Source organism: Medicago sativa, chromosome 6, assembly GCF_051527215.1.
Source record: "Medicago sativa cultivar Bolivia chromosome 6, Bolivia_mono, whole genome shotgun sequence".
In the NCBI taxonomy this organism is placed as follows: Eukaryota; Viridiplantae; Streptophyta; class Magnoliopsida; order Fabales; family Fabaceae; genus Medicago; species Medicago sativa.
The window spans coordinates 12,419,077-12,483,368 of record NC_140754.1 but is presented as its reverse complement, the minus strand read 5'-3'; the positions used below and the strand labels follow the sequence as shown (position 1 = coordinate 12,483,368).

Sequence of the window (64,292 nt, the reverse complement as noted above, 5' to 3'; positions counted from 1 at the left end):
AAGGTGTCTCTAGAGCAATTTTCTAGAATAAAAATACTATTTAATCTGTCATAAAAATTATTGTAACCCAATTCAGTCTTCACAGAGGTAATAACTAAATTGGTCTTTGACATCAATTTGATGGCAGCGTGTATTAGTGACTGATTTCTACAAGGTGATGAATTGTTTTAGAATAATAACATTAATTTTTTTAACAAAAATGATGAGCTATTAATTTAATCCCTCAAGTCATTGATACATAGATATATTTATTGAATATGACTTGCTCTATAATAATTTTAAAACTTTCAGAAAAAATGTTTAAACGAACCCTAATCCAACTCCAATCAGGCATTCAAACCTTGAATCGCTGCCTATATGATTCAAAGTCTAATCCGATTTTGATTCATTCAGTTTAGAACATTCATCCATTGAGATTGAATAGATATTCTTTTAAGATAAATATTGTATTTTTGATTTTTTCTTCTCTCTAAAACTATTCAACCCCACTAGTGTTTTTAGAGGAACCCCACTCACTAGTGTCTTCATCAAGTTGTGGTGACAGTATTTAAAAATTAGCAAAATATTTTTTTAGTTTAAATTTGAAATGTTGGTATTAATTTGGTGTTGTATTTAGATGTTTTCAAATTAGTTAGATAGTTCTTAAAATGTACTGGATTTGGTATATATCAATTTCCAGCATGATGAACCCAAATCCAGCTCTATATAATTGATGGGGGACCTAATGCATGTTTTCATTTTTATTTCATTAACATACAATCTTTTCCCGAATCAGCTTATGAAAATGCAATCTATCATTTTCAAATTCATAATCAACCCACATCCTTACGTAGACCGTTTTTTTTCCTATCTTATGAGTTTCTCGCGCGCCATATATAGTTTGGATTATAGAATTCGAATGGCATAAATATCTCATAAAAATCTTCAAAAACACGTTGAAATATTTCGGCATTTAAAATTCAAATAGGACGCCCGATAAACTCATAGCATGGAAAAAGTAATGACCCTTGTGTATTAGATACGAGTGGAGCTTAGGCCATATAGATCTTTTTGGTTGTTTTTCTTTATAATGGTTAGACAATTATAATTAGGTAGGTCGTGAATGTATATGAGAAAGAGAAAGTAAGGGTGTCAAAAAAACTATCGTGCAAAACCAAACATGGGTTTCATTTCCTCCTATCTTTTCCAAGCACCTATATTGAGAGACAATTTGTTCTTTACATAAATTTAGAAACATGTAATTGGTTGGAGAAGGTGAGAGCTAATTTGTTAGATTGTCTCCATAGCTAGAGCTAGCTATTATGGATGTTGTATGTAGCCAACTAATGCTTATGCATTATGCATGTGATTGTTATGGAAATTAGATAGGGGCACTGGGCCATCAATTATTTATGATTTGGACCCATATGTAGCTTTATTTATTTGTTTATTTTTTATTTATTTGTTTATTTTTTATAAAGGAGTCATTGCATTCACTAGAAGAAAAACTTCGTGGAAGAATCCCCACCATCATACAACAAAAAAAAATTTAAGAGAGCAGCAACATGCTCAACAATAGAAATAAAAAGAAAGAGTAGAAAATGCAAGAATGAGCACAATCAATATTCACTTTAAATTCACCAACTACATGCTTTGTTTAGACAATAACAATGTTCGAGTTTTGATTCAAATTACATTGAACTAAAGAATTATGAACCTATTCAACTTGATTAATAAACTTGTGATAAAGGTTATGTTCAACTTGATTAATCCCGAATGACATGCATGAGAGCTTGTAGGGCAAAGGTTGCAGCGAGGGCAAATATTATTAGTAAACATACTTCGGTGACAACACTCTATGTTAGTGAGTAATTTCTGACGAGCAATCCTTAAAAGAGCAAAACATATTGTAATTGGACATTTCAAATTACAAAATTCCTCAAAGAGTGGGATTTGAATTTGATTATGATGGTCACCCAATTGTACATCATAAGCTGAAGGCCAAGGGGACAATGGTAATCTAAAATTCGGTCAAGAGGGAAGTAAATTCTGACAAAAAATTATTCAATTAGTAATCAAATTCAAATCTCTTTTTGATCATATGTATGATCTTGACAAAAAGTTAGCACATGGTTAAGTGAGGGACAAAAATTTATAATTTGATCCCGTCTCTTGCTATCTCTTTTGTCCAATCCCATAGTTAGTTTCTAAATCAAACAAGGTACCAAAAAAAAAAAATTATTCTGTCTAATCCTTTATTTTTTTTAGCAAATCAAACGCACTCATATCATGTATACAAACCAAAAATGCATAATTAGACATAATTCATAATAATTTTATATTTAATTATTAATATATGATTACAATTCAAGAGTTTCTTTTAAATAATTACTGAGATTATGCTTATAAACATTGTATTTCTAATTTTATTTTGTTAACATATTATCAAACGTTATATTGGTTTGTCTTCTATGGATTTCATTTAATATAGGTAATTGTATTCAAGATTATGTGTGATGGTAAATGTGAATGTCTCTTTTAAATAAAATTCAAACTTTAATTCGTTGTGAAAGACTAATTTGTTCCTCTTGATTAACCTCGTTGGTTCTCTATTTATATTCTATTTTATATTTTTACTTTCATAGTTTTATCGAATGAATGTAATCCTATTTACAAATTTGTTGTGTTGTCACATTTGGGCCCTTCCACTAGACTCAGCTCAATTGATCTTTAATTTTGTATTTTATTTGGTAGATAGACGAGATAACAACTAATCGTTAAACTTACGTACACAAGTGGAATGATCGGGGATCGAATCCTGATCATGACGTCCGGACTAACAATTTTGGTATTTTTATCCGTTGAACTATGATTTGTAGGCTAATTTTATATTCTACTATCTAGTTAGGTGGAAATGTCATGACGTCTGATATGTGACCTAAACAATGATCATTATCAGTTTTCTCTTTTTGGTTGTTTTCATTTATAATGGTTAAACAATTATAGTTAGGTAGGTCTTGAATGTATATGAGAAAGAGAAAGTAAGGGTGCCAGAAAACTATCGTGCAAAACCAAACATATAGTAAGTTTCATTTCCTTCCATCTTTTCCAAGCACCATTGAGAGACAATTTGTTCTTTACATAAATTTAGAGATATGTAATTGGTTGGAGAAGGTGAGAGCTAATTTGTTAGATTGTCTCCATATCTAGAGCTAGTTATTATGGATGTTATATGTAGCCAACTAATGCTTATGCATCATGCATGTGATTGTTATGGAAATTAGATAGGGGCATAGAGCCACCCATTATTTATCGTTTGGACCCATATGTAGCTTCTTTTTTTTTTTTTTTTAAATGAAGCATTGCATTTGCTATAAAGAAAACTTCGAGGTAGAATCCCCACCATCATACAACAAAAAAGAATTTAAGAGATGATCAACGTGCTCAACAATAGGAAAAAAAATATGCTAATGAGTTTGGTTAAAATATTAAAAGCAAAAATGGTGTTATTATTGTATTGACAAAAGTAACAATTTGTATTTTAAGACAAATTATTTTAATGGATTCCTTAATCAATGCATATGCATGTTAATGAGTTCCATATCGGTTGAGAGATGGCCACACAATATGTTTGTAAGTGGAGGTAATCATCACCTCACAAATCGGTTTTGTGGGATCATGCTAGGTTCAACTACAATTTTTAAGATGATATCAGAGTCGCTCCAAGATTCGTTGGGTCACTGCTATCAGCTTTTCGTTATCGTGTCACCCACCATTTATATCCACGCACTAAACTCAACAGTGTTTGGTGTGAGAGGGTGTGTGTTAAAAAATGTGTTTATGAGTAGAGGCAATCCTCACCTCACAAACCAGTTTTGTGAAGTCCTATTAGACCCAACCACGATTTCTAAGAAACACTCGTTAGGAAGACCCATAAAAAACGAGAAGAGCCACATCGAACAACATAGTGAAGAATAGAAAGTGAGCCAATTTCAAAAACAATGTTTTGAATTCCAAGATCCCGTGCCAAAATGATTCCACTGTACAACACCCACTTTTTTTTTGCAAAGTGAGAATTGCTAGAACTGACTTTGTTGAAGAACGTCTTTCATGAAGCAGCCATGGTGGCCACAGATGAAGCCACCACAAACTGAAGCCCCGAAAATGCAAGAATGAGCACAATCAATATTCAAGTTTTAACTAAAATTTAAGAATGGCCTAAAGAATTATGAACCTATTTCACATTATAAGTTGATTTAAGAGTAAACTAGGCGCGAGTGGCTGGAACCCAATAGAGGGAATCATTGTTACCATGGGCATGAGGATGGTTTGGTGGGAAGCTGTAACTATTCAATGAGTTTTTCTGTGTTAACTTATTAGTACTTAGAGGAAGGGAGCCCTGGTAGTATGAAAGCGTTACCTGAATGAGATAAAAAAAAACATGATTATAAACATGATTCATAATTAGACGTTTTAGCACAAGGAATGCCAGAAACGCCAATACAATATCAAGGTTCAAACAAACACGGTACAACACCAACAAGGCGACAAAACAAGAAGAAAAAAGGAACAAGCTAGAAAACTGAAGTTAAGCAAGCTAAAGGACTCTGCTGCCAAAATTGGTAGTCGAAATCAAACGAAGCGTATTTCGACTTCAACAACCAAAATGATTGAAGCTTTACCCTTTCGCCTAGCGCTAGCAAATTCTCCTCTTTCCTTTGGAAAATTCTATTATTCCGTTCTTTCCAAATTGTCCAAACAATCGATAGCCAAATAATATTCATGGATTCAGTTGATTTTTTCGAAAAACCCCACAGACCGCAGAACTGATGCAAGTGATCAAAAAAATTACAATGCAAAACTGTTGAGAAACCAAGCCATCCAGCAATGAGCTGCCACAAACCTCCGAAAAAACCGCAAGGTAGGAATAAATGATCTCTGTCCTCATTTGAACCACAATTTGAAACACAACTCTGTTCAGAAATTAGAAGAACACACCTTTGAAAAAGCTTGTCTCGAGTAGGAATCTGATTGAGAAACAGACGCCACGCAAAAATCAACACTTTGAGAGGCACCGCTTTTAACCACCGAAAATTGTAGTTATTATGATGTTGCTGCCTTCAATATCTAAATCTGTTAAATAATAATAAGCAGAACTAACAGTGTAACAGTTAGAAGCATGTAATGTCCAAATCCATTTATCGACACGATCAACCTATAAAAAAAACGAAGTTAGCTGAACAACACACTCCCCCAACAACTCCTCCTCCCAGGAAAATAACCTATGACGCCACTTCCACGTCACACCATTCACACCCCAACCTCTCAGAAACATATAAGCGGCTGTCATTAGTTTATTCTCCGCCAACTCATGTAGTCTCGCAAAAGTCTGACACAACGGTTTCCCCTCAAGTCAAGGGTCAACCTAAAACAAAGTAGATACCTCATCCCCCACCTGACGAGATATATTGTCTAGAATCTACCATGTATCAACCTGACCCACACCATCTCTAACATTCAAAATTGTCTGCCACCACACCGAAACACCAACCCCCCACCACACACACACACACCCCCACACACCCACACACCCACCTGAGCAACACAGCTGCCCCCTCCTCCCCATACCGAGCACATAAAACCCTATACCAAAGAATCCCCCGCTCCTAAAGGATCCTCCACCACCACTTACCCAAAAGAGCAAGATTAAACTCCTTCAACCTCCTAACACCCAAACCTCCCTCTCCTTTCTTAAACAGACAGTTTCCCATTTAGATAATTATAGTCGAGAATGACTCGAGATTCTGTGAGATAGTAAATAAGAATGTCTTTCAATATTACGAGAGACTAATCCGTTCCTCTAGATTAACCACATTATCTCTCTATTTTATATTCTTTTTTATACTTTTTGATTTTCATAGTTTCATCGAAGATATTCCAATTTGAAGGAGTGTATACCACTTCCTAAACTCTAATATTAATTTGTCATGTTGTCAAGTTCTAACTCATTCCACCAAACTCAACTAAATTGATTTATAATTTTTTTTTGTTGTTAAGTAGGTTAGTGTGGCTAGAATCCACCTACCATGGTGAATTAAGTAGGGTGTTCGAGTTCGAACCTCGACCCTACATATAACAATGCATTATCAATAACTGAGGTATGTTCATGGATTGATCTCTAATTTTATATTCTTCTATCTAACGAACAAAATATTTGTGGATATTTTTGTTTTTTTATCAAGAATATATGTGTGTATTTTAAAATAGAATCTTAGAATTGATTCAAACAAACCCGATTAAACCGCAATATAATGAGTAGATAAAATGGTTTAATTTTAGAATAGGAATCTCCTGGATTCATGGCGGTTATAGCTGATAAAATATGAACATATTAAAAGCGTAGATTTGACAAAATCAATTTGATGATGATGGACACAACTCAGCAATATCATCTTGAAATTAATACCTTGATACACGCATACTCTAATTTAAGGATCCACATCATATCTACGTGTATTTGGAAAACATCATGTTACCTTTTATAACTCATGTCCATACTCTTCCCTACAATTTAGCACACCTACTACTACCTGTCTTACTCATCTTCCTTTACCTACGCTTTCTCTTTTTCACTCCATTTAACTAACTTTTTTCTTGCCATAGTTTATCCATTGCTACCATGTCACAACTAATTCCATCCAAATAGCGATATTGTATTTTACATTTTTTTGCATTTTTATACGGGTTTGAAGTTTTCCCCTAAAAAAAAAAAACGGGTTTAAGGGTCTATCTAGTAAGACATTAATTTAAGTTTATAATATATAGTTTACAAGTATCTATGATTAAAAAAGTTCCGTTTAATCAATGCCATTCTATGTAACTTTATAGATGCGACTGTAAGGAATCATCTCAAAATTCGATTTCTAGGTCGAGATTTCCGTTGTTTTTTTTTTGTTGATTTTTTTGCGCTTTAAAAATTCATAATTAATTTGATCACTGTTGGAAAATTCTAATTTTATGTGAAAAGACATATTTGAACATTCTAAACAATCATGCAAAAAATCATGAAAAAATATAGGAGGGAAAAAATATGAAGAATCTCAATTCATAAGGGTGCAATATGTGTTTTTTTGTTGATAAAGTCTTTTTCAGGCTTCGCGTATAGTTTCTTATGAAACCACACCTTTATATTATAACTAACGCAAAGATGGACAGTCATGTGTCTCTCTTTCCGCTCTTTTTATTGCAGTAATCCTTAAAAATGATCAATTGTATTTTTTTATGAAATTTATATTTTGATCAAAAGTATAGGTTTAGATGTTTGTGACTTTTGTATTATAACAAATCTAACAACTCGCGTTTATCTTTTTTCAATGACACCAATGTAATGTAGTAAATATAATACAATTTTTTATTTTAAAAAAAAATCTTTTTTTAATGACACAACAATATAACATTATTATTGAAATTTTTTAAAAGTATAATTGAAATAGTAAAAATATCAGTCCAAAATCCCTTATTTTCTTTTTTTTTGAAGGAAAAAAAATGAAATAATGGATTTTGGACTGATATTTTTATTTCCTTTATACATAGTATTGATAAATATTATGATTATTTTTTTCTAAAATATGAAACTAGCTATGCCACTTCAAAAGAAAAAATAATTAAATTTTATGTTTTTTAAGGGAAAATAAATAATTATTTACACCTCTATGCATAGTAATTAAATTGTTTCTTTAAATAGAAATGAAACCGTTAAACTATCATAATTACTTTTTTTAATAGTTACGTGATTAAAAATAATCATAATTATCTCATTAAAGTTGGAAGTTAATTACTCCCTCTATTCCTTTTTAAGTGTTTTTTTAGGGTGAAATTTTTGTTTCTATTTAACTGTCTTTTTAGTATTTTAAGGGTACGATTTGTCAATTATACCCTTTGTCAATTATTCTTATTTTTTTCAATAAAACTTATTAATGTTATCTATTTGGAAAACTAAAGTATGTTTTTTTTAAACAAAGTTTCTTTTATTTTTTTTAAACAAAGTTTGTTTCTTGTTATCTTCAAATTTAAACAAAATTTTGTTGCAGACAATGGTTCCATGAATAGTTAAAATTCTATAAATAAGATGAGTAATAATCGTAAAAAATTTCAAATGCAAAGTAAAATAACAGATTTGAGAGAAGAAAAATAAAAGACTTCATGAATGTGCAAATGGAGGAAAATTGACAATTGTTTGTTATGAAAGAGAGAGCGCGCAAAAAAAATAAAAATTTGTTGGTGAAAAAGATAATAAGGGTATAATAACTGACAATTGTTTGTTATGAGAGAAAGATAACATATTAAATTTATTGGAAAGATAAAGTGTGTGCATAAAAATAAAAATTTATTGGTGGATTAAAATAAGGGTATAATAGAAAGAAAATGTGCAAAAATACAAAACGCTATTTTTGTGTTAATTTTCTGAAAAGACACTTAAAAAAGAACGGAGGGAGTACCTCATCAAAGTTGAAAGTTAATCAGGTTAATTTACAATCAGTTATAAACGGAAAGAAATTACAAATATAAAACACCGACTAAACCAAAAAACTATATTAAAAAGGGAAATCAAATTTAAAGTTAAAAATAAAATGTTGTTAAGGATAAAATTAAAAAGTTGTTAAGGATAAAAGATTAAGACACGTTATTAGAGAGTTTAATCTTATCTCACACAACATCATGCAGTGTTGTACTTTTCAATGCTTAACCAAACCCTATTAACTTTTCATGCCTATAAAAACATCCACACCCTTCAACTTTGTTACATAGAACAACAACACCAAAATCACGTGTAAAAAAACCTAAAGTGTTGTCGAGAGTTTCATCACAAAAAAAAGAAGCAAAACAACGTCAAAGAAATCGAAAACATCATCAAAGAATCTCAAATCTCAAATTTTCTTGTTTTTGAATGGCAACTCGTGTGGTCCCACAAAAGATCATCAAGAATCTCCGTTTCAAAACCACCACAAAGCCATTAAACTCCTCCCATCCTTCAGCCACCGCTGCCGTCGCCTCCCTTCTCGAAAGAGAACAACCTTCTCCACCACCACCACCACAACCGTCACACCAACAACCGTCTTATCTCGACCTAAACGACGCTGAGAGACTATTCTCAGCCGTTCCAACGTCCACGCTGATAAGATCCTCAGCCGTTCTGCATGCAACGGCTATAGGACCTGTCGTGGACGTTGGAATATGGGCTATGCAATCAAAATTGTTACAAACGGGAATCTTGAAAGATGCAGTTATGGCAGTTACAAAGAGAACATTTTATGAACATTTTTGTGCTGGAGAAGATGCTATTGCTGCTGGAAAGAGTATAAGGTCTGTTAATGAAGCTGGCTTACGTGGCATGCTTGTTTATGGTGTTGAAGATGCACATGATAATGATGGTTGTGATCGTAATCTTAAAGGGTTTCTTCATACCGTTGATGTTAGCAAATCACTTCCTCCATCTTCTGTAAGTTTCTAATTTTATCTTGATTTATTTATTTAGTATTAATTTTCATGATTATGGTAAAAAAAATTGGTTAAGATCTGGTTAGATTAATTAAAGATTTATTTGTTTTTATTTAAAGAAAAGCGGTTTTGGTCAAATTAATTTGGTCTAATAATGTAGCGTGGAAACAGTATTCATCTTAAGTAGTTTCTGTGAATCATCATCATATACATTCAACAAATACTTTTTCTGTTTGAATTTTCTCTATTTTTTAAAAGCAAAATTGGAGTTTTATTTTTCTTTTTAGAATATATTAAGTGACGTATTTCTAAAATTAGTGATATAATTAAGTAGACATTAATTATTTAACATCATAATAATGAGATTTTTTTCTTTAAATAATGATTGAAGAGGATCTTTTTATTTATGAATACCCAATATTTTTTGTGTGAAATGTGTTTTAATATAAAGGATCTCTTCCCTCATTTACACCATAATAATAATAATAATAATAATAATAATAATAATAATAATAATAATAATAATAATAATAATAATAATAATAATAATAATAATAATAATATAAGAGGATCTCTAATCATATTCACTTTTCTAATTTTTTATGTGGACTCGCCCCAATAGTTAAGGAAATAATGATATTTTTGTATGTCTTGAAAAACATAAGGCACATGTTAAAACAAGTATAGGTGAATGAAGTTTCTCCAATCCTTTCAGAAATAGAAAGCCATCAACTACTTTGTATTATTAAATTAAACTAATTTTTTTAATAATTTTTTTATTAAATTAAATTAAACTAGTTTGTGCCTCATGGTTTTAGTTGTGGGTTGTGGGGCTTGACTTTGAAAAGTGAACGTGTGTGTTTTATTGTGAGGCGTCTGTTGAATTGAATTGTTACTTTTTGTGATGAGTATGAATTGAGTTGGCAACAAGTGTCACATTGCATGTATTAATCTCAACAAGTAAGCAACTTGTTATGCCAGTTCAAGTCATGCTACTTCTAGTAACATTTTTGTGCTTTTTTAAGTTGCAAAAATCTTGGAATCATGTGACAGACGGAACAATTTTGTCTCATATTATATATTATTGGTCCCACCTAGCTTAAGGACAATGTGGTTGGCAAGACATTGAGTCATATATCGTTGGCATCTAGTGTTTAGAAATTTGAGTTTGGTATTTTTGGATAAAAGGGTTAATCAGTAAATTGGATTTTCACCATTTCTAATGTAATTAGAGGTTTAATTATTTTAATTTTCATCATAATGTTTGTAATAATAAATTAAATATTTTGGTCCCCCCACCTAGTTGAAGTACAATGTGGTTGGCATTCTGTCTTAAAAATTGGAAAGTAGTGTTTAGAGTTTAATGTTACTGTTTTAGACAAAATGGTTTAAGTACTAGATTGAATTTTTTCCATTTCTAACATGAGCTTTATTTATTTCATTTTCATCATAATGTTTGTATTTATATTTTATACATAATGTTGGTCCCACTCCCACCTAGCTGATGTACAATGTGGTTGGCATTGTAACAAAAATTGGAAACTAGTGTTTAGAAATTAGATTTTGGTATTTTGGATAAAAGGGTTCATTAGTACGTAGTTTGGATTTTTACCATTTCTTACTAGAGTTTTATTTATTTCATTTTCAAAGTGTTTATACTAAATTGGTACACTATGTGAAGAGCCATAATTTTTTGCATTTGACACATTCATGCAAACAACATGTTCGTACTCATTGGATCAAGGTCGACCAATTCATATTAAAATGTACAATTCAATGTAAATATCACTGCATAACTCGATCCAACTGTCATGAATGTGCTGACTGCATGAATGAGTCAAATTTCCACCTTCACGCAATTCGATTTTTGAAGTGGTTTATTTGTTTATTTTTCTTCTAATTTATTGATTTTTTTTATGTGATAGGTGAGTTTTGTGATTGTGAAAATCACTGCAATATGTCCAATGGCATTACTAGAAAGAATAAGTGATCTTCTAAGATGGCAACAAAAAGACCCTTCATTCAATTTACCATGGAAACAAGACTCTCTACCAATTTTCTCAGAATCAAGTCCATTATACCACACTATAAAAAAACCAGAACCATTAACACCACAAGAAGAAAGTGATTTTCAACTAGCAAACCAAAGATTACAACAACTTTGTCAAAAATGTGTTGAAGCAAACATGCCACTATTGGTTGATGCTGAACACACTACTGTTCAACCAGCTATTGATTACTTCACATACTCTTCAGCAATTATGCATAATAAAGATGATAATCCTATTGTGTTTGGAACAATTCAAACTTATTTGAAAGATGCTAAGGAGAGATTGTTTCTTGCAACACAAGCTGCTGAAAAAATTGGAATTCCTATGGGATTTAAGTTGGTTAGAGGTGCTTATATGTCTACAGAAAGTACATTGGCTGAGTCTTTTGGATCTAGGTCACCAATTCATGATACTATTGAAGATACACATAATTGCTTCAATGATTGTTCATCTTATTTGCTTGAGAAGTTTGCTAATGGAAAAGGATCTGTTGTTCTTGCTACACACAACATTGAATCAGGTACTAATTAGATATTTACATTCATTAGGGTTTTTTTTCCTTTTCAATTTTATATTTTTTATACTTTATAGAATAATAATGTATGAAGCACCGACACATATATGAACATCTGAAATAATATTTACACCGATAATATTTTAAGAAAATGTAATCATATGTGTTTGTGTCGTCGCATGTTGGACACCGATAATATTTTAAGAAAATGTAATCATATGTGTTTGTGTTGTCGCATGTCGGACATGAGACCATTAATATGAAGTGTCAATCTTTATTGACGCATACGTAAACATCATATATGATATTGACACTGACACGTAGACAATGGAAATATTTCAAGAATATGTAAGCGAATAAATGTAACCACATATATCGGAATCAGACTTTGACCCACATCGATCAACCAGACACGCCTTAAATCTGAAATATATGTGCTACATGTAACATTAAGAATACTAGAATAACCAAGATTTCAATTAATGTAATTTTTTTTGTTGTGTAGGGAAATTGGCTGCAGCAAAAGCATATGAAATTGGAATGGGAAAAGTGAACCACAAACTTGAATTTGCACAACTATGTGGAATGTCAGATGCACTTTCATTTGGTTTGAGCAATGCAGGGTTTAGAGTTAGCAAGTATATGCCATTTGGACCAGTTGAGATGGTTATGCCTTACCTATTGAGAAGAGCTGAAGAAAATAGAGGCCTTTTGGCTGCTTCTGGATTTGATAGACAACTCATAAGGTAACAAAAATAAAAATCATTCATTAACCTTTTTTAATTATTTTGAGACATGAAAATTATTTATTTTATGTTTTTCTCATAGTGATTTTTGGTTTTTTATTTTGTACAGAAAAGAGCTTGGAAGGAGGCTTAAAGCTGCAATATTTTAAGAGCTTTAGCAATGTTAATAATAATAATCATGTCTTGTAATTAAGCAAGCATCATGATTTTTTTAAATTGTGTAAAAATTAGAGAATGCTGTAATTTGATGAAATTGCAATTTCAATGAAATGAATTTTGAATTATTATGGTATTTTTGTTGGAAATGAATGACACATTTTGAGTTTTGTGCTTATTATGGGAATCTGCCGCCCCTACAGTATAAAAGTGACAGAATTAAATTATTTAAGCTGATTGGTTAAGCAATCTTAGTCTAGTTTTTTAATCATGTCGGTTAATTTAAATTAATTTGGAAGCAACAATGTGCATCTTGTGTTAGAACTATTCAAATTGATTTGAAAATGTGCTATTAAGGGAGAACTTTATACTTTTGCTTTTTGGAAGAAAAATGTGCTAGATATATAGATTTTTTTTTTTTATCAAATTTTTAAGAGTAAATTACACTCTCTTCAAAGATGCTTGAATTATATATACTCTCCTCCCCTCTTATGTTAAAATATATACTCCCTCCCTTGAAAAGTAAAATTTATACTCCCCTCCCCTACAAGATGTTTGAATTACAACCCCTCCCTTAATAATTAAATATGCACTACACTTTAATCTATTTTAATATAAATAAATATTTATATGATATATACTAATTTTGAACCATCATTTAAGAAAAATAAATTCATTTCTTTATAATTTAAATGTCAATGATAATTAAATTTAGATATTTATCTATTAATTTTATAATTTAGAGTATAAAATTAACTTTTAAATAACCATACTTTATTGTCTTTAATAATTTTTTGCATTTTTAATTTTATTTTGGGTTTTTTCCTATTTTATAATAGGTTTAAAACTATATGTTAATGAAATTGTGAATAAAAAATAGAAAAAATATTAATTTAAAGTTTGATTATATTAAAATAGACCCGTAATACTATTTTTTGCAAAGTGTGTTGGATTATTAATTTTTTCCTAGACTATTAAAAATAAAATAAAAATTATTGAGGGAGTAAAGTGAAGATTTTAACATAAGAGGGAAGGAGAATGTAATTCAAGCTTCTCTTAAGGGAGGGTGAAATATTTTCTAATATGTTTTGAATAAGAGGGGAGGGGAGTGTATAATTTAACTTAAGAGGGGAGGGGAGTGTAATTTAAGCATCTTTGAGAGGAGGAGAGTGTAATTTACTCAATTTTTAATTGCACTCTTAGGAATAATTTTTGACTTAGTAGAAGGCATCTCAATAATAGTTAAATATTCAACAAGAGAATAATTCATTCCTTTCAAATTTGATAAATTTATGTCTTGGGAGATTTTTAGTAAAAAAAATAAGTCTGGGGAAATTTATGAAACAAGAGTAAACGAGGTCAAATAGTTTCAAAGTAAATAAGAACTACGAAAATCTCAAGTAACATAAGCCAATTTTTTGGATGTCTAATTGCATCCACAATGAAGAAATTCATTTTTTTTCGGTACTTAAAATAAATTTCACGTATACACACCATTTATTTATAATTTTTTAAGAGTAGAACCTGATAAGTATATAATCTCTCAAACTTAATGTCTGATACAAATTACTTAAACGTATATATAATCCCTCCAACCCAATGTTTAATACTCCATCCGTTTCAAAATACATGTCCAAGTCAACAACTTCACATATGCCAATGCACAATTTTGACCGTTAATATCTTTAATTATCTAAAGTAAAAAAATTATAAAAATTTAATATTTTGAAAATATTTGTCGAGACAAATTAAACAACATCTTATATGCTAATATTTGTATTTATACATTAGTAAAAAAGTATGGTCAAAGTAAGTCAAGTGAATAGTGCACATTGCAAAAATTGGACATATATTTTGAAACGGAGGGAGTATATGTTTCTTAAATGTGACCCAGTAGTTATCCCGCAATTGCCAAGTTATCGCTTTTATCACAAACAATGTTCAAGCACATAAGAAAACAAAAAATGGGTCAATTGAATAATAAACAAACATCACAAACAAACTTGTAATGATCCTTAGCAGTGCCACTATACTAGGAATAACGAAATGGGTCGGTGTAAAAATCTTTTTTCTTTCAATTAATTCTTTTACTTGGTCAACAAAATTGTTTAATTCATTCAGTCAACAAAAATTGTTTAATTCAAGTGAACTATTTTACCTCCTTAAAAAAGAAGAAGACTCTTTTACTTTTTATTACTTGTGTAATGTTATTATGTTAAATTTAATAAGTCTACTTTAAAGTTTATTATTTGTCTTATGTTACATATTATTATTATTATTATTATTATTATTATTATTATTATTATTATTATTATTATTATTATTATTATTATATATGTACAATCTGTCCTCGTGAGCTTAGCGCAATTGGTATGGACAATGCATAAAATATGCAATGTCCGGAGTTCAAACCCCGACCACCACAAAAAATTTAAATTTACTGTTTTGTCCTTCGGATCCAAAGTCTATAATGAAGCCAAAGATTCAATAAAAAGTCCAAACCATATATGTGCGCGCGCGCATGTGAAGATAGTCTCCATGAGCAAAAGGTTTTAAAACACTAAATAGGATGATCATAGTTAATTTGAGCCTTCCAAACAATCAAGTGCTCACCTAACATTTACGTCATAAGGGAACAACCATCAAAACACATACACACATGTACCACGTGGAAATATATAAATAGAGCAACCAACCACAAAATTAGGTACATTTTCACATTATGAGATATTCCTCAAAGCAAGCACCTTAAAACCTTACTCATTTGAACATTGAAGTGTCTTAGCATGGAGATCGCTCCGCACTGCGACGATAAGGAGACATTATAAATATTTATTTGTGTAGACACATTTTCATAGGAGTCCAATATCTTAAAAAAATGTTTTTTTTTCTTCTATTTTATCTTTCCAACTTGATTTTGAGGGCGTGTGTATATTTTATAATTACTCAACTCGCAATAATAAATCAACATATCATGTGATATTTTTTTAGGAATGACGTGGTATATGTTGTATAATAGAATTTAATTTGTATATATTGTCGGTGTAAAACATTTTACACATACATCTATGATAAACTATATATTGTTAATTTATTAAATAATGTGACATTAAATCATTGAAACACATGTAAAGAGAAATGCACGAATACTCTCTTGTTAACATTGTCTCTAACACTTAATCTCATATTTGATAAAATTCATGTGAGTCTCACCACTTTATGTGAGACCAATTTTCAAAATATGGTGGTCACATGAATTCTATCTAACAAGAGACAGATTATTAGAGAGTGTCCATAAGAGCATGAATATTGGTGGTAGCTTCACACTAACCCAGGCAAGTCAAGTCTCCATGGATTACTGACATTAGGGCATCCACAATGGTGAAACCCATTTTTAGATACTTAAAATAGATCCCACATTTACACATCACTCATTTATAATTTTTTTAATGGTAATATCTATTAAGCACTCAACCCCTCCAACCCAGCATTTCACAAATTTCTTACACAAAATCCATTAATTATCTATCAATAACTATATCATTCCATTTCAATATTTTAATCTTTGAAAGGAGAGGGACCCATGGAGAGAGGGTACTTATTTGAGACCTTGTGCTTATTAGGTACTCAAAAGCATTTCCCCCCAATATGAGTACTGCATAGGTACAAAGTCTTAAACACAAGAAATCCTCCTATTGAATATGATCATTGGCTACTTGGTATTGTGTTCCATCGTTCCATTGCAGTGCACAACCGCTTGCTTTTCATCTAAGCTTGTTTCAAATAATATATGGAATTGAAAACAACGCATACCTTTTGGACTTTGATGGATTATTATGTGTTTAGTTGGACCCATTTTTAATTTTTTTTATAAGTAATATGAAATATAAAAAAGTAATAAGGTTGTTTAAATAATTGAAAAGTTTAAAACATGATAAAAATTGAAAGGGTTCATTTAAACTACTCAAGGTATGGATGTGTATGCTCTTAACACTCCTCGTAAATTAAACTATATAATTATATGAGTTTGATAATATTTTATTGTGGGAGTGTGTTAAACTTGTTTTATGTGATTAGTGAGTGTGAATTTAGTTGGCAACAAGTGTCACATTGCATAAATACGTATAAGTAAGCAAGTAAACAAATCTCGTACAATAAAGTTTCCATTTGCTAACATCTTAGTGTGTTGTTTTACGACTTGTAATTATTATTTAATTAGTGATAAGTGATACTTTGATAGTGATTGATATTGTCTTATACTCCTATATACATTTGGTGAAGGACGGTGGGGTTGGCTTTGTGTCGTAAAAATGATAAACTCATAAAAATGATAAACACTACCATGATCACAATCTTAAATAAAAATCATTTACACACATAACAATGCATATCATTTAATCATGCAAACATTTTTAAAGTCATATAAATGTTTTTTTTTAAGGAAAGTCATATAAATTTTTTAGTTAGCTTGACATATGAAATTTTTCTCTTTATGTTGCAATGATATTTTCTTTTTGTACAGAAAGAAATTGGGATGATGCATGTATTAAAGAGGTGAAAATCAAATCAATGAAGAAAAAGTTGAATTTTTATGTTTGTGCGCAAATTGAATTAAATCAATTAAATCTAATTTCTTTTGACCTATCGATCTGTTTTACAAAATTGAAAATAAATATCTAAAATACAAGTCAATTAACACTATAAATAGCAGTAGTTTTAATTTCTTAAAAAATGTGTTGCATTCATATGTTATTTTAATCATTATATATGTTATTTTTCTCATTTTATTTCAAGTACTTGTCTTAATAATATTAAAAATCTACAATATTTTGGAGAATAACTTTTTTTATAACTTCTTAATTTTTGTAAAAATGTCAATCCAATTGAATTAAATCAAACCAGCTCGTTTTTATCGGTTTGATTTGAACATAAATCATAAAGTAATACTGTATTTTTCTTATAGCATGTGAATCACATGATAACTATTGTATCAACCAAAAGAAAAACATGATAACTATTTCCTATGATCACACATTATTCTATTTTCTTTTTGTTGATAGTTAAAATTATCATACTTTACTTATTTGTTAACTATGTTATGTATATAACTCATGATCCCACACATTTAATTATTTGCATGCATGAGTAATATACAACTACCCAAGAAACAGACTACACAAAAAAGCATGAGAAGTACACATAAATACCATGTCACTTTTATGACGTATTGTCGTCCATAGTATATATAGACATGTTTTACATATCTAACATTTACATTTCCCTTTTTTTTAATTATATATGATTAATCTCATACAAGTTTTTAGCTTAATCTGAAATAATATCTAGTAGAGTTTAATCAAAATGGAACTAAAAATTTAACGAGTTATATATTTTTGTTCTTACAAAATCATTGTTGTTTAATTTGTGAGTCTTATAAAAAAAATTATTCACTTTGATTTTGAAAAGTACAAAAGTATGCCTTATCGAGAGATTAAAAATACACTGTTTCATAAAATCGGGAATTAAAAAGTAAAAAGTAAAATTATAGGTACTATAACTGAACTATTATATGATTACAAAAAAATTGAACTATTATAATTTGTTAGAGACTAAAATACATTTAATTCAAAATTTATAAATAATACAAAAATATTAAGTTGTGATATATTTTACTTTTAGTTTCCGAAATAATTTGTAAAATATATAAAATTATATAATACATTTATTATTTATATTCCCTCCATTTTAAATTGAGTGTCACTTTAGCAAAAAAATTGTTTTAAAATGAATGTCACTTTTAGTTTTCAATGTAATAATAATTTTACTTTTTCAATTATACCCTTCAATTAATACTATATACACTACTTGTAAAGTACTATTACTTTTTTTTCTTTAATGGAAAACAAACCAATAGTTTGTTAGGATAATTTGGTAAAATAACATCTCTCTTTCTTTTAATTAATGCATTTATTAATACGTGTGTAAAAAATTTTAAACGACATTTATTTTAACATCGTCCCAGTATAACATATTATTATTATTATTATTATTATTATTATTATTATTATTATTATTATTATTATTATTATTATTATTATTATTATTCCAAACAACATTAATATCTATTTAAATCCCAATAACTTGTGTCAAGGAAAAAAACATTGAAACAATGAGGTTTGAAATTTAGAATGTTGTTGAAATCTTAAAGGATAGTTGATAAATAGTATCCATACCAATGACAAGATTATTCCCCTCTCTGGTTCAAGACAATTGTCTCTTTATCATTTTTGTCTCTGTCTCAAAATAATTGTCATTTTAAAATACCAATGCAGTATTTATTATTATTATTATTACATTGTTATACTCTTATTTACTGAATTTCATCTAACTTAACTATTCGACTATAACTACAATATTAATAAGGATATTATAGTAAATTATACAAATTTTATCATTGAAATCAACCAAATTAATCATTTTCTTAAAAACCATGCATAAACCTCAAACGGCTATTATTTTGAGATGGAGGAAGTAGACATAGGGCATGGAAGGAAACCCAATTTATTAGGACATTTTTGTGAGTACCATTCTTTATGTCTTTTTTGACACTGATTGTTTTCCATGTCATTTGAGATCAAACACGTCTCCGGTAAGATCTTGTTAGATTCAGAAGCAAACGGTGCATGCAATCTCATCCATTCACAACAGTACTAAAATCAATTAAAATGAGAAGTTCATATTGTACTAATCTTTGGAGAATAAGTTTCAATTTGTTAAAAAGTGACGATAATAAGCACACAACAACACCACTCAAACCAATCAAAGCAAGCTTCTTTCTTCCCGTTTTGTCAATATAGTATATGCTCGAAATCGAATCGAATGAATTCAACGACCAAAGACAGAAGACTTATACATTGTTTAATTAGATGCACAACTAGCTAATTGAATAATTGTTAAACTCTTGAATATAACGCTATTGATTCTCACAAAATAGCATTGTAATACTTTTCAATTTATAGTTATATATGTTGTTTCAATAAAATATGGAAAGCAGTGTTGACAGGTTGAAATATTTTATGATAAAAACATTAATAATAAAGGTTAGGTTAATGATAAAAAATTGAAATAGTTGTTATTAAATATTATAAAATGCTTGACTATAAATATGTCAAAATATTAAAAATCGTAAAGATATCGTTAACGAGTCATTTTTTTATATATCATTTCCAAATATTTGTATTTTTCATATACATTTTTTAGGGAATATACATTTGTAAATAATAAATATGTTTAATGTGTATATAATAAATTGCAATTTACTATATTATAATCACTTTTATCATTATTTAGAAAATAAACTAAAAACAAATCCAATTTAACTAATTACAAATATTGAAATAATTGTTACTAACTATTATAAAGTGATAGATTAAAAATAGGCTAAATTGGTTCATTGATCCCCTAATTAATTTCTTGTTTTCATTTTGATCTCATAAATAATTTATAAAATCCACGATTTGGTTCCTCAAGTTAACCTCTGTTAGTCAAATAAATCCATGATCGTTAACTTTAACTTCAAATGTCTATGGTGGACCAACCTTAAGAGTGATCCACCATAAATTTTTTTTTAATTTAAATTGTTTGATATTTTTTTTTAAAAGAGAATCATTGGATCACGTAGATACATTTTAACTTACACCGAGTCAATATCATGTAATTAATTTTTCCTTTCTTCATCTTCTTCCATAGCTTTGTTCATCATCTTTAACATTACATTCATGATCTACACTATCATCATCTTCATCATCTATCCAGAAACATCCAAATAAAGGCAAGATAGTATGTGAGAGAGTAGTGAAGGTTTTCATCCAAAAAGAGAATATATATAAAAAAAATCTTAAAAATAAAATATTCCAATCATATCCTTGTGTTGTCATTTTGTTTGCATCAATATGTCAAAATATTGTTCAAATTTTCCAAGTTGGTAACAGTAGACGAAAATTCCTAAAAAAAAATAAAAAAATTAATAGTAGACGAAAAAGTATAAGCCAAATTCAACTAACTCGTTCACCATTAATTTCCACGAAGATACTCCAATTGTAAAGTACAAAAATCAAAGAAATGACAAATATGAGCCTCATATTTTTAAGATGATCACACATAAAGTGAGTGTCAAAGATGATATTAAGAAGAAAGTGTTCCTATTATTTCTCTTAATAATATACACATTGTTTTTTTTTAAAGAAATATACACATTGTTATGTAAAGTTATCTATAAGTTTAACTAACTCCGGCCACTATAAAAAAATCTATAAGTTTAACTATAAGTCAATTACTTTTTAGTCGAACTTTTTTCCTGCACTAAGTTACTCTTGACTCTCGAGAGCATAAATATTGGCGAACACAAATGAGTGTCTTGTATGTTTGGCATGGTAAGAGAGTGTCAAAACTCACCTTAGGTGACATTGCTGATTTTTGATTTTTTTTTCCAACTAATAGGTGAAAAAGGATATCATATCGGCTATTTTATTAATATGAGATTAGTGAGATTCATTTTAGAGTTTTGGAAGAGTGGTATAAATATTTAATAAAATATAGTTGAGTTGTTTAAATAATTGAGAAGTACTCCCTCCGTTTCTAAATATAAGCAAAATTGATTTCTTGGGTTCATTCAATTAATGATGAATGTGGTTCATACTATGAACCACATACATCATTAATTTAATGAACCTAAAAAGTCAATTTTGTTTATATTTAAAAACGGAAGAAGTATGAAGTATATAATACTCCCTCCGTTTCAAAATGAGCGTTGTTGTAGGTGTTTACACACATATTAAGAAATGCAATGATTAAAAGAAAGAGAATGATTATTTTACCAAATTATCCTTATTAACTATTGGTTAGTTTTAAAAGTAATACTTTGGAAGTAGTGTGCAGAGTATTAATTGGTGAGTACAATTGAAAAAAAAAAGTTATTATTGCATTGGAAACTCAAAGCGACACTCATTTTGAAACAATTTTTTTTTGCTAAAGCGACACTCATTTTGAAACGGAGGGAGTAATATATTGAATGACGTTTATTTATACCACCAATATGGATGACATGGAAGTGAATGCTCTAACAATCCAATCATTTTTTAAATTTAAATTTATATACAAATTTATAAATTAATGAAAAATATCAAAAACACTTTCTTTTTAACCCTCTTTTTGAATTAACATTTTTTTTAACGGACTGAATTAACTCTTTTATAAACTAAATCAAATCTTTTTAACACTCATTAACTCTATTATAAACTAAAGAGTCTTGTTAACGAGTGCCTCCGAGGCACTCTTTAAGCTTTCTAAAATAAGCAATTATTTTTTTAAAATTAAATGTTTCGATTTCCAATGCCCTGATTACAAATTTTTCCATAAATAGTTACTAATTATGGTCCTTAAAGAATGTCTTCGAAGCACTCGTTAATATTTCCCTTAACTAAAATCAACGTGGATCCTTAAAAAAATACTGCACGTATTTGACACCTAAAAAAAAATGCACCTACGTATTTGATAGTATATAGTTTGTTTTCTAAGGATATATATTTTTTTTTTTAGTTACATAGCTAAAATCAGAAAACAGAAAAAGAAAAAAAGAACAGCAAAGGGGAAAACTAAGCCCTCAAGAACAGAGTTCCTAAAGCATCAGTCCTCAACAACGGACGGAGATTATCAGGTGGGTGCGGATGAGACAAAAGAAAAACATCCGAAGAAGCTCCTAGCTTTGCAAGAAAATTTGCACACTGATTGCCTTCGCGCAGAGTGTGATGCAAAGTAACATTGACCTGGGATAACAGCACCTTGATCTCATGAATAATGTCATTTTCATTGCAGTATTGCACCAATATGTCAAAATATTGTTCAAATTTTCCATATGTCAAAAAAAATATTGTTCCAATTTTCCAAAGTTGGTAAACAATTCACAGTAGACGAAAAGTACAAACCAAATTCAACTAGAACCATTAATTTCCACGAAGATATACTCCAATTTCAAAGTACAAAAATCAAAGTCGAAGTTGCATATTCCATCGCCCACCATTGCTGAATAAATTAATTGAATTCCATTGCCAAGTAGTAAAAAGGAAGACTTTGCTCCCCACATAAACAACATGAACATGTGATTCTTCTTTCTAGAATCCAATATCTTTGGAAAATTTTCAAAGTGGATAACTCAGAATAGAATATGTTTATTCTGTCAAAATCTAGTCAGCATATAATATTTAAATATATCTAACAAAGTGGTTGTACGGAACTTCAAAATTGATAGTATTAAATATTTAAAATGAGATTGAATATAGACTTTGACAAAATTTGGTTTCTGTTAGTACTTTATTTGGTGAGATAATATATACAAATAGGAACACGTTTAAGATTATCTTTAAGTTGGAACCTGGCCAGAAGGTCAAAAGTCGATCCATATGCATATTGTATATCCAATATTCTTGGGCACATGACCAAGTGAAGTCAAGAACAACTAAAATTTGAAATTTTTTTTTTCTGCCCCTATAACAAAAAAAAATGATATATCTGCCCCTAGTTGAAAATTATTGATGAAAATGCCCTTGTTCTTCAATTCAAATGGCGAGCATCCCATTTTTTCAACCCTTCTCTGCAAGCTTGCAGGCTTTCTCAGACTTTCTCTGACTTTCTCTGTATGTTTGTAATTTCATTTGGCGAGCATGTATATTTAAGTATTTAATTTTTTTTTGTTCCATGTTCAACATATCAAATGGCGAGCATGCCATTTGTTGTTTTTTTTTTAGTATTTTTTTTTGTTTGCCATGTGAAATGGCGAGCATAATATTTGTTTTTTTTTTTTAGATTTTTTTTTGCATGCCATGTGAAATGGCGAGCATACTATTTGGTTTTTTTTTAGTATTTTTTTTTGCTTGCCCTTTGAAATGGCGAGCAAGGAAAGGCTATTTTTTTTAAAAAAAATGCGAACATGTTTTTTTTGCGGTTTTAAATTTTTTTTTATGAAAAATACCATATTTCTTGAATTTTAAAAAACAACCTAAAAAGATTTTTTTTATTAAATATTAAACAAAAATACATTAAAATAAAACATTGTTACAAACCTAAACATCTATTACATTTATCTTCTCCTAATTTTGTGCCCATGAGTACCACATCCAACAGGTTTGATTTTTCGTTGAGGTCGACCGGGTGGCGCTATTTGTAGTTGTGGCTCCTCCTCCTCGTCCTCATCATCATCATCCTCATCCTCATCCTCCTCCTCTTCTTCTGTTAATACAACATCCTTTTCTTGTTGTACTACGTCTTCATATTCTTCTTCTACTTCTACCTCTTCTTCTTCTACTACTACCTCTTCATCTTCCTCACTCTGAGGTTCATTACGACGAAGTGCCCACAGACTGTTCATCGCATCATTGTCCATCTGTGTCGTTGTGAATATTGGTGGTCGAGACCATTGTGTTTGTTGGGATGATTCTGGAAAGGAGGATTGCATGTATGGTGGTGGTAGGTTAAAGCTTTCATTGGGTGATGAGTCTGTGGGCACTTCGTCGTAATGAACCTCAGAGTGAGGAAGATGAAGAGGTAGTAGTAGAAGAAGAAGAGGTAGAAGTAGAAGAAGAATATGAAGACGTAGTACAACAAGAAAAGGATGTTGTATTAACAGAAGAAGAGGAGGAGGATGAGGATGAGGATGATGATGATGAGGACGAGGAGGAGGAGCCACAACTACAAATAGCGCCACCCGGTCGACCTCAATGAAAAATCAAACCTGTTGGATGTGGTACTCATGGGCACAAAATTAGGAGAAGATAAATGTAATAGATGTTTAGGTTTGTAACAATGTTTTATTTTAATGTATTTTTGTTTAATATTTAATAAAAAAAATCTTTTTAGGTTGTTTTTTAAAATTCAAGAAATATGGTATTTTTCATAAAAAAAAATTTAAAACCGCAAAAAAAACATGTTCGCATTTTTTTTTAAAAAAATAGCCTTTCCTTGCTCGCCATTTCAAAGGGCAAGCAAAAAAAAATACTAAAAAAAAACCAAATAGTATGCTCGCCATTTCACATGGCATGCAAAAAAAAATCTAAAAAAAAAAAACAAATATTATGCTCGCCATTTCACATGGCAAACAAAAAAAAATACTAAAAAAAACAACAAATGGCATGCTCGCCATTTGATATGTTGAACATGGAACAAAAAAAAATTAAATACTTAAATATACATGCTCGCCAAATGAAATTACAAACATACAGAGAAAGTCAGAGAAAGTCTGAGAAAGCCTGCAAGCTTGCAGAGAAGGGTTGAAAAAATGGGATGCTCGCCATTTGAATTGAAGAACAAGGGCATTTTCATCAATAATTTTCAACTAGGGGCAGATATATCATTTTTTTTTGTTATAGGGGCAGAAAAAAAAAAATTTCCTAAAATTTCTAATATATAGTGCGATATATATCTTGTCAAAAAAATGTTAGTACTATAATATTATTTTTAAAATAAATATCCTGTGTTTCGTGGGTGATACTTTTTATTTTAAAAATTAATTAAAAAATAGAAAATTTAGAATAATATTTTATTTATTTTTTGACAGAATAAAATGTAATAAAATAATATTACGTTTTTAGGTAACAAAAGGGAAAAACATAAAAGAAAGAAAACACAAGGAAAAGACCTGAACTAGAGTCGAACAAACTCAACGCCCATAACATCTGCTAAGAGAACAGAGACAATAAGTCAGGCTTAGGCTTAAGTTTTTTCAACTAGGCTTGACCTATTTAAAGATAGTCCGGCTCGGCCTGACCTATTCTCATCCTCTACTCATATTGATGATACCATCAATCTTATTCTTTTTTGAATTAGTAACACCTACAGAAGCAAAAATAAATGATTTTTCGAAACTGACTTTCAATTTTGAGCAAGCACAAAAGTTCTCCAACACCATACTGATATGTCGAGTCTGAGAGACTTTTACTTTCCCAAAAAGGAGCACAACATCTGCAAAAGATAAATGAAAAAACTAGGACCACTCCGAGAATTTAAATAGCCACCCGTTTATTAGCATTAACTTCATTGGCAATCATGCCTCTAAGCCTCCCCATGAAAAGCACAAAGAGGTAGGGAGATAGAGGAACACACTGTCGTAAACCCCTTTTAGGAGTGAAGCTTTCAGTCTTACTACCATTCCAAAGCATGGAGATGGAGGAAGATGGTATACCATGCATGATAAGAGAAATAATAGGTTCGGGAAAGGCAAAACAATTTAGAGTATGGCAAAGGAACCTCCAATCCAATCTATCATAAGCTTTCTCCAAATCAAGCTTAAGAATTTTCTTGCTCTTCTTCTTTCTTAAGTGATGAATCATTTCCTGAAGCACTACAACATTGTCTTTAGTACTTCTTCCTGGAATAAAGCTACTTTGAAGAGGACTAACAATACGAATTAGAATAAGGTGAAGTCTATTGACCAACACTTCGGATATTAACTTGTACATCATATTACACAAACTAAAGTGTCTGAAATCTTTAAAAGAGCTCGAATTGTCACCTTTTTGAATCAACACAACCGGGGTCTCAATAATGCTTGAATCAAAAGTACCGGAAGCAAAAGCTTGTCTAAACAAATTCCAAACATCATCCCCGACATCCTTTCAAAACATCTTAAAAAGGGGGAGTGTGCTCCTCCTCGAGGTCTCGGGTTCGATTCTCCCCGGTACCAGGCTAATTTAGCTTCTTAAAAAAACATCTTAAAAAAGATAGTTTGAAATCCGTCTGGGCCAGGAGCATTGTAAGATTTCATACTCATAAGGGTTTGATAAACTTCTTCTTTTGTAACCATGAGTAAGAGTCTTTTTATCATCATTAGTCTGAACGTTATGATGACCCCCACTTTGATCTGTCCTCAATTCATCCAAAATTCCAAACAAACATTTGAAGTAATTTACAACTTCATTTCTCAACATATTAGAGTCGGTACACCAAGAACCAGGAGCAATGTTGAGACCGTGGATCTTATTTCTTTTCCTACGCATTACAGTTTAAGCATGGAAGAAAGAGGTGTTTGTGCTTCAAAGCTTAATCCAATTCTCTTTAGATTTTTAAAACCATAATGTTTCTCCCTTGGAAAAGGACACCCTCATACTTAAAACCATAATGTTTCTCCCTTGGAAAAGGACACCTTCATACTCTTGCAAAAGATCATTGTGAAGGAGAAGAAGCCTAGCTGAATCAACTTCCTCAAGCACACGTTGAATAACCCTCATTCTGGATTGTAAATATTTTTTTCGCCCTCTCGAAGCTTTTGTTACCATTTAACATTTAGGTGACATATCCAAAAAGTATTTATGACATAAAATATGATTACTTACATGCATTTTATCCTTCATGTTTCCAAATTAAAACATAATTTTACAGATAAATGGTTCATGAACAACATTATAAATCAAATAATTAATCAATTTCATTATGGGCAGACCCATCGAAATTGGTACTATGGAAATCGAGAGACTTTGAGAGGAACACACTCAAAGATCCTAAACCAATACCATGTTTTCTGACTTAAAACCTTGAAGAAGAAGAAAACCTTGTTAGGAAAAAAACACACTCTATGAAGACATATGACTGACATAATTTTTATAAATCAATGGGGTTACCTCGTTAAACCGACCCTTTTAATTTAAAAAAAAAAGTAGAAAACTATGTTTTTTTTATGTAGACTTATTTAAAATGTTTGTCGAGAGTGAGAAAAATTGGGCAAGTAACTCAAATCTCATCTCTAATTTGACCGGTAACACCGTCCATTCAATGATAATGGCCATTGGCCAAGTGTTGGGAGCATGAAATCAAACTCAATACAACAAACAAAAACACCTCAAAAAGTCGAAAGAGATGGTCACCGTAGAAGCATATCATGTAAATTACATCAATGACTAATTAATTAAACTGCTTCTTTACCAGACAGCGCCTGTAGCTCAGTGGATAGAGCGTCTGTTTCCTAAGCAGAAGGTCGTAGGTTCGACCCCTACCTGGCGCGTATGAAATTTAAGTAGTTATTTTAAGTTTTTTTACTGAAAAAAGTTATTATAAGTTTTTTTACTGAAAAATACTTAATAAATTTAATAAGTTATAAACAACTTTTTTCTTAAATTTGAAAATATTGTTCTTTACTTCCTTCAGAAAAAAAAGAAAATATTGTTCTTTACTTATCACTCAATAACTAGAATTTCACTCCTACCATTATCGCGGCAAAATTTAAGTAGTTATTTAGTTATTTTAAGTTTTTTTACTGAAAAAAGTTATTATAAGTTTTTTTACTGAAAAATACTTAATAAATTTAATAAGTTATGAACAACTTTTTTCTTAAATTTGAAAATATTGTTCTTTACTTCCTTCAGAAAAAAAAAGAAAATATTGTTCTTTACTTATCACTCAATAACTAGAATTTCACTCCTACCATTATCGCGGCAATAGTGAAAACACGTATTTGAAGTGAATCCCTAGGTTAACTTAAGTAGTCATGCATTACGATTTACTTCCTTCAGAAAAAAAAAGAAAATATTGTGAAAAAAAAAGAAAATATTGTTCTTCACTCAATAACTAGAATTTCACTCCTACCATTATCGCGGCAATAGTGAAAACACGCATTTGAAGTGAATCCCTAGGTTAACTTAAGTAGTCATGCATTACGATAGGCAAATACAACTCTTTTTTATCATTTATTCACAAAATAGCTTCGACACAATAAGAGCTTGAGCTTAAGGTTCGACACAATAAGAGCTTGTGGTTCGAACTCCGATCCTTTGTATATTACAATGTACCTATCAGCTGAGGAAATTGTTTTAACCATAGACAAATATGCAAATTCCAATTTTGGTGTATGTAAAAGAAAAAGTTTACAAATACTCGTTAGACACATAAGTAGTAGACAAATATAACTCAATGGAAGGGACTAAAAATAATCAATCCTTTCAAATTTTGTAGTGATAAAAAATAGAACAAATATATATTTTACAGAGACCAAAATCAAAACTAATTCATTTTATAGGTACATAACATATTTAACCTGTAAACAAATACAACGGCTTCTCATTTTTTGTGGACAACTTTTTCTATCTTACATCATATAAAACGTGAAAAAAATTGTTTGCATACAAGGAAATAAGTGTGAACAATGAAAAGGAAAAAATTGTACAAGTAAATTTGACAGGAAAACCAAATCATGAATTCAATGATTGATAACCTAATGGTCCTTGTATGTCATCTTGTTTCCTATCACTTCTTCCCATCAATGATGGCATCCAAGGGAACAGCTTACCAAGCTCCTTGCTTATTTTACTAGACCTTAGTTGCTTATCATTGATTCCAAACTTTGCTCTTTCAATAGCTTCCATTATATCTTCCCTTGCCACAGTTTCACTACCTGCAGAGTGCAAATATGGATTCATATGAAATATTGTTCGTGCAATTCAAAATGACTTAAATATATATAAATATCATCATTTAATGTGAAGGTGAAAAGTCAATGAAGGCAGAGGGAAGCAGCAGGGGTGTCTGTAGGGAGGCTAATGGCCAACTAAGAGTGAATGTGGAAGAGCTTATTTGTATTTATCATGTCACATAAGCACTTAGGCATGGTTTGGAAAAACGATTTAATTTACCGCTTATATCATAAATGCTTTCATATAAGTGCTTTATGTACAATCAATTTCTATTACAAAAGATAAGGTAAAGTATAATTGTTTTCATATAACCAATAAGATGTTTTAATGTTATTCTAAAGAGCTTATGGACATGTCATAAGATGTTTTCATAAGCTCTCCAAAATAGCCTCACAACTGCTTGTGCCATAGTTAACTCAAATACATCAATTCAAACAGTCCCCTTAGATATAACTACTTCAGAGAGCTTATAAAAGTAAGCTTAAGACATGCTCATAAAGTTGTTTTGAACTTACTTTCATAAGCTTCCCAGATAGCATATAAAATCAGCTCAGAGAGCTTATATAGAGTTTACCTTCATACACTCTTTGATTTTAGAAACAAGTTATACGTAAATGCTTATCATGTAAGCATATAATTATGTTTATTCAAACACTCCAAAACTCAATTTATATAGAATTAAGCGTCACCCAAGTTAATAATATACGGTCAAATTATATTCAGTACATATTAGATAGACAAAAGTGCTATAGTAACTATAAAAAATGTTAAGTTGTTCTTATACCTCTTCGAGCAGCGAGCAAAGCGGATTCATTGACGATGTTTGCAAGATCAGCACCTACGAGACCATCAGTAACTGTGGCAATTAAATGACATATGATGTTAGCATCCTCCTCCAAAGGAACTCCTCTCAAATGCACAGCTAATATCTTTCTCCTTCCTTCTTCGTCAGGTTCCCCTACAAATACTTTCCTCGAGAAACGACCGGGACGACACAGGGCTGGATCCAAGGCTTCTGGCCGGTTAGTTGCTGCAATGACAACCACTCTCATTTCTGATTCAAATCCATCCATTTCGGTCAGCAACTACATCAACGAAAAATTCTTTAAAGGTCAGCTTAGAGGAAATAACAGCTATTGAGAGCACATGAATTATTTTACTTAAATTCCAATGAACACGTTGAATATTTATTTTCCATGTAGACAGTATATACTAAAGTTTAATGCTATGAAATAATTTGATAAAAAAAACTGGACATCTAAATTGTTTGACAATGGTTATCAAATCGAGATTCAAATCATGAATCAGAAGGCCTATTTTTCAAATCCTGAATCAAATCTATTATGAATCATAGAATACATTACTAATAAAAACATGTCATTTTTAATTAAAAATTATAAGCTGATATATCATATGCAAAGTTTACAGTAATTCCAAGATTCAAATCATAAATCAAATGACATAGAAAATTGATTGGTTATACAAAGTTGACAAAAAAAAAGTGGTTGGCTACATTAAGTTTAAAAGAGGTTTATGTTTAGTATTGAATCAAGATACGACCACATGCATCTTAAGATATTGATAACCATGAGTTCAATCAATTGTTGCTAGAAAAGAAATACAAAATGATGACTAAACTTGCCTGATTGAGCGTTTGGTCCCGTTCATCATTGAAGCTTCTTCCACGCTTGCCACCAACCGCATCAAGTTCATCAATGAATATGATTGATGGTGCAAATTTCCTTGCTGTACTAAAAAGGTCTCTGACTCTAGCAGCACCTCTTCCGACAAACATTTCAACGAACTCACTGGCAGATACTGTGAAAAAGGGTACACCTGCTTCCCCCGCTATTGCACGTGCAAGTAATGTCTTGCCAGTTCCTGGAGGACCGACAAGCAACACTCCTCTAGGTAGCTTTGCCCCTACCTTTTGGTAATTAAGATCCCCTTGCAGACATGAAACTATCTACAAATCAGGGACAGTGTCAATATACGGAGAACAATAAAGTTGATTAGCTATTGACAAAGAAGTTCAACCAAAATTAGAAATGATGAAAACGTAAAGGCATGAGGTCAAATCTTTTTCAACTCGCTATAGTTTTAAGGGAAATTTATTTTCCAATAGTCACAATTCAAAGAAACGGTCAAATATAAAAGCAATACAGATTGGAAATCATTCAATGAATACAACACGGACATAAAACATTTCAAACTACAAAATTTTGATGCAATTGGGTTTATTTCAGTGACAATGCATCTAAATGCCACATGTACTATACCCTTTTAAAATACAACATTTAGCATATCTCTCATCTTTTTGTAATTTTATCACTCAACCGGTTCACTCTAATCCAATCTATAGCAGTTTGAATTGGATCCTTGTCTCGGTTTAAGTCTTTACTTTTTTCTTCCGAGGAAGGATCAAATAAATATAAGTAAAATATATAATAAATATACTGAAAATAGTTAAAAGTATCAAATATCTCAGTCACTAGTGTAATGAGTTATCTTTACTCATGTAAATATTCATATGTTTACTAAAAACTCTATCTTCATTCAAATATATTTTTCATAAATAAGTTTAAGATTTACGTTAGTTCTATAGATATGACACACACAAGTTTAATTTGGTTTTGATAGGATTTTGAAATCAAATTCAAAATACAATCTATTAAAAAAAGAGTTTTTCAGTTTGTTGATTTTGGTTTATTCAGTTGTCTACTTTATAATCGAATTCCTAATTTTATTAGATTATATTGATTTATGAGCACCCCTATATAGGTGAGGTTTACAGTACGCAACTTAAGTTGCGTAGCAGTACACAAATGGTCAAAAATTAAAGTTACGGTGGCAGGACAGATGGGCAGAACACTCCAAGAGGCCAGCCTTAAGGTGGGCCACTTGGCTGTGTTTCCCATTGGGTTGTTGGTTGGCCGAAGCATAATGATTAAACTGAATCTCATAAAACAGGGGAGAGGTTATACTCCCTCCGTTTCATAATACTTGTCCATTTTGAAGAATAATTTTGTTTCACAATACTTGTCTCTTTCAAGTTTCAATGCAACATTAATTAGTGTATTTTCAATAATACCCTTGCATATTTATTGCAGAGAGAGAAAAAATATAATGAAATAATAAATGGTTAAGGGTATTATAGAAAATACACATATAATTTCATCAAAAGTAACAAAATTTATTTAGTTTCTTGGTTACTGCAATTTCTTCAAAATGGACATGTATTTTGAAACGGAGGTAGTATAAAATAAGAGAAAAGTGTTGGAGCATAGTATTTCAGTGACGGTGCAAAACACAAAGCGGTTCAGAGGTAGACCAATACACGCTAAGAATCGTGATTAGCAATGGTAATCAACCATTTGTATATTGATACACAAAACTTAAGCTGTGTACCTTAAACGCCACCCCCTATATAATACTCTAATTGTTTAATTGTACCTTTGGTACCACAAAAGCAAGGGTATGAGCTAATCCTAGATGTAAACAATTAAGTGAATAAGATCAATAACAACATAACTCCTGACATTTTGTGATTCAAAGATCTGACATATCAGAGCCTCGGGAATATATGATTTACTTTTCAATTTTTAGACAGAGAAAGAATGAATGTTGTTCAACATGATACATTTTTTGTTTATCTAGATAGATAGTCAAATGGATTTGAACATAATTATTTTTCTGAGATAAAAAATTCCGAATATGGTTATAAGTAATTATAACACAGTATAACCAATGTCACATCTCAAAAATCCTAAACCAAGAAGTTAGTTGAACTTTCTTTACTTCTGATACTCAAAGCTTTTATGTTTTGGTACCGTGCCAAAAGCTAAAATCTACCACTGATTATAATCCCATGGAAAAACTATACTTATTTTATTTTCCATCTTTGTATGTTACCAAAAGGTCTTACTTCACCATTCAAAAAGACAAATTACATCTTCAACACATCAAGATAACATCTAAATTACCGCATAAGAATAAAAGTTTGTACCAGTTAACGAAATACTAGAAACTCCTGATGAGATAAATATCATTGGCAAAACAGAAAAAATCACTTCTATATGTTAGATGACTATCATGAATACTACCTAAAAGATGAGATTGTTACCTCCATGAGCTCTACTTTTGCAGAATCAACACCTTGAACATCTTCAAATCCAACTGTCTGACTATTAGGTTTCCGCTTCTTAGCTGGACTAGCAGCAGAAAGTTGACGATATATAAGCCACATCAAAGGAATCAAAGGTATCCACAGTGTGATCACAGTTATCAAAGTACTCCTCATCGCCGCTAACACAGATTGAGGAGCCGAGCTAAACGTAACCCCCTTTTCCCTCATCAAACTAAGAAGGAATTTTTCGTCATGATCTATTTTTCTCGTGGAATACTGCCACTCAGGAATCGAACCTCGTCTCTTAGAGAATTTCTTCAATTTATTCAATGCAGGAATTCCACCAGATCTTACAGCATTCTCACTCACAACCTTGTCTATATCCTTATCCATCGAAACATCTACTACTTGTTGTGACTCTTCTTCATCAGAAACCTTATCATTTTCAACATTCTCAGACACCGTATTATAATATATACGCCGAGACCCCTCTTCAACTAAAACTTTCTCCACATTCCCATTTCGAAGACTCGCAATCAAGTCCGAATACGGAACAATTTTCACTGGCCGAAGTGAAGTAAACTTCAAAAACAAAAAACAAAGTGTAAACACAATCGAAAACGATGTAGCAAACGCCACCGTCCTAATATTCTTCCTAACAAACACTTCAACCTCATTTAAAACAGATTCAACAGAAGCCCTTTTCATCTTCATAACCAATAACCGTAACCTCGGCCGCAATCTCAACGAAAATCTCTTCTTCAACCTATTACCACTCCCCCCTTTACCATAATCACTCTTCTTATCATCCCTACTTCTACTACTAACAAGTGGCTCAGTTTCATTACCAACACCATTTTGTTGAAACCTCAATGAAAAATTTCTACTTTTTCTACCATAATACTCAAATTTCTTATTCCATAAAAACCCATTTTCAAAATTATAGCATTGATTAAACTTAAACTTCATTGAAGTGCATAAACCTCTATAAACCCTAAAATTCCTAATTTTTAACCTATTTGGTGTCAAAAATGACCCAGTACAACAAGGTAAAGAAAAAAAAGCCATTTCTATTCAAAATCAAATCTATATATTCATAAAAGCATCTAGTGTTGTATAAACTGAATTATTTCACAGAATTCAACAAAAAAATTGGAGCTTGAAAATGTAAAAGATAAAGAATTTTTCAGAGAAATGATTGAATGTGAAAATGGGTGTTACAGAAAATTGTGTAGAACTCAAGAAGTGGAATCTTGTGGTGGACGAGGAAGGAAGAAGAACACAATGGATTCTATTGGTTGTTTTGTTGGTGTCAGTGTTTGAGTATATCTATCTACTGAAAACTTCTAGTTGCACCCCCATGATTCTATGTTACAAACTTACACCCCCTGTCAGGTTTTGAGAAGTAAGAATTGACTAAATTGTCCTTGAATTGAGTTTGTGTGAAGTGCTTGAATTGAGTTGGGTTCAATGGCATTTTGGGAATTAAAATTATTTAATTTGTGTGAGAGAGGTGGAACTGGAAATTATGGCTTTTAATTAATTTAAAAAATCTGTTGTTTTTTGGTTCTTTGCATTTGTGAAAGACTAGAAGATGGTGCATCCATGCTTCGCACATATCTAGGGGTGAGCAGATCAGCAAGACCCGACCGCAAACCGAGAAACCCGCACTCAAAAGCAGGCTTTCGGGTGGGTTGAATCGGGTCACCGGGTTATCGGTTTGTTGTAAACAGGTTGAAACGGGTGTTGGCGGACGAACTCGGTTTCCATAAATTAATTCTATTGGTAACCGAACCGACCGATATGATAATTTAGCTATTGAAACGTTGAATAACAAGTGTGACTAGTGACTGAAATCTGCAGAATGGCAGGCTTTTATTTTATGGATACACACATGCTTTTTGATAACTAGTGGACTAGAGTACATTGCAATTTACTAGAACTAGTATATAGGAGTAATATAAAATTAAAAGCATGTATGAGAAGTCTTCTCATTTCTCAGTCTTGGAAAGTGGTTATAAAATTAGCTTTATTATTTTGGTAACCGAGATTTTCTTTAAATGAGTACTAGTATTTGATGAGTCATAGATAGTATTATTTATTGCCTTATTTAGTTTAGTTTTATTTTAGATTTGATTTTATTTTATTGCATTTTATTTTAGTTTAGAATATTTTACTTCAAATTGTCTTTTATTTTATTTTAGGAATAAATATATGGTGGAAGGTGCCTTGGAGCAAAAGAAAGAGGACTGGAGCAAAATACAGCGCAAGAATACGAAGATACGGGGCAAAAATACGATTCCCCCTACCAGAAGCTTGGCACGGCCCGTGCCAACATGTGGCACGGCCGTGCCCGATCCCAGGACCTGTTTTGCTGCTTTTCTTCAAGCCCAAGTTACCCTATTGCAGCTTTACCGTTTTATCCTTTTAGTTGCTTAGTTTCTAAGTCGAATGTAAAGCTATAAATAGAGTAGCTCTCCACCATAAACAATCATGCTTTACTTTGTTTATTTCAATTGCTATTTTAATAAAAGTCTTTATTTTCCTTTTTACTTTCTTCGCAATTTACTTTACTGTCATTTTCTCTCTTCTTCCCCCATGTCTACGATGAACATGAGTGAGTAGACTTCTTAGTCTTAGGATTATTGGGGAGTCTAATGACTCAATCCTAAACAAAACATGTCTAAACCCTAATTTCTATGTAACCCTAATTCCTAATCTAGATTCACCGTCTTAACGTGGATTAACAATTATCAAACTGTGGAAGCGAAAGCGGAGGGTTTGATAATCGTTAATCCATCATCCCAAACATCAATTCATAAAGCGAGAGCGGAGTCTTGATGTTGGAACAAGTGAATCTAGACAATAATTGCAAAACAGTGAAATAGTCTTTGCAATTATTGAGACAAAGAGTAGTTTCAATCCTCTATGCATCTTCTAGTAATCATGTCAGCGAAATAGGCTTGGTTGCTAGAAGTAAACTCTCACCGGACTTTCATCGGAAAGGTGAGGGGCTAAGGGAAACCGGTCTTTAGAAATTAGTGTGTAAATCATGAAATTAGACGTTTAGGTTTTGTCTAGTGAAGGATTAGTTATTAAGACGAACCAATGATCCTAAGGCCCTTTATTATTATTGTTTTTACCTTCAGCAATCAAACTCTTTCTTATCAATTTTCTCTCCTCTAATCATTCATTAAAAGTTGATTAAGTTGAACAACTCCCTAGCGGAACGATAACTCTACTTACTACTATTACTTCGATAGGCCGTGCACTTGCGGTTTGGCCCTATCAAGTTTTTGGCGCCGTTGCCGGGGAGTTAACTAATTTAATTAGCTTTTTCTTAGTGATTAGAATTCTCTCTTCTTCTCTTTCTTTTTCTGTTTTTATTTTTATTTTTCTTCATCATTAACTTCTTGGAAAGCATAAAAATAATACCAACATGGCTGAAAGACGTGCTCTTAAGGAATACGTGACTCCTTCAATGGAAGAGCCATATGCTATTATTGTGTATCCAACGGTTGAAGATGAAGATTTTGAAATTAAGCCTGCCCAACTTAAGATGGTGCAGCAAAATTATTTTTCGGGATCCCCCGATGAGGATCCCAATCTCCATATCTCAACCTTTTGGCGGCTCACCGTAACATATAAGAAAAACCAAGAAACCTTGAGACTACATCTCTTCCCTTTTTCTCTAAAGGACAAGGCTCTCAATTGGTTCCATTCCCTAAGAGTTGGTTCCATCACTTCATGGGACCAATTGAAGCGTGAATTTCTCATCCGTTTCCTCCCCCCATCAAAAATCGGCCAACTAAGGGCAAAGCTTTTTCAATTTACTCAAAAAGAAGGGGAATCTCTTCATGATTCATGGGGACGTTTTAAGGACATGCTTAAACTTTGCCCCCTCCATGGACTAGAAGAATGGTTGATCATCCACACTTTTTACAATGGTTTATCTCATGCTACTAAAACCTTTGTTGATACAGCTGCAGGTGGTGCTCTAATGAACAAAAACTTCGAAACAGCCTATGCATTGATCGAAGACATGGCTCGAAATCTCTTTCTATGGACTGATGAAGAACTCGCTACAAAGTCTTCACCCTCCAAAAAGAGGGCAGGTATGTACGAAGTCTCTAACTATGACCACCTTGCTTCTAGGATTGATGCACTAACCCACAAATTTGAAAAACTTAATGTTAGTGATACTACTCCTACATCCCCTTGTAAAACATGTAGTGAATGCAAACTAGGTAGTGTTGAGAAAATAAACTTTATTCAAAACAACCAAGGGGTAAGTTTTGACCAAAGCCCTAATGAAAATCCCTTGGTTCAAGGAACAACACCACCAAGATATGCTAATGACCAAAAGGTTATTCAAAAGTCTAATCTTGAACTTCTAATGGAAAATTATCTTCTTAACCAAACCGAGCAGCTCAAAGAGCTTGCAAATCAAACTAGACTTTTGAATGACTCTTTTGTTTCACTTACATCAAAAGTAGACTTTATCTTCTCTCACAATAAGGTCTTAGAGGCTCAGCTCTCTCTAGTTGTTCAATTTTGCCAACCTAGAATGAACGCCGTTACACTTAGGAGTGGTAAACAATTAGAAGACCCCTTAAGAGTCAAGCCTAGTGAGGAAGAGACTAGTGAACCGCAAGGTGAGATGGCTAAAGAAGAAAGTGAGAAACCACAAAAAGAGGAAGTTACACCGCCTCCTTTTAAACCAAAGATTCCTTTCCCTCAAAGATTTGCCAAGTCTAAGCTTGATGAGCAATTTAAAAAGTTCATTGAAATGATGAATAAAATCTACATTGATGTTCCCTTCACCGATGTCCTAACTCAAATGCCCACCTATGCTAAATTTTTAAAAGAAATTCTTTCAAAAAAGAGAAAGATTGAGGAAAGTGAAACGGTGAACCTTACGGAGGAATGTAGTGCCATCATCCAAAATAAGTTGCCTCCCAAGCTTAAGGATCCAGGAAGTTTCTCAATACCTTGTGTCATAGGGTCTGAAGTAGTAAAGAGAGCAATGTGTGACTTAGGAGCCAGTGTCAGTTTGATGCCTTTATCTCTTTATGAGAGATTGGGATTGGGAGAGCTTAAGTCAACTAGGATGACCCTACAATTAGCAGACCGTTCCCTTAAATATCCAGCTGGAATCATAGAGGATGTCCCTGTCAAGGTAGGAGAAATCTACGTCCCTACGGACTTTGTTGTGATGGAAATAGAGGAGGATAACCAAGTACCCATACTTTTGGGAAGGCCCTTCCTTGCTACCGCAGGGGCTATAATTGATGTTAAACATGGGAAATTGGAATTTAATGTTGGTGGAGATACTGTTGAATTTGAACTTGCTAAACTTATGAAAAATCCCTCCATTAAAGATTCTTGTTGCATGTTAGATATAATTGACCGTTGTGTGAAAGAATGCTCCTTAGCATCAACTACACATGATGGTTTGGAAGTATGCTTGGTTGGTGATGCAGGTACAAAGCTAGAAGGAGATGCCAAAGCCTACGAGGAGCTATTGAATGAAAACCCTCCCATGGAAGGTTTGGGCATGGAAGAATTAATGAAAGAAGAAGCAGCCCCTCTACCAAAAGAGGCGCCAAACCACTCCCACCAAGCTTGAGGTATGAATTCTTAGGCCCTAACTCAACCTACCCTGTTATTGTGAACGCAAGCTTGAATGAGGTAGAAACTGAAAAATTGCTTTATGTTCTCAAGAAATACCCTAAAGCCATAGGTTACACCATTGATGACATTAAAGGAATAAATCCCTCATTGTGTACACATAGGATATTGCTTGAAGAGGACTATAAGCCCTCCGTTGAACACCAAAGAAGACTAAATCCTAACATGAAAGAAGTTGTGAAAAAAGAAGTCTTAAAGCTCCTAGATGCAGGTGTCATCTATCCAATTTCTGATTCCAAATGGGTTAGCCCAGTTCAAGTAGTACCTAAAAAGGGTGGTCTCACAGTCATTAAGAATGATAAAAATGAATCCATTGCAACTAGAACCGTCACCGGTTGGAGGATGTGCATTGACTATAGGAAGCTTAACAAAGCAACCCGTAAAGATCACTTCCCACTCCCCTTTATAGACCAAATGTTAGAAAGGTTAGCTAAGCATTCACACTTTTGTTACTTAGATGGCTATTCTGGATTTTTCCAAATACCCATTCACCCTGATGACCAAGAGAAAACCACTTTCACATGTCCCTTTGGTACCTTTGCCTATAGGAGAATGCCCTTTGGTCTTTGCAATGCCCCCGCTACCTTTCAAAGATGCATGATGTCTATTTTTTCTGATTTTGTTGAAAATATAATGGAAGTTTTTATGGATGATTTTTCTGTGCATGGATCTAGTTTTGATAATTGTTTGACTAACCTGGAAAAAGTTTTGGAAAGATGTGAACAGGTGAACTTAGTGTTGAATTGGGAAAAATGTCACTTCATGGTAAGAGAAGGAATTGTCCTAGAACACTTAGTCTCTGAACGAGGTATAGAGGTAGATAAAGCAAAAATTGAAATTATTGAGAAAATGTCTCCTCCTACCTCGGTCAAAGAAGTTAGAAGCTTCCTAGGACATGCGGGATTCTACCGCCGTTTCATTAAAGATTTTTCTTCAATCACTAAGCCACTAACAAGCTTGCTCCTTAAGGATGCAAATTTTGTGTTTGATGATGCATGTCTAAAAGCATTTTGCAGGTTAAAAGAAGCCCTGGTCACTGCACCAATCATACAACCACCAGATTGGAATTTACCTTTTGAAATAATGTGTGATGCAAGTGACTATGCAGTTGGGGCTGTGTTAGGGCAAAGAAAAGACAAGAAGATGCACGCCATTTATTACGCAAGTAAGACCCTTGATGAGGCACAGGTAAATTACGCTACAACTGAGAAGGAACTATTAGCAGTAGTCTATGCTATTGACAAATTCAGGCCATACTTGGTAGGATCAAAAATCATTATTTACACAGATCACTCGGCCATAAAATATTTGTTAAACAAGAAAGATGCCAAACCAAGATTGATCCGATGGATTTTGCTCCTCCAAGAATTTGACATTGAAATAAAGGATAAAAAAGGCACTGAAAATGTTGTAGCTGATCACCTGTCCCGCCTTAGGGAACCCAATGAGGATGAGTTGCCTTTGGATGATTCCTTCCCGGATGACCAACTCTTCTTATTGGCACAAGCTAACACACCTTGGTATGCAGATTTTGTTAATTTTCTTGCAGCAGTAGTACTACCACCTAACTTGAACTACCAGCAAAAGAAAAAAATTCTTCCATGATCTCAAGCACTATTATTGGGATGAGCCTTACCTCTTCAAAAGAGGCTCGGATGGAGTTTTTAGAAGATGCATCCCTGAAAGCGAGGTAAGTAGTATTCTTCACCATTGTCACTCCTCCTCATATGGTGGCCACGCCAGTAGTCAAAAAACTTCTTTTAAAATACTTCAATCTGGTTTCTGGTGGCCATCACTTTTTAAGGATGTGCATCTCTTTGTTTCTAAATGTGACAATTGTCAACGCACCGGTAATATTACAAAAAGGAATGAAATGCCCTTAAACAACATCCTTGAAGTTGAAATTTTCGATGTATGGGGTATTGATTTCATGGGGCCATTTCCTTCCTCTTTTGGTAATCAATACATATTGGTGGCTGTTGACTATGTGTCCAAATGGGTTGAGGCCATTGCTTCCCCCACCAATGATGCACATGTAGTTATAAAATTGTTCAAAAAGGTTATCTTTCCAAGGTTTGGGGTGCCAAGGGTTGTCATAAGCGATGGAGGGTCTCACTTCATTTCTAAACACTTTGAAAAACTTTTACAAAAATATGGAGTGAAACATAAAATTGCAACACCCTATCACCCGCAAACTAGTGGACAAGTTGAGGTCTCAAATAGACAAATAAAGGCCATTCTTGAAAAGACAGTTTCTATCTCTAGGAAAGATTGGTCAAGTAAGCTTGATGACGCTCTTTGGGCCTATAGAACAGCTTACAAAACTCCCATTGGAATGACTCCTTTTAAGCTAATTTATGGGAAATCTTGTCACCTCCCAGTTGAACTTGAGCACAAAGCTTATTGGGCAATTAGGAACCTTAACTTGGACCCAAAACTAGCCGGTCAAAAAAGGAAACTTCAACTAAGTGAGCTAGAAGAACTTAGGTTAGATGCCTATGAAAATGCCCGCATTTACAAAGAAAGAACAAAAAAATGGCATGATAAACATATCCTTAAAAAGGACTTCAAAGTTGGTGACCTTGTACTACTCTTTAATTCTAGGATGAAGCTCTTCCCAGGAAAACTAAGGTCTAGGTGGTCTGGTCCGTTTCAAGTCCGCAAGGTCTATCCCTATGGGGCTGTTGAAATCTTTTCTGAAAAAACCGGACCATTCAAAGTTAACGGACAAAGGCTAAAGGTTTACAACATAGGGGAAGGAACTGAAGTAGTGGCTGCTTGGAGACTTATTGACCCGCCTTAAAGTTGTTTTTCTTTTTGTCAAGCTAATGACGGTAAAAGAGCGCTTCGTGGGAGGCAACCCACGCTTTTAACTGCTTTTGTTTTGAGTTGTTTTGTAGGTAATTGTCCAAGTATGATTCGACAAGAATTCAAGAAATTGAAATTTTTTTGAAGCCTCCTTACCAGAAGGTTGGCACGGCCCGTGCTAAGATTGGCACGGCCGTGCCATGTTTCTCAAGCAAAATGGGGGGCAAGAAAACAGAATGTTGGCACGGCCCGTGCTGAGTCTGGCACGGCCGTGCCAGCTTGCAGATCCCAAAATTCATCAATTTTTGCTGTTTATAGCACACTGTGAGCTTTCTGCACCCCTTTCTTCCATTCTATTTCTTCTTCTTCTCTTTTAATTTCTTTTTCTTTTGAATCATTGAGGACAATGCTTCCCCTAAGTGTGGGGGGGGGCCTAATAAAGTGTCTAGAGTCGTAGTGTTCCCAAACTCCCTTGAACTTTATTCTTTTGTTTTGTTTTTATAGCAAGAGGCATAACTAAGTAGCTTGTTTTTAATGAAAATATGGCATGAAAATTTTTGTTTTGTCTCTTCCTTAGGTTGCTTCTTGTACATGAAAATAGTTTCTTGTGTTTCTTATGTTCTTGCTATACCCATGTCTTGTTTTAATGTGAAAATTCTCCAATGAGAAAAGCACCGGTTGCAATCCTTGAGTAAATGTATAAATAGGTATTTTAAGGAGCACGTTCTATCTTTAGTGTTAACTTAGACCCTTTAAAGTCTTAAGAGTAAAAGTAGTATAAGTTTGTGTGGGAAAATTAATCAAATTGATTCTTAATTGTTATATTCTCCTTAATTTGTTAATGTTAAATGGGGCAGGAGAATGGCACCAACATGTGGGGGAAAGGACAATTACATCCTAACTTCCTAATTGTGGTGGTGACTCCTTAATTTGAACTTAAAGTGAAACAAATTCATCAATGCTAGGGGGAAAGGACAATTACATCCAAAAAGACTTCCTACGCGGAGATGAAACAAATAATAATTTTGCAGCACTGCTTAGGGTGATTTTGAATCTAGGGGGAAAGGACAATTACATCCGAGAAGACTTCATACGAGGATAGATAGCCCCTAAGCATCTGCAGCCCCTTGTGCTTAATTGTTAAATTAATTCAATCTTAACTTTAATTCCCATCACTCTTATACGAAATGAAGAAAGGACTTTTCTCGGTTACTTTAGCACTAAGGATAGAACCTATTCCTCATAATATCTGTCTTATACAGGAGCAAGAAAAGGGTTGGACTGCACACACACACTCACTTGAGACTTGATGTTGGGTAGAATAGGTTCATGAGAAGTGTTTGAAGTTGTAATTAGTGTACTTGAAGCAAAGCCTTTCTTTTGAGACACATTGTTCTTAATATTGCCATAATCAATCTTTTGTTGCTACTATGTTTGTTGCCTTTTGCTTGAGGACAAGCAAAGATTCAAGTGTGGGGGAGTTTGATGAGTCATAGATAGTATTATTTATTGCCTTATTTAGTTTAGTTTTATTTTAGATTTGATTTTATTTTATTGCATTTTATTTTAGTTTAGAATATTTTACTTCAAATTGTCTTTTATTTTATTTTAGGAATAAATATATGGTGGAAGGTGCCTTGGAGCAAAAGAAAGAGGACTGGAGCAAAATACAGCGCAAGAATACGAAGATACGGGGCAAAAATACGATTCCCCCTACCAGAAGCTTGGCACGGCCCGTGCCAACATGTGGCACGGCCGTGCCCGATCCCAGGACCTGTTTTGCTGCTTTTCTTCAAGCCCAAGTTACCCTATTGCAGCTTTACCGTTTTATCCTTTTAGTTGCTTAGTTTCTAAGTCGAATGTAAAGCTATAAATAGAGTAGCTCTCCACCATAAACAATCATGCTTTACTTTGTTTATTTCAATTGCTATTTTAATAAAAGTCTTTATTTTCCTTTTTACTTTCTTCGCAATTTACTTTACTGTCATTTTCTCTCTTCTTCCCCCATGTCTACGATGAACATGAGTGAGTAGACTTCTTAGTCTTAGGATTATTGGGGAGTCTAATGACTCAATCCTAAACAAAACATGTCTAAACCCTAATTTCTATGTAACCCTAATTCCTAATCTAGATTCACCGTCTTAACGTGGATTAACAATTATCAAACTGTGGAAGCGAAAGCGGAGGGTTTGATAATCGTTAATCCATCATCCCAAACATCAATTCATAAAGCGAGAGCGGAGTCTTGATGTTGGAACAAGTGAATCTAGACAATAATTGCAAAACAGTGAAATAGTCTTTGCAATTATTGAGACAAAGAGTAGTTTCAATCCTCTATGCATCTTCTAGTAATCATGTCAGCGAAATAGGCTTGGTTGCTAGAAGTAAACTCTCACCGGACTTTCATCGGAAAGGTGAGGGGCTAAGGGAAACCGGTCTTTAGAAATTAGTGTGTAAATCATGAAATTAGACGTTTAGGTTTTATCTAGTGAAGGATTAGTTATTAAGACGAACCAATGATCCTAAGGCCCTTTATTATTATTGTTTTTACCTTCAGCAATCAAACTCTTTCTTATCAACTTTCTCTCCTCTAATCATTCATTAAAAGTTGATTAAGTTGAACAACTCCCTAGCGGAACGATAACTCTACTTACTACTATTACTTCGATAGGCCGTGCACTTGCGGTTTGGCCCTATCAGTATTTTAATATAGGGTCATGTTAACTTGTGCCCTAAGGGCACAAGTTAAGAAACTAAAAATGGAAATAAAAAGTAACTTTTGTATTGAAAAGATAAAATTTCAAACTTTTAATATATTGAATTCACAATTTCCAAGAAAAAATTTCTATGTTTAGTTTCTAAACTTGTGCCCCAAGGGCACAAGTTAACATTTCCCTTTAATATATTGTATTACTAGATATTTTAATAGTTTGCTATCGCTTCATCTCTTCTCTAGTTAAACAACTTGAGTTGTCTTTCTCACTAGCTGCCTTCCATCTCTGTCGTGGCTTTCTTATCTTCACTACTGGAAAACTTCATCCCCCTTCAACAACAGAAAAATTAGTCTTAAAAAGTGAAACTTCACTTAAAACTTCATCTGCATCTGAGATTGTTTCTTCAATTACCCTTCATATTGTTTCATATGAGCAACTTGCCATCATCTTCCTAAGATAGCTCTCCTACTAAAATCGATAATGGAGAAGATGTAAACCGGACTAACCGAACCGCCCAAACCGTCACCGATTCTAACCGTGAACCGACTAAACCGTTGCTCTCACCGGACGGAAATGGGTCTTCATATTCTCTCTTCGGTTTCATTTCCATTGGTGGTTTGCGGCCGAAACCGCCCGAAACCGTCCGTTGCTCATATGAGCACTATATGAGCACAGTATGAGCACAGTAAATTAAAAGCACGTTAAATATAATATAAATGAAACTTTCTTTAAAAAAAATAGTTGAAACTTGATTACAACATCACATGAGTAATAATAACACAAATTCCTCTTTGGACATAGTTTATGTGGAATTGGGTGTGTGAATGAGATTATGGGCAAATAGTTGATTTCAATGGCAAAACAATACATAGAAGTGCAAGGACATAAAAAAGGATTATATAATGCATTGCAATAAAACCAATATACATATCAAAGTGAAACTAAAGAAGACAAACTCTCTTTTATTAATAATTGCAACTTCTATATCTAGATGTATAACTTTTTCTGTAAACTTGAAATATTGTCATTTTTCTAACTAAAGTCAAAGTCTACCATGTAACCTTTATGTATAAGGTGGTGCTAAAGGTGCATAGAGCGGTGCACCTATCTATCTTCAAGATGTAATCTTTATGTATAATTGCAACTTCTATGCTTAGATGTAGCCTTTATGTATAGAGTGACAATGAAATCATGGTTTTTTTTTTTTATCTAGGCTAACAAAATCTTTTTATTGTTGCTTAAGAATGCATCATAAGATTTAGTAACAATTAGATTTGCATAATGATTTTGCTGTAGAAGATAGCATGCAATTTTGAACCAATGAGTAAAGGTAGCTTCATATAAGAAACTATGAGTAAAGGTATTCTTCAAAAAAAAAAAAAAAAGAAACTATGATACAAATGACATGGTTTGATTGATGGATATTATCAATTGTAATTTTGGCCCCATGTGAGAGCATGGTTTGATTGCCGGATAGGTGGAGGTTCACATGGGAAGGTACAATCCCTTCCCACCATGGGAAAATTTATTTAAGCCATTAAATTAATTTGAGAACACAATCTTATCATACACCTACAACACTAGATTATTACTTTTACCCTTCCACCACCCTTCTCTCTCCTTCCTCCCCTCCACCACTGCCATCCTCCCACCACCACCAACATCAATTTGCACATCCTTGTACAGAATGTGGAAAGAGAATGTGGAAAGAAGAACACAATCATGTTCTTACACCTAAACTATTTCTTTTGAGCAATTTCAATTTGTTTTTGAGAAAGTTAAATCAGAATGTTCATCCCTGTAATCAACTTCATCTAATTATGTACATTCACTTCTTCTCTCACACCCACTTAGATTTATAGTTTGATTTTCATTTTTATTTTGCTGAGTCACTAACTTGGTGAGTGAGTTAACTAAATGGTGTCTTCTTCCCAAGCAAGAATAGCAACTCCAGATTCCACAAACTGCCAATATTACAAATATTTGGTTTTTTTTTTTGTTTGTTGCCAAAATCAGTCAACATTGGTGAAAACTTGCGCTGAGAAAAAAATTGTTGTTTGAAGGAGAGTCAGCGGTAGTGGTGATGTTGGCCTCTTGGGTGAGAGACATGGAGGAAAGAGAATGTGGAAAAAAATCTAGTGGTGAAAGAACATGATAATACTGTGGTCTTCTTTTGATCAAACCACTAAAACCAAACTGACCCATGGTGGGAAGGGATTGTACCTTCCCATGTGAACCTTAGCCTGCCGGATAACATCCATTGTAATTTAACTTGATTCAATAGGTTAATAAACATAGTTGCGCCCATGTGTGAGTTTAAGAGTATCTATGATAGAAACATTAAAAATATAATAATAATAATCAAATAAATATTTATTGTATTTTAAGTAATTAAAGAGCAACATAAATTTTTTTTCTATGGTCACAACTTTAAATGAAAAACATCTGGCACATTCTATTAAATAAAAAAATTTAAATGAAACAAAAACACTTTAATCACATCAATCATCAATATTTAATTTTTTTTTTTCTGGATGTGGGTATGTCTACCTTTTTCATTTGAGATTCTCTTCACAAAAGAGTTGTTCCTTAATTACGTACTCTTTCCTTCTTAATTTTTTTGGATAAAATTAAACTCTTACTCTTTTTGTAGGGGAGGGGAACTTTTTACTTATTAACTAATTTTTCGTTGATATTATAAAAGGTTTATAATTTAGAACAATTTATGTTGAAAAACAAATTTTTTTTTTAGAGAAAAACAATTTATAATGTGAGACTGGAGCAGTACATATAAAAAATTCATTAATCCTTTTAAAAAAAAACAATAATTAATCAATCAATCAATTCATTAATAATTAATTAATCAATTAATAATTACACAAAATTTCTTTATCCATAGATGGTAAGTGCATTCAATTTCATCATTACATTAACAACAACATAACTCACTTTTCCATCGTTTCTTCTTTCTTCCATCGATCGAACCTTCATTTCCAATTTCCGAGGTTTTTCCAAACCACACCCACATCCAAAAATCTTCACTTTTTCATCATTCACATTTACAAGGTTTGATCTTTTCTTTATTTTATTTGATTTTCAATTTTGGGTACCCTTTTTGACCCTTTTGTTATTACTGTTCATTTTCATAAGTAGATTGATTCATCTGTTATTTCTTCAATGCTGAAATGAAATTACATTGTATAATCTCAGATTTGTTGTATGATTATGAAAAAAAATCACTTTTTTAATTTTTGTTTAATTTTTTGTAAATTGTTTTTTTGAGCTATTTTGTGTAGTTTAGTAGTTGCTAGTTTGTTGCTGTTAGTTTTTTGTGTTCAACATTGAAGCACAATCTATGAAACACCGACACCAGACACGACACTCACACATCAACACCGGTAATACAACAACAAAGCCTTATCCCACTAACTGGGGTCGGCTACATGGATCAAATTACGTCATAATGTTCGATCATAAACCATAATGTTCGATCATCAACACCGGTAATAATGTCAGAGAATGAATTAATTGAATGCAATCACATGTTTTAGTGCTACTAAGTGCATAATCATATCCTTCAGTTTGAAGCATGTTTTCACTTATAATTTAATGAAGTATGCAAGAAGCATGTTTTTACTTTACATTTTGTGATCTCAATTAATTTACAGTAGTCATTTACTCCATATTTGAGGGTGGGGGCCAAGGGGTGGTGACAAGGTTTGGAATTGCGGTTGTAGTTATGCTAGGAACGTTTATATTGAAGTATAATGTAGGCAATTGCAAAGACCTCTAAAAACTTTGTATTGCGATCACAATACAGTTGTGCACTGCAATTTAGAACTATGGGTGGTGTAAGTTTTGCTTCTATAGGTTTATGAGTTTATTATAACTTAGCACGTTAGTCAATTTATTAAGCATAGCAGAGATGAGGATGTTGGGTTGGATGTGTGGTAAAATTAGACTGGATGTGCTTAGAAATGACAACATTAGAGAGAGTTGGGGTGGCGTCTATAGTACAAAAGATGGTGGAAACTAGGCTTAGGTGGTTTGGACATGTAGAGAGAACACCTGTAGATTATGTAATAAGAAGAGTAGATCAGATGAAGGGTAGTCAAATCAGTAGAGGAACAGGAAGACCTAGAAAAACTAAAATAGAAACTATTAGGAAATATCTAGATATTAATGAGTTAGATAGAAATATGGTATACAATAGAGCATTATGGCGTCGTTTGATCCATGTTGCCGATCCTACTTAGTGGGATAAGGCTTGGTCGTGATTGTTGTTGTAGATCCTTAGTCAATTTCATATTGTTGATAATTTTGATTGACATACTAGATAAGGTTTGGTAGGTCACTTTCTGTGTTATGGTTATGGCATAGCAAACGGCATACTGTAATACCGTCCAAATTGATCTTAATCATTGTATACTTGGTGTAAATTTTACTTTTGTAGCTTGTATTATTACCTTAGTCAATTTCATTTTGTAGTTAATTTTTTTTATTAAAGTATATAAGATAACACAGGGCAAACTGTAATATCGTCCAAATTGATCTTAACTATTTTATAACTGCAGTGCATGTAAATTACTTTAGATCAATTAAGCAAATGCTTTAACTCTGTGTGTGTTGTGTGTGTGCAGATTTATTCTCTTTTCTTTTCAGTGGTTTTAGTAAAATGATAACGATGACACCTTTTTTGCACTTTTGTTTTCAGGTTTGTCATTGTAATGTTTACGGAGGAAAGCTATGTCATTGGTGATCTGGTTTTAGAATGCTAATTTGTGGTTTTTGAATGGAAAAGAAAAGAACCGATGACTATGAACCAAGTCCAGTTCCTTCACCAAGAGCGTTGGATAGGTTCGGGTTTATAAAACAGGATGCTAACACTTCTGAGGGTGCAGCTAAGACGAGTAGATCAGCATATGAGTATGAGAAGTATGTTGTTTTTCTCCTGCTCATTATGCGTTTCTCTGTTTTTAAGCATGAATGAGCATTGAAATATGGCCGATGATTTTTAACTTCCTTGTCGTCTATCTTTTGTCAGAATTAAGGAGGGGAGAAGGGTTAGAAAATGGAGGAAGATGATTGGGGTTGGTGGGAGTGATTGGAAGCATTACCTAAGGAGAAAACCCAATGTTGTTAAAAGGCGCATAAGGAAGGGAATTCCTGATTGTTTAAGGGGCCTTGTTTGGCAGTTAATATCTGGAAGCCGAGACCTATTGCTCATGAATCCTGGAGTTTACGAGGTAATCAAGTTAACTTATTCAGACAAAAATTGTGATTTATTTGTTATATATCTTCCTTGTTATTTTTGACAATGTCGTGAATTTTTTATTCGCCAACTGTTCCACATTTGTCGGTTTGCATTGACAAGTCATGATACTTGTTGCAGCAATTGGTGATATACGAGACATCAGCCTCTGAACTGGATATAATTCGAGACATTTCTCGGACTTTCCCTTCACATGTATTCTTCCAGCAAAGACATGGACCTGGGCAACGGTCCCTCTACAATGTTCTAAAAGCTTACTCGGTATTTGACAGAGAAGTAGGATATGTTCAGGTTCTACTCAGAAACCCGTCACTTTTTTCTGTTTGTTACAAAGTAATTCATAATATTGTATATTGATCAATTAAAATTCCAGGGAATGGGGTTTTTAGCTGGTCTTTTGCTTCTTTATATGAGTGAGGAGGATGCATTTTGGTTATTGGTGGCATTACTTAAAGGAGCTGTTCATGCCCCAATGGAGGGACTCTATCTGGTAACTATTCTGCTCCTTGAATTCATTTATTTTGATTGTTGATACTGTCAATGTATTATGTCACCCCTTTCTCTTATAATATATGTTTTGTACGAGTAAATATTTGGAAATATTTTAAATTGCATCCATGGTGTGGCCTAAGAAGCCCAAATACATAGTATGATAGGGATACGATGCAGCACAAATACAGGAAATTTTAAAAAATCAAGATACGACACAGCCAAGATACGTTAATAAGTTTGTGAATAGACGTTCACATTGCAAATTCCTTATTAATACTTTTTTTTACGCACTTGTTAATGCATAAACGTATCAAAAGTCAATATATGATGATTACAATTTAGAAAGATGTACTTGTTAATATTGAAAGTAGGGATAGCTTGTGTTTGCTTTCAAAATTGCAAATTTTTCGCCACATGGTAACATGAAGCTTCCAACTGTACGATAATTCTTGATACTTTGACAAATTTGAAATATCTCTGCTTCCTAATTGATGACTATCATTTGCTTTTAGATGAAAACAATCCTTTTTCATCACGATTATTGATATATTTTGACTGCAGGCAGGACTGCCTCTTGTACAGCAATACCTCTTTCAATTTGAACGCTTGGTGAGGGAGCATCTACCGAAGTTAGGAGAACATTTTACCCAAGAAATGATAAATCCTAGCATGTATGCAAGCCAGTGGTTCATAACTGTATTTTCGTATTCCTTTCCATTCCATTTGGCTCTTCGAATCTGGGATGTCTTTCTCTATGAGGTTAGCCACAGTTTCCCCAAGTTCCATTTGTAGCGTACAAAAAGTATTCGATAATAACAATGACATTCTTATCTTTCCAGGGTGTTAAAATTGTTTTTAAAGTTGGCTTGGCCCTATTAAAGTACTGCCATGATGACTTGGTAAGTATCACGTGATCTTGTGTTTTTTTACGACTCACAAGCAAATCTCTACTCATTGTTTGTTTTCTGTTTGCTTATCAGGTGAAGTTACCTTTTGAGAAACTGATACATGCCTTGAAAAACTTCCCTGAGGATGCAATGAATCCTGACACGTTATTGCCGCTGGCTTATTCCATCAAGGTTCTCTCCCTTCCTCTGCGCTTCAACTTATTTCCATTTGCCTTTTGTTTGTCAACATCTAAGTTTTAAAATTTAATTTTGCACTGATGGTTACCTTTGAAGTCTTATTTGTTGATTTGTTTGCTCGGATGATGATATTAATCATAATATTGATACAAGCTCACATGTTTCTCTTGCTCTAAAATATCAAGCTATGTTGAATTTGTATGTAGAAAAACATTTTTCATGATATAGTTTTTGAGCCTTTTCACTGGTAGTATGAGTGAGAAATATATAGATAAAGGATTTGCAAGGATTCCAAAAGTAGGAAAGTAGAAACCAAACAAACTGTAATTTTAGAAGAGATGTTAAATTTTTTGCTTATTCGTGTGAAGAGACACAAAAGATTCAAAGTCCATTAGCCTATCTGATTGATTATACTGAATAGTATCTTATGCGTATTTTTTACCCTGCATTCTTTTATTCAGTCCCTATTCCTTCTCAATCTTTTTACTGTATCAGTTACCAAAGGGTTATATCAATCTGTGGACTCAGATTGAGGAAATACATGTAAAGTAATGGGAAAAAACTCATGTCTATTGCTACAGCCTAGGACTGTATATAAAAGAAATTACGATAAATGTTGTTGCAATTATTATCAGGAACTTATTGGTTGAGATTGCAGTCTATCATCAAGGTAGTAGAGTGCTCTAGACTCTTTCACACAACCAATCGTCTTTACAAGACTTTCCCCAGGAATGGCTGAAAGAGAGTCATCTGCAATCTTAATTTTGCAGATGACTAATAAAATAGTTATATCATGCAAGTTGTTGAGTATGTTTTCGTATCAATCTGATTCTGTCTCTCCCATCTCAAATGCAATACGAAGGGAACAATAGATATAATATTTCTCCAAGTAACAATTCTTACTATTATGCATCTAAATTTTGTTTTCCTTATCAGATAAGGAAGAGTTTAGAGGAACTGAAACAAGAGTATGAAAAGAAGAACGGAAAGATGAGTCGATCCGGAGAACTTTCTGAAAAGCCAATTCTTCCAAGCATCCATACCAACTGAAGCAAGAGTATAACAACCAGAAAGAAATTATTGAACCTGAAAAACTATTAGTAAAGCAAACACCTCTTTTGCTGCTAGTGTGAGAATCTTACCCTTAGGTTCTTTATATGTGACCATATGCCACATTCTTTGTACAGTTATATTAGTTATGTCGATTCTTATCATCTACTTGTGTTCTTAGGCTTCAGTGAATGTGAAAATATTTTGTATATCTAAAGACTGATATGGGTCTCTTGACTCCATTTCTTTCTTCTTGTTTCCTAAAATGTGAAGAATGAAATTGTCATAGAAATTGTGATTATTGTTCTTGTGAATGTAGATACAGATAGTTTTGAGGTGATTGTAATCCCTTAGGACTCAATTATTATAAGAAAAACTGAGTACCTATACACAGACTAAAAATGTTTACTACAACAATTTAATATATTTTTTGAATTCATGTAAAAATGAAATACATTTTCAAACTAACCATTGATTTTTTTACTTGTCTAGTTGTCTTGAATTAAGTAAATGGTGATTTTATAATACTGACATTAAATAGGGTGAGTCAGTTAAAACTACAATCATTTTCTTTGATATGTAAATATCTATTTTGCCGTTTGTATCTAGATCAATTGGCAGTGTCGGTTCTGCTAGGTTTGACACTTTCACTCAGGTTCGAACTTGAGACACTGCAGTTGTGAGTTTTATGTGGTGTTTACCCCACTTCATCTACATACCTAAAAAATGATAATATATTTCACTTTGGTTCATTAACAAACACAAACTTTCTGACAGTGGCAAACAACTTTGAGCAATCATTCGATGTCTTAAATTTGAAGGCTCACTAAGACACTAGTCGAAGATGGTCTTACGGTGGCTTGTGAGAAATATGCGTTTTCTATACTCTTGAGATGTCCTTAATAAAAAGTGGTTGTAGAAAGTAGATTTAATTAATTTTTTTTATTTATAAAAACTCGATATCCAATTTAAAAACTGACAATAAATTTAATTATTGAATCAGACTCAAGGAACACTCTAACTTGGGAGGAAAATGGAAAGGAATGTGTATGGACTATGCAGTCTTTGATTCCATTTCAATAAGCTGAAAAATATCTATGCTGAAAAGTGTAACTTTTGTGCATATTCATGATATTTTTTTTTATAAGAAATTATTTCGAATTTTAATCTCTAAGATATTTTTCATCAACATTTTTGTTTCCCAAGTCCCATTGCTGACTGGTTGCATCACTCTTATGATGTCATATAGTATAGTTTTTAAGGTCTTTTGTTCGTTCAATGTTCTCCATGGAACCATGTTCACACGATTTATTTGAGGACCAGATTCCCTTTGAGATAATGAAAGTGTAGTGATCAAGACTTGATGTAGTTTTCAAACTAGGTGTCCTAGGTTGATTAATTTGTTAACAACATAGGGTTGTTTGGTGTTACCTATAGTAACATTAAAGTGTACTTTTTGGAAATGTTTTAAAAATGGAATGAATCCGACGGTTCAACCGATCGAACTATAAACTAGCATTGTTTACAATCCAATTATTTGAGAGGTTTGCCGCGATTTCATTTTGGTTTGAGCGAGTTAAATTAGTTGTACTATTGATGACACCTTGTCATTACGTAATTTTATATGTATTTTCATCACAAAAAGGAGTTCACAGAAGACTTATGCAGCAAAAAGAGCAGAAAAACTGAAGGAAACGCAAAGAAATAAAACGTGTCACGATTTGGTACAAACGTGACACGATTTGGGAAGCACAAGAAGCCTTGTTTCGACATTAGGAAAACGTGTCACGATTGGTAAAACGTGACACGATTTGGTGAAACCCTAATTCAGTTTCTTGCTCCAGAAGGTAAAAACGTGTCACGATTCACTTAAAACGTGACACGATTTGGGCGATATTCTGTGCCTATTTATGCTGAAGTCTATTCCAAAAACAAGGGTTACGAATTCTAGAGAGCCAAGTGCGATTTTACAACTACAAGGAGGACCAGGAGGACGATTTCTTCATCTTCCAACCACTTTGTGTATGTTTTATTACCTCTAATGATTATGTTATTTGTAAACATTATTATGAGTAGCTAAATCCATTAGAGGTTAGGTCTGAGATGATTCGTTGTAACCCTAATTGAGATATTATGTTGTGAAACTCTATTTATTGTGAATGATATTCTAGTCTTTATTCAATTCAATTGTTCTTAATGCTTTTTATATCCTGATCAAATATAAATATGATTTTGTGAGAATGAATGACTACTGACCATAGCTTTCTACTTAGACCTATTGAATTGTTCTAATAAACATGGTTAGTCTAGGAATGGATAATCGTTTATTAGTGATGTTAGGTTAACGTGCTTTAAACCTTCAAAGATTATTAGACCACCTAAGGGATTAGGGGCTGTAGTTTAAGGAGAGGGTCCTAACTCAAGGGATTGATTAGGACTATTTTGTTAACTATCGTGGGATTAGAAGATCATTCATACGAATAGGTGCAACATAACAATTAGGGGAACATAGATGATTCGAAAGACCTAAACTCATCTCTCTCTTATTCTTGAAAACCAATTTATTTTTAGCAATTATTTTTATTCAATCAAACCAATCTACTGCCTAGTGGCAAATCAAAATAACCTTTATACATCCTAAAATACAACGTAGTTGAATTATTGAGATTAAAAACAGTCCTCGTGGGATCGATATTTTTACTACTTCGATAGTATTTGGTGCACTTGCCAAACGTCTATCAAGTTTTTGGCGCCGCTGCCGGGGACTGTTGAATTATTTCAACAAGGCAATTACGTTATAATTTAGGGTATTTGCAATTTAATTTTCTGTTTTTAATTTTTATTTTTTATTTTTCTGTTTTCATATTCACTTGATTACTTTGCGTTGTGCAGTGCTACTAAGGTATTTTGCTGTTTATGCGAGGTAAACAGAGCTCTGACGACTTAGAGTACGATCCGGAAATTGAAAGGACTGCTAGAGCACTTCGGAAAGCTGTCCGATCGCAAAGGTTAGCTCAATCCGTTCCACCGGGTGTTCGAGAACAAGTACCGGAGCAATTCTCAAGTGAATCTGAAACAATCTCTTCTCCTAAATCTGCAACTATGGAAGGGGAAGGAGTTGTACCACCAAGACCTAAGCTTGGAGACTACGGTTTAGCCACTCATCGCGGTCAACTGACCCACACTTTTCAACCAGCTAACCCCGTAGCTTTCGACATCAAGACAACTGTCCTCAACGGTTTGAGGGACAAGCAATTCGATGGGACTGAAGCTATGAGTCCGCATGAACACTTGAGCCGCTTTGCTGAAACCTGCGAGTTTTGTGTGCAACCAGCCACCGTGACTGAAGCACAGAAGAAACTAAGGCTGTTCCCTTTCACTTTGACGGGAAGAGCAAAAGATTGGTTGCTAACAATTCCAAACGGGACTGTCCAAACATGGGAAGAGTTAGAGCTGAAGTTCTTGGAGAAGTATTTCCCTATGTCTAAGTATTGGGAAAAGAAGATGGAGATCTCTAACTTCAAGCAAGGAGAAGGTGAATCATTGTATGATGCTTGGGAGCGATTCAACTTACTTCTTAAGAGATGCCCTAATCACGAGTTCACCGAGAAGCAATACCTCCAAATCTTCACTGAGGGGGTAACACCAAACACTAGAATGTTCTTAGATGCTTCCGCGGGAGGTAGTCTCAAGAGCAAAACTGATCATGAAGTCCAAGCTTTGATAGAAAACATGGCTGGAAATGAGTATCGTGCTGAAGCTAAGAAGAAGGAAAGAGGAGTGTTTGGTGTGAGTGAACAAACTGCTATCCTTGCTAACCAAGCAGCTATGAACAAACAAATTGAAGCTCTAACTAAGGAGTTTTAAGGGTTCACTTTGGCTCATAAACAACAACAAGTAGCTGCAATCAAGTGCGACTTATGTGGTGAAGAACATCCCAACGGTGAATGCGTTCCGGAAGGATCAAGTGAAGAAGCTAACTTCATGGGAGGTTATCAAAGGCAGAATCAATACTACAATTCAGGCATTAATAAGCATCCAAATCTAAGCTACTCAAATAACAATGCTTTAAATTCTCAAATGCTTACTCCTCCTCAACAACAACAAAGGAAGCCATCAGCTCTTGAAGAAACTATGATGAATTTCATGAAGATGACTCAAGGCAACTTTGAAGAGATGAAGAAGAGTCAAGAAGCTGAAAGAAAGAACAATGAAGCTTCTAGGAAGATGCTTGAAACTCAACTGGGGCAATTAGCTAAGCAATTGGCTGAACAAAGTAAAGGAGGATTCTCAGGTAACACTAAAGATAACCCTAAGAATGAGTCTTGTAATGCTATTGAATTGAGGAGCAAAAAGGTTTTGACTCCTTTAGTTCCAAAAGCTCCAAAGAAGGTTGATGAAGTAGTTGAGGTGGAGGAGAACGATGTAGTTGAAGAAAATGATCATGGAGTAGTTGAAAAAAATGATGAGGAAGTAGTTGAAAATGAAAAGAAGAAAAAAATAGAGGGAGATAAAAGTGAGAAATTGATAGATGAAGACTCAATCTTGAGGAAGTCAAAGAGTCAAATCTTGAAAGATGGAGACAAGCCACAAATTATTCCATCATATGTGAAGCTTCCTTACCCTCATCTAGAGAAGAAGAAAAAGAAGGAGGAAGGACAATTCAAGAAGTTCATGCAACTTGTCTCACAACTTCAAGTAAATATCCCTTTCAGTGAGGCTCTTGATCAAATGCCTTTGTATGCCAAGTTCATGAAAGATTTGCTAACAGGAAGAAGAAAGCCTAAAGATGATGAAAATATTTCTCTTTCCGAGAATTGTAGCGCCATTCTTCAAAAGAAGCTACCACCTAAGCTGAAAGATCCTGGTGCTTTTACTATCCCTTGTTCCATTGGACCGGTAGACATTGGAAGAGCTTTATGTGATCTAGGAGCAAGTATCAACTTGATGCCTCTTTCAATGATGAAGAAGCTCAAGTGTGGGGAGCCAAAACCAACGAGAATGACCATTACTTTAGCTGATCGGTCAATCTCTTATCCTGTTGGCATACTTGAAGATGTGCTAGTCAAAGTTAATGATCTTGTGTTTCCAGCAGACTTTGTGATCTTAGACATGGCTGAAGATGAAGATATGCCACTCATTTTAGGAAGACCTTTCCTTGCAACTGGTCGTGCTTTGATTGATGTTGAGATGGGAGAGCTAATGTTGAGGTTCCATAATGAGCAAGTGGTGTTCAATATCTTCGAAGCAATGAAACACCGAGAGGAAAATCCCAAGTGTTACCGGATTGATGTTGTTGAAGAAATAGTAGAAGACAACTCTCGTGAACCTCAACCACCACAACCTCTTGAAAGAGCAATTGTAAATTCTATAGAGAGTTGTGAGCATGATGAAGATCTTGAAGTAAGAGATTGTGTGAAGCAACTAGCAGCAAGCAAGCAAGAGTTGGGACCGGTAAAAATAGAAGAATTAATGGGTAAGCACTTTTGCAATAATTTTCTTGAAAATTTGCTCAAAAAGTATAACATAAAGCACAAAGTTGCAACTCCCTACCACCCACAAACAAGTGGTCAAGCAGAGGTTTCAAACCGTCAGCTGAAACAGATCTTAGAGAAAACAGTTGCGTCAAATAGGAAGGACTGGTCTAAAAAATTAGATGACGCACTATGGGCATATAGGACTGCCTTTAAGACTCACCTCGGGCTCTCACCCTATCAGTTAGTCTATGGAAAGGCATGTCATCTACCAGTTGAGCTAGAACATAAGGCGTACTGGGCCATTAAGACCTTAAACTTTGATCAAGAAGCCGCTGGTAAGAAAAGACTCTTGAAACTTAATGAACTGGAGGAGATGAGGCTTAGAGCATATGAAAATGCGCTCATTTATAAAGCCAGGACTAAAAGGTATCATGACAAAAACTTAGTGTCTAGGGATATTAACTGTGGGCAATTAGTTTTGTTGTATAATTCCAGGTTGAAACTGTTTCCTGGAAAGCTCAAGTCAAAGTGGTCTGGACCGTTCTTGGTGAAAAGTGTGTCACCTCATGGAGCTGTAGAGTTGATGACACCTGAAGGTGACCGAAGTTTCAAGGTAAATGGGCAAAGAGTTAAGCCATATCTGGGAGGCGACCTACCGAAGGCAAGGGTAGGACTTATTTTGAATGATCCTTAGGGGTCGTCATGAGTCAAGCTAGTGACGGTAAAGAAGCGCTTGGTGGGAGGCAACCCACATTTAGATTTCAGGTAGTATTTCTTATTTCCTTTTTATTGCTTTCAAATATTCAAAAATACAAAAAGATTTTTTGCTGAAACGAACAGAGGAAGAAAATTTGTTGTTTTCCAATACTGTGCAAATCGTGACACGTTTTGGGCCAAACGTGACACGATTTGCCCCCTCTGAAGCTCCTCTCAGAAATTTTTCTAAGTAAAAAAAGGGTGCCATTCGACATTTCCAGAAAACGTGTCACGATGCTGAAATCGTGACACGAATTTTGGCACCTAAAATTTTTTCTAAGTCTCAAATTGGTGCAATTCGACAATTAGAAATCGTGACACGTTGGCCAAAACGTGACACGATTTCTGGGCAAGAAAATTTTCAAAAATGAAAAATCGTGACACGTTTAGCCCAAACGTGACACGATTGTAGCAGTTTCAAAAATTTAACCGTTACAAAACAAAATCGTGACACGTTTTTGGCAAAACGTGGCACGATTTTCCCAGCCTATAAATATATCCAACACGATTTTCATTCCATTCACTTCCAAAAGTAGCCAAACTCTGCCAAAATTTTCCCAGAACCCTAACCTACGATTCTCTAACCCTTTTCTACCAAAAATCTTCATCTTTTCATCTTCTAATCACCAAACCATTACCATACACCTTCATCATCACCAACAAACAACCAAACCCGTTATCTCCATCTTAACCCTAACCCTAATATCCAGTTTTGTTTCTTCTCTAAATCCTAACCCTAACCATGGTTGAGACCCGCAACAAAGGCAAGTCCCAAGCCACATCCCAACCAGCCAAAAAGGCCAAAATAGCCCCCAAACGCAAACAACCTGTCAAACCTAGCCCTAACACCGCACCCCCACCGTCCATCAACCACCGGTTTTATAATACTGCTGCCCGTGACCGTTTCAAGGACATCCGAGGCTATAGGGTGATCCCGGAGAGAGGTTTTGATTTCACCAAACTCATCTCCAACCCTGAGTTCCATCAAGTGATCACTGAGAGAGGGTGGGAGTCCCTTGTTAGTATGATTTTCGAGCAGGCCAACAAAACCATTGGGATAGAATTCTATTCTAATGCTAGGTATATGGGGAGGAAGTATGTGTCCTATGTGAGGGGGAAGGAGATAGACTATAGCCCGGAAAGGATTAATCAGTTGCTGGAGATTGTGCCACCGGAGATTTGTGATGTGAAGAGGAGGATGGAGGAGTGCAAGAATTGGGATGATGAAAGGTGGGAGGAGTTGCTAATGCAGATTTGTGTTGAAGGTGCTAAGTGGCATGGAGGGTCACATATGCTGTTGAGGGCTGACTTCAAGCCCCATGCAAAGGCGTGGACATCTTTTGTGGTGCAAACTATTGAGGGCACCTCTTGTACTTCAGAGATTCCGCTGCCCCGCTTGTTGACGCTGTCTGCTATTCTTGATGGTACACCCATCAATGTTGGTGAGTTAATTGCCGACAATATCTATATGTTTGCTTCAGGTACCAAGAAGGCACTCCCTCATTTGAGCCTTATCAATTGGCTTTGTGAGGAGGAGGAGTGCGATTTGTTTGCTAATGATTTGAGTGCAGCAATGATGAAGCCCATCACCGACACTTACATGGATGGCTTTGTCAAGGATTATCATGACCGCATGCAGACTATCATGGGTGCCGAGGCAGCAGCAGCAGGACAGCCACAGCCGCCACCACCACAACAGCCACCGCCACCACCTCAGAGTCAGACTTTTGCTGGAGAGGGGAGCAGCCAGCAGGGTGCCTATGCACCTATTCATCCTATGATGCTGGACTACATGTTCGGCCATGCCAACTGGATGAATGAGGTGTCAGATCAGGAGTATTGGAACCGTCCGAGGTTTGGTCAGGAGTTCACTGAGGCGGTCTGCCTCAACAGGAGGAAGATGACTGGGTCTTTCGAGCGCTTTGATGGGTCCGAGGAGGCTATGGACCACTACTTTGATGTCACCAGAGGTCGAGCTCAGGATAGAGAGCAGGAGATCCGAGCTGACTTTGCTGCTGGTGGAGCTCAGTCTAGGCAGCACTTTGGGGAGGATACCTATGCAGAGGAGGACCCCAACACTTGGATTCCGGAGGACCAGATGCAGGATTGAGTGGGCTACTGATGGCCCACCTATTTTTATTTTTCTGTTTTTTGTTTCAGCACTTTGGTTATGTAACTTTAATTTTATGTTCAAACAATTTTTATTGCTTTTAATTAAGTTTAACTCGGTTTTATTCCCCCCGTTTATGTAATTATTCCTGCACTTGTTTATTATTGATGAATTTGTTTGTTTAGTTGACTTTTTACAGTTTGATAACAAATAGTTGTTCAAGTGGTATTCCAAAAGTTCAAAAGGAGGAGTGACTTGGTTTTCAAAGGCGAAGTGTACGGCGTTGCTAGGTAGTCACATACTCCCAGAAATCTCAGCCATAAGGTTCATTGCCATATTTTGTTTTTCAATTTACTTATATTTAGCTTAGTTTTCCATGCAACTACATTTCTAGAACTTGCATTGTTTCTCTATTATTGATTGGTCTTTGTTAATTACACACTGAGGCAAAAGTGCTTGGTCCTGTGAGCCTTTTGAAGCCTACCCTGACTATAATTGTTAAACTTTATCCTTTTCTTAGCCCCTTTGAGCCTGTAGGATTAGAACTTTTTGTTCGGTGACAAACTACATTACAAACTTAGAGACTTTTAGGACTTGTCCCTTATTGTTTTTCTGAGTTAGGCATTGTAGAATGTTGCTTAAAATTAAGTTTGGGGTTGCTATTGGAATTTGCAACCAATTAAGTTTGGGGTGGGGGTACTAGAGAATAAGAGAACAAAAAGAAAAAGAATTGTCATGCAAAAGGCAAAAATACATTCAAAAAATTGATGTATGAAAAAAAAAAAAAAAAAGATGAAATGAATGATGAAAAAGGGACCAAACTTTGAAACATGTGAGTAACTTCAAACTCGATTGTCCCTAAAAGTTATAAATATTCTCTAGTACCTTTGCATTGATTGTTATTCCACAAGGTGAATGATCGTAGGATTGAATTTGTTCTTTAACTTCCGTAGGAATGCCTAACTCTAATTTTGTGTAGCCTACTTATCCAAATATGTCCCACCTTTCACCTAAGCCCCGTTATAACCCTAAAGACCTCAAAAGTGTGTAATGATATTGACTTTGATTGATGTTTAGAAACTTTTCAAGCGTATGGTAATATGTAGATCTGCATGTCGACTGGTAGAACCCTATTTCAAATATTTGCGTGGAGTTGTGAAGTGGTGGATGCATACAAGTCAAACTAGCTCATCATTAGCTAGTAAGGTGTTGAACTTTTGGGTACTACTGCTTGAATAGGTAATTGTTATTTCACTGTCGATTGTCAGCTTTGCAAGTAAATTCCTTGAGGACAAGGAATGGTTTAAGTTTGGGGTTGTGATGACACCTTGTCATTACGTAATTTTATATGTATTTTCATCACAAAAAGGAGTTCACAGAAGACTTATGCAGCAAAAAGAGCAGAAAAACTGAAGGAAACGCAAAGAAATAAAACGTGTCACGATTTGGTACAAACGTGACACGATTTGGGAAGCACAAGAAGCCTTGTTTCGACATTAGGAAAACGTGTCACGATTGGTAAAACGTGACACGATTTGGTGAAACCCTAATTCAGTTTCTTGCTCCAGAAGGTAAAAACGTGTCACGATTCACTTAAAACGTGACACGATTTGGGCGATATTCTGTGCCTATTTATGCTGAAGTCTATTCCAAAAACAAGGGTTACGAATTCTAGAGAGCCAAGTGCGATTTTACAACTACAAGGAGGACCAGGAGGACGATTTCTTCATCTTCCAACCACTTTGTGTATGTTTTATTACCTCTAATGATTATGTTATTTGTAAACATTATTATGAGTAGCTAAATCCATTAGAGGTTAGGTCTGAGATGATTCGTTGTAACCCTAATTGAGATATTATGTTGTGAAACTCTATTTATTGTGAATGATATTCTAGTCTTTATTCAATTCAATTGTTCTTAATGCTTTTTATATCCTGATCAAATATAAATATGATTTTGTGAGAATGAATGACTACTGACCATAGCTTTCTACTTAGACCTATTGAATTGTTCTAATAAACATGGTTAGTCTAGGAATGGATAATCGTTTATTAGTGATGTTAGGTTAACGTGCTTTAAACCTTCAAAGATTATTAGACCACCTAAGGGATTAGGGGCTGTAGTTTAAGGAGAGGGTCCTAACTCAAGGGATTGATTAGGACTATTTTGTTAACTATCGTGGGATTAGAAGATCATTCATACGAATAGGTGCAACATAACAATTAGGGGAACATAGATGATTCGAAAGACCTAAACTCATCTCTCTCTTATTCTTGAAAACCAATTTATTTTTAGCAATTATTTTTATTCAATCAAACCAATCTACTGCCTAGTGGCAAATCAAAATAACCTTTATACATCCTAAAATACAACGTAGTTGAATTATTGAGATTAAAAACAGTCCTCGTGGGATCGATATTTTTACTACTTCGATAGTATTTGGTGCACTTGCCAAACGTCTATCAACTATGATCTAGAGGTCTCACCCGTTCAATGTATAGTTCGGTTTTCAAAATATTGTTTTTCGGTGTTAATTAGTGTGTTTTCTTTGAAGTTATAATCAGGAGTCACATGTCTAGACAACTACATGTAACTGAATGTAATAAATTTCTATTCCATTCAAATTTGAAACTTGAATCTACTCACTAATGAAAATGTAACATTATTACAAATGAAAATAAAATGTTCTTGCAAAAAAAAATAAAATCAGCTGAAAAGATTTTATTTAAGGGAAACTAAATCTGCCATAATCATCCATTTTGCTTGATCATTGTAATTAGTTGTTGTTCATCCCTGTTGCATTCTTCACTGCATCAACAGCTCCTTGTGCTTTAGCCTGTGCTTGTTGTCCAGCCTATAAACAACAAAACAAAGCCTTAATTTTAAAGGGTTCATTTTATGAAAATAAATCAATAAATATAATGGTTCTCTGGTAGGTTTGCACGCTGCCGGTGGGGTATTTTCCGTGATTATCGCGGTTTTTATTTAGGCTTTTTTGCTGGTATTTTCCCTTTTTTAATACTATATATGTTATGAGTCGGGGACAAATGATAGGGTCTCTGAGAGGTACCAACTTAGTTGGGATGTCTCGGTCTCCCCTTGATGTTTCTCCTTATTTTGGTTCATATAATAAAAAATCAATAAATATAAATAAAAAATTGGTAACATTATTTCTTCCAAGTCATATATATCAGCATATATAAAACAATTGTTGATCTAAATCATCTTTTTAAGATTAAAAAATCTAACATGAGAAGCACCCATGGCCTAATGGATAAGGTGCTCGACTTCTAATCAAGCGATTGTGGGTTCGAGT

The 64,292-nt window shown here is 33.5% G+C and overlaps 6 protein-coding genes and 3 non-coding genes across 10 annotated transcripts in view; 6 read left to right on the top strand and 3 right to left on the bottom strand.

Annotated features, from left to right (window-relative positions):
- Positions 1 to 8,781: 8,781 nt before the first annotated feature.
- LOC146912892 (proline dehydrogenase 2, mitochondrial-like) lies at positions 8,782 to 13,080 on the top strand. The gene is made up of 4 exons (XM_085716222.1): positions 8,782 to 9,478; positions 11,403 to 12,048; positions 12,548 to 12,788; positions 12,898 to 13,080. The coding sequence occupies exons 1-4, from the start codon at positions 8,927 to 8,929 to the stop codon at positions 12,935 to 12,937; spliced, it is 1,479 nt and encodes a 492-aa protein (XP_085572348.1). The 5' UTR covers positions 8,782 to 8,926; the 3' UTR covers positions 12,938 to 13,080.
- A 14,837-nt stretch (positions 13,081 to 27,917) lies between these two features.
- Positions 27,918 to 27,990, top strand: TRNAR-CCU (transfer RNA arginine (anticodon CCU)). The gene has a single exon. It is a non-coding gene; the product is annotated as a tRNA-Arg (tRNA).
- Positions 27,991 to 28,962: 972 nt separating this feature from the next.
- LOC146912890 (putative inactive ATP-dependent zinc metalloprotease FTSHI 3, chloroplastic) lies at positions 28,963 to 34,821 on the bottom strand. The gene is made up of 4 exons (XM_085716221.1): positions 33,519 to 34,821; positions 31,038 to 31,361; positions 30,180 to 30,480; positions 28,963 to 29,376 (listed from the first exon to the last, which is right to left on the bottom strand). Exons 1-4 carry the CDS (start codon positions 34,587 to 34,589, stop codon positions 29,174 to 29,176), a joined length of 1,899 nt encoding a protein of 632 aa, XP_085572347.1. The 5' UTR covers positions 34,590 to 34,821; the 3' UTR covers positions 28,963 to 29,173.
- A 2,139-nt stretch (positions 34,822 to 36,960) lies between these two features.
- On the top strand, positions 36,961 to 39,150 carry LOC146912888 (uncharacterized). The gene is made up of 2 exons (XM_085720797.1): positions 36,961 to 37,610; positions 37,755 to 39,150. Exons 1-2 carry the CDS (start codon positions 36,961 to 36,963, stop codon positions 39,148 to 39,150), a joined length of 2,046 nt encoding a protein of 681 aa, XP_085576923.1.
- LOC146912889 (small nucleolar RNA R71) lies at positions 37,327 to 37,433 on the bottom strand. The gene has a single exon (XR_015017199.1). It is a non-coding gene; the product is annotated as a small nucleolar RNA R71 (small nucleolar RNA).
- Positions 39,151 to 47,654: 8,504 nt separating the features above from the next.
- Positions 47,655 to 52,985, top strand: LOC146912887 (uncharacterized). Of its 2 annotated transcripts, none has more exons than XM_085716215.1 (9): positions 47,655 to 47,800; positions 49,449 to 49,669; positions 49,779 to 49,980; positions 50,127 to 50,297; positions 50,380 to 50,496; positions 51,060 to 51,257; positions 51,338 to 51,397; positions 51,479 to 51,577; positions 52,520 to 52,985. In XM_085716215.1, exons 2-9 carry the CDS (start codon positions 49,527 to 49,529, stop codon positions 52,631 to 52,633), a joined length of 1,104 nt encoding a protein of 367 aa, XP_085572341.1. In that variant the 5' UTR covers positions 47,655 to 47,800; positions 49,449 to 49,526; the 3' UTR covers positions 52,634 to 52,985. The 2 variants fall into 2 exon arrangements, with proteins under 2 accessions (XP_085572341.1, XP_085572343.1); XM_085716217.1 differs by having other exon boundaries at positions 47,655 to 47,804; positions 49,451 to 49,669.
- A 6,623-nt stretch (positions 52,986 to 59,608) lies between these two features.
- LOC146912886 (uncharacterized) lies at positions 59,609 to 61,500 on the top strand. Its single transcript, XM_085720796.1, has one exon. It carries the CDS (start codon positions 59,609 to 59,611, stop codon positions 60,974 to 60,976), a length of 1,368 nt encoding a protein of 455 aa, XP_085576922.1. The 3' UTR covers positions 60,977 to 61,500.
- A 2,066-nt stretch (positions 61,501 to 63,566) lies between these two features.
- Positions 63,567 to 64,292, bottom strand: part of LOC146912884 (uncharacterized) — a 1,399-nt gene continuing 673 nt past the window's right edge. The window contains exon 3 of the mRNA XM_085716214.1: positions 63,567 to 63,830. Coding sequence (XP_085572340.1) covers positions 63,753 to 63,830 — 78 coding nt within the window. The 3' untranslated portion in view covers positions 63,567 to 63,752. The remainder of the gene's footprint in view (positions 63,831 to 64,292) is intronic.
- The window catches only part of TRNAR-UCU (transfer RNA arginine (anticodon UCU)), a 73-nt gene continuing 13 nt past the window's right edge, over positions 64,233 to 64,292 (top strand). Inside the window, exon 1 of the tRNA in view lies at positions 64,233 to 64,292. This exon is cut by the window's right edge and continues 13 nt beyond it. This is a non-coding gene — a tRNA (tRNA-Arg).

Coding starts and splice junctions, on each gene's coding strand:
- LOC146912892 (XM_085716222.1), top strand. CDS start 8,927: ATGGCAACTCGTGTGGTCCCACAAAAGATCATCAAGAATCTCCGTTTC. Junction 12,049..12,547: donor TACACACAACATTGAATCAG/GTACTAATTAGA, acceptor TTTGTTGTGTAG/GGAAATTGGCTGCAGCAAAA. Junction 12,789..12,897: donor TTTGATAGACAACTCATAAG/GTAACAAAAATA, acceptor TATTTTGTACAG/AAAAGAGCTTGGAAGGAGGC.
- LOC146912890 (XM_085716221.1), bottom strand. CDS start 34,589: ATGGCTTTTTTTTCTTTACCTTGTTGTACTGGGTCATTTTTGACACCA. Junction 30,481..31,037: donor GGGACCAAACGCTCAATCAG/GCAAGTTTAGTC, acceptor TCGTTGATGTAG/TTGCTGACCGAAATGGATGG. Junction 29,377..30,179: donor TTTGCTCGCTGCTCGAAGAG/GTATAAGAACAA, acceptor TGCACTCTGCAG/GTAGTGAAACTGTGGCAAGG.
- LOC146912888 (XM_085720797.1), top strand. CDS start 36,961: ATGGCTGAAAGACGTGCTCTTAAGGAATACGTGACTCCTTCAATGGAA. Junction 37,611..37,754: donor GATGAAGAACTCGCTACAAA/GTCTTCACCCTC, acceptor TAAAACATGTAG/TGAATGCAAACTAGGTAGTG.
- LOC146912887 (XM_085716215.1), top strand. CDS start 49,527: ATGGAAAAGAAAAGAACCGATGACTATGAACCAAGTCCAGTTCCTTCA. Junction 49,670..49,778: donor TCAGCATATGAGTATGAGAA/GTATGTTGTTTT, acceptor ATCTTTTGTCAG/AATTAAGGAGGGGAGAAGGG. Junction 51,258..51,337: donor GGGATGTCTTTCTCTATGAG/GTTAGCCACAGT, acceptor TTATCTTTCCAG/GGTGTTAAAATTGTTTTTAA.
- LOC146912886 (XM_085720796.1), top strand. CDS start 59,609: ATGGTTGAGACCCGCAACAAAGGCAAGTCCCAAGCCACATCCCAACCA.